Source organism: Callorhinchus milii, unplaced genomic scaffold, assembly GCF_018977255.1.
Source record: "Callorhinchus milii isolate IMCB2004 unplaced genomic scaffold, IMCB_Cmil_1.0 Scaffold2, whole genome shotgun sequence".
NCBI classification, from domain to species: domain Eukaryota; kingdom Metazoa; phylum Chordata; class Chondrichthyes; order Chimaeriformes; family Callorhinchidae; genus Callorhinchus; species Callorhinchus milii.
Genome location: NW_024704743.1, coordinates 96,790,048 through 96,850,995, shown reverse-complemented (window position 1 = coordinate 96,850,995; position 60,948 = coordinate 96,790,048). Strand labels below are relative to the sequence as shown.

Genomic DNA, 60,948 nt, shown 5'->3' with positions numbered 1-60,948 from the left:
TCCACACGCCTCTGTTTACCTAGAGGAATGCGGTTGTTAGTCGATTGACAGATCGCTTTTTCGAGAACAATAATCCTTCAAAAAAACAATTGTAATTTGGTCACTTCAATCCACGACCATTTGTGGGACACCGCTGTGCACAATTGGCTGCTGCGTTTCACCCACAAATATACAGTCAATTCACTTTACAGTGTATTCTGTGAAGCGCTTTGAGACGTCCAGAAGACGTGAAAAGCGCTATAACAAATACAAGGATTATTATTATTATTATACTGTGGCCACTTTGCTGCTGGAGGTGACTGACCGGTGGTGACCTGCTCCCGCGCTGATTGACAGCTCCCTCCGACAGCCCCGCCCCTTCCTGACGTCAGGGGCGGGGCCCCACCGGCGTGAGTGGGGGCGCATGCGCGCTGTGGTCTCGCTGCATTCTGGGACAAGATGGCGGCGGGAGCTCCAGGTCAGTGCGAGCGGCCGGAGAGTGAGGGGCAGCGAGGACTGGACAGGGTAGTCCACACCACACACACCTCACACTGTGTGCATCCCTCCCTCCCTGTGCCGACACCTCACACTGGACCCCACCGCCCGGCACAGACACCGCCACTCCCCGTGTCCTTGAAGAGGACGAGAGGCTCCGGGCACTGAGGGGCGGGGAGGCCGCGGGGAGGCGGTTACTGGGGGGACGGGAGGGCGATGCCCGGGCGGTGGCAGTGAGCAGGAGCCCGACTGCTTCTCCCCCTCTCCCCCCCCCCAGAGCTGCCGAGACACAACTGAGAGCAGTGCCGAGCCTCCAGGTCAGCGCAGGCCGAGCTCTGACCTTCCAGGCCTGAGTGTCGGAGGCTCTGCGGCCTCGCAGTGCACTCACTGAAGCGCCGAGTGAGTGCTGCCAACTCCACCCGGTACAGCAGTGCGTTATCCTTAAAGGTCGGGACAACGTCCCAGAGCTTTACCGTGAAATGGAGTAACTGTGTTTGTGGGCGAAAGCAGCAGCCAATTTGCACACAATATGTGGTATCACTTGGTGTTGGTCAGCTATGAGGTTTGTCAATAAAATCCTTTGCAGCCAAATGAAATAAAGTGAAACTCACAAGTCAGTATGTTAGTGGACTCTTGGTTTTATGAACAGGCTGGACAGAATTTGGCATTATACCCCAATTGTATCTCTCAAAACAACTGACGTGAAAGAAGTTTCCATTCCCGTACAAAATATACAGTCAATTCACTTTACAGTCTATGTTGTGAATTGCTTTGAGACCTCTCAATGATGTGATAGGGCGCTATATCAAATGCAAATTTATTATTATCAAATACATATAGGGATTATCATTATATTTTGGGCCTTATTAATGTTTATTTCTTCTGGACCAGAAACAATAACAAGCTTGTCAGCAAATGGTTAGAAATATCACCCATATCCCCAATCCTTTCATCTTTCTTGTCTTGTATTGGATAAAACTGCCCATTACTAATCTAGATGATATTCCTTCAGTGGATGACAAGCAGTCAACTATGTAATGATGTTGAAACTCAAAAGAAAATATTGCCAAAGGTAGATCTGTGACTTTGTCATGTTGGATAGTGACATGATTTCTGTTTTTCTTTCTATTCTAGTCAGGGCCTCAGGACGTGTGTTGAGTGGCTTTCGAAAGTGGTACTACAATGCTGCTGGGTTCAACAAACTTGGTAAGTTATAGGTATTTTCTTCACAGTCATCTAACAGACAACGTTTTTTCATCTGCCCATTGTGAGTTGTTATGAGGAGATGCACACTTATTTGGTTGACTCTCCCTTCAATTTTTCTCTCACTCTGTGTGGTATTGAATGTTTTCTGGTCTTGTGTGTTGTACTGTTCTTCTCCCTTTGTTTGATTCAGAGCATTTTTAGTTTACCATTTGTATTTTTCCGTTTTTCAAGTCTTGCATGTCAGTTTTCCAACCAAAAATATTTACTCTTTATCCAGCTGGTTCACGTTTTGCTGATTATCTTTTATCGTTTTTTCTTCTCCTGCATGCTAATCCTTTGGTAGCAAAGAATTTTTAAAAAATGGGCTATTCACCCTTAGTTTTGTAGTTGTTTGAATGTGCCACTTGTGTAATAACTGCCTTAAACTATTATTTGCAGGACTGCAGCGAGATGACACAATGTATGAAGATGATGATGTGAAAGAGGCTTTAAAAAGGTTGCCTGAAAAGCTTTACCATGAACGAAACTTTCGCATAAAAAGAGCTTTGGACTTAAGTATGAAGCAACAAATCCTTCCAAAAGATAATTGGACAAAATATGAGGAGGCAAGTGGTGCACATTTCCATAATTGTGATCTAAGTTGACCAAAATGTTATGCCGACTTTTCCTTTCCCACCACGTTTAATTTTCACTAAGCCATCCAACCTTCTCTGACTGAGACTGGACAGTGCACCTAGGCACCTGGTAATGTCTTCCTAAAGCAGTGGTGGCCAACCTTAATGGTTAGTCAACAAAATACATTTTCTTGCCATAAATCGTGAAATATTCAAACAAGAAAAAAATGAAAACACACTGCCAATCAAACAAGGACTAGATTTGTGCTACCAACTCCTTTAATTTGCTTTCATCAGTGGAAATTATACATAACATGAGTACATAAAATGTGAAAGGAAAATGAAAAGATGATTAGGTCTGTATTTGTCTAATTAAAATACACAGATTGTATTGTGTATACAATTAGAATTGTCAATATTGCAAAATACTGCTCATTATCCATTTATAATGAACAATCACATTATTTTGTTTTCATAGGATTCACCCTACCTGGAACCATACCTTAAAGAAGTGATCCGTGAACGAAAAGAAAAAGCAGAGTGGAATAACAAGTGATACTGAATGGAGCTGGTAGTCTTTTTGATAATCCCTGTTAATATCTGGTCAATTGAAAAATATATATATAATTGGCTTTTATTGATAGCCTGGATTTAAAAATCACACTTGTGCACTGCAAAACTGGTTGATGTAATGGATTGCTTCTACAAATTAAAATACATTTGTTCTATCATTATTTCCTGTTGCATGTAATTATGTATAGCTTAAATAAAATAAAGTTTTGACCTTCCTGTCAATCAAGATTTGCTTTTAATAATAACAATCCTTGCATTTGATGTAGCGCTTTTCACGTCTTCTAGACGTCTCAAAGCGCTTCACAAAACAGACTAAGGTGAATTGACTGTATATTTGTGGGCGAAATGCGGCAGCCAATTGTGCACAGCAGTGTCCCACAAAAGTCGTGGATTGAAATGACCCATTTATTATTATTTTCTTTGGCGGGATTATTATTAGGCATGTGGAGTAAGGAAACTTACCCAAATTTCAACCTGCCAGGAATCGAATCCAGGTCTCTTGCTTGCAAAGCGAATGCTCTAACCACTGAGCTACAAGACTCCAATACATAGTTTTACAAAATTAAAGAAGGATTGTGTTGCAGTAATTACAATTGCAGGGCATTTGTTGAATTATTATTTAAATTCTGTACACCAGGAAAAATGTCCACATACTTAATGGGAGCTACAGTTATTTGAATAATAGACATTTTATGGTTTGCTAAACACCATACCCAAGAATTTTCAAGTTACAAGACATTTTATTTACACCACCAGCACCAGCAGAATTGTAATTATGAATATTAGTTTGCCTACATTTAAATTGCACAACAGTTCACAAAATTATAATTTGACCAATTCATTAACAATTTATTCAAGTACTGAAGATTGCTTGGCTCCCGTCAGCACCTCCATACCTCGGGTGCTGACAGCATCTCTCTTCATGGATGCACTCTGCACCTCACATAGCCAATACGGAACCTCGGTGTCTTGTTCAACCCTCAACTGTCCTTCATCCTCCATATCTGTGCCATGACCCTCCGCCTTTCCCCACGTCTGCAACATTCCCGGCTCCGGCCACTATCTCTTATCGCAGGCCTCCATGACCCTCATCCATGCATTCATCCCATCCAGGCTCAACTGTGCAAACTCCCTGCTTGTCCGCCTCCCCAACTCCTCCCTGCACAAGCTGCAGGTCATTCAGAACTCTGCAGCTCGTGTACTGTCCCGCACCAGGCTTCGGGACCACATCACTCCCACCCTCGCTCGCCTCCACTGGCTCCCCATCCCCCAGAGGATTGATTTCAAGATCCTCATCCTCACCTACAAGGCCATTCACGGCCTTGCTCCCTCCTACCTCTCCAACCTACTATCCCCCTACCTACCTGCCCGTACCCTCCGTTCCTCCGGCTCCGGTCTGCTCCACGTCCCCCGCCCCAATCGCCCTACCATTGGTGGTCGGGCCTTCAGCCTCTCAGCCCCGAGGCTCTGGAACTCTATCCCCCAGTGCCTTCGCCTTGCTTCCTCCCTCTCCTCCTTCAAGGCCGGTCTCAAAAGCTTTCTCTTTGACCGAGCCTTCAGCTCCCCTCTCGACTCTCTTCCCCCTTCTCGCTCCCTCCCATCCCTCCCCTCACCCTGACCATTTCCCCCTCCTCGCTCCCTCCCCTCCCCTCACCCTGACCATTTCCCCCCTGCTCGGGTCATGACCCAACTGTGCAGCGCCTTGGGACGTCCTCCTGACGTGAAAGGCGCTTTATAAATGGAATCTTGTTGTTGTTGTTGTTGATCGGCTCCACTGGCTTCCCATCACTCAGAGGATACAGTTCAAGATCCTGGTCTTCATCTTCAAAGCCCTCCATGGCCTTGCTCATTCCTACCTCTCTGATCTCCTAACTCTGAACCTGTCTGCTCCCTCCGCTCAGCAGACAAGGTACCTATGCCCTCTACTGGAACAAGTCCCCCGCCTTGCCTGCCTCACCATTGGTGGGAGAGCCTTCAGCCTCTTTGCCCCCACCCTCTAGAACTCCATCCCACCTTCCCTCCGCCTTGCCCCTCCCTTGCCTCCTTCAAAACCTGTCTCAAGACCCTCCTCTTCAACCGTGCTTTTGGTCTCCCTCCTACTACTGCCCTCCACCCTTCCTGATCCCAACCAGCAGCTCGAGTGTGGATCCCTGACTGTCCAGCAACTTGCGACGTCCTCCTGACATGAAAGGCGCTTTACAAATTTAATTTGTTGTTTAGCTTTTGGGTGTGGTGAATGCTGGCATCAGATTGTTAAATACTGTAACCCCTGCATGGACATTTTTCACTGTGCTTTCACCTGTATTTATGGCATTTCTCACCATAAAGTGAGATTAAGCATGTGAGCCAATTCTCAAATGAGTGGTACAATTTTCTGAGTCAGAGCTTCCTGGAGGTGATTAGCTCAATTCGTTGAATAGTATTAGGAAACGATGCCCTTCAGCTAGTCTATCTTGTTTGATCTGTGAAATATTGAACTCATTATCAGAAGGTACAACATGGGGTTTCTTATTCTGCAAGTTTTAAAACATGATAAAATAAATGTCTTGTATTTGATATAGTGCCGGTCAACTCCAGAGGACTTCTCAAAATGCTTCACGGGATTTATTGCGCTCTTTTAAGCGCTCCGGGACGTTAACCCACTCCGAGACACTACCCCCCGGGTGAAGGAGGCAATATAAATGTAAATTGTTGTTATTTTGAAATACAGTGTATTTTTTAGTTAAACCTAATGGTTTAAAATGATGAAGAATGTAGCAATGTAATGCTCAGATTAAATTTATGTGAACATTTAGGTTTGTTCCAGTAGAGGGCATAGGTACCTTGCCTCTTATTTCTGTGATTGACTCCATTAGCTTTGTAAACTATCTTATTTTAAGCCTTAACACAACAACAAATTACATTTGTATAGTGCTTTTCATGTCAGGAGGACAACCCAAAGTGTTGGACAGTCTTGAATTTGCCGACACAATCTGCCTTCACTAATTGCCTGTGAAATCCATTTGATGTATTCACCGCTCTATATGTAAGGTATTTAAATCTCAGAAAAAGCAGATGTGTCTATTTACTTTCTTCTGAGCTCAACTCTGTGTCCTATTGTAGAGCTTGCAACTGCTAGAACAACAACAAATTACATTTGCATATCGCCCTTTACGTCGGAAAGATGTCCCAGGGCAGACTGGATTTTTTCAACCCGAGAACAACCACTCTTTGTACAAACTGATTCTACAAATCTGTCTGAGCTGCTGCACAATGTGACTGGTCTAACTGTAGATAATTGAGTACTTTTAAATTGGTGATCCTGTTAAAGCCACCTCAAAAGAGGAGGAACCGAAACAGGAAGAATCCAAAACAGGAAGAATTCTCTTGGTGATTCCTTGTATCCCAACTAGATCTTCAGGTTGCAGAGTGAATTATGGTAGTATATCATTTGCCATAATCAAATGGCACAGAACATCTGTGTGGAATATTCCTTCTATTATATATTCCATACAAATGGCAGTCTGATTGCCATATGCCTATCCAACCTTTTAAGATCATCAATGAAGAGATGCAGAATGATTTAGGTTATCTCCATGGTTAATTTTGGAATCCCTACACTGATAACTATTATATACTGGAAAATATGTTCTCCGGGAGAAAGCAACTCGTGACTATAATGAAGACAAAAATAAACCATAAAATTCCTTGAAATGCTGCATGTATAACATTTGTAGAAATTATTCATTGAAACAAAGTGTCAATGATGCCCACTGTACATAAAAAGATATAAAAGTTTGGTAAAAAGCAAGGAACTGAGAGGCATAGGGCCTGATTTTTCTGCCCTGAGTACTGCATTTTGCTTCATAAGAATATCTCACTCTGGATATCTGACCTTGTGTCTTGCCAGGAAACTACCTTTCTGCCCCTCCCCCAAAACCATTTCAGACAAATGTTTTGATTTTAAATAAACTCCTACCTGCTGTCTGCTTCTCACTGCTATAATTAATAGCATACTCGATCACAGAGCTAGTTACCTTATGAAGCACCTGCAGTCTGAGAGTACTGCTGGGAAACTTGTTTCTCAACAATTCATCCAATTAAACTCATAATTAGAGGGAAAGAGGCAGTGAGTCAAAGCTCACAAGTTCCAACTGGGTTAGTTGTTTAAACTAAGTATAAGCAATAAATGTTTTAATTACATCTCATGAGCTGTCATTAGTTATATCAGTTGGCTATAACTTGTGGATTGTCTAGTTCAGATTGCTTGCCAGCAGTTATTGTGCAAAGATGGTCACTTAGACCAAAATTTCCATCAGTTAAATTAATTTCTGTGTTTCTTATGGTGCAAATTTAAGTTTAAGGCATGTGAGACAAATTACAGTAGTTCATACTGCTTCAGCTTTGCCCTGTCTGACATAATTGTATCAGTGTGAAATTATCTTTTTCAATTTTAAATTGTACATTTAAAATGTGAATATTAATCTACAGGCCAGCTTGGTATTTTTTATTTTAGTGAAGAGCTGACAACCTCACTGGCTCTCAGCTATACATAAAACTTAACCAGTAGTTGTACACAGATGGTAGAGCATAGTGACTTGGATCAATTGGGGAGAAAAGATTATGTCAAACACCCACTGCGAAAAGTATATTGAAGTGGAATGTCCAGTAGTCTTGTTAGGATGTAGTGGCTTGGCAAAGATTTACTGAATCTCATCACATAAGGTGATAATCAAAAATAGCTTGGGAACATCACTTATTGAAATCAAGGAGGGTGGAGGGACGTCATTCGGAGGGATGAGGAGCCGGTGGAGCCAGGTGAGGGTTGGTGTGATGGGGTCATGGAGGCTGGTGCAGGAGAGGACACAAGCTGCAGAGGTCTGGATGATCTTGCAGCTTTTGGAGGGAAAGGTTGGGATGGCCAACAAGCAGGGAGTTGGCATTGTTGAGCCTTCTGTTAAACTTTCTGTTAAAGAAGATTCCCTATAGAAAAAAAACTGAAGAAAGTCTTTGGTAAAAAAAATTATCTATTGTGTAAGATGTTTGCAGGCGGGTTATACATCTAATCGTTGTATTTTGGTGAATATTCTGCTCATCAAAGTGAGTGATTTCTGCACTAGGCAATTAAATGCTTTTTCAGCATTCACCTCCAAATAAAAAGTCATTGTACTCAATTGAACCCAGTTGCTAGTCAATCGGTGGATGGCTTTCCCAGGGTAATAACGCCTCGAAAAAATTTTTTTTGGGTCACTCAATCTATGACTGTTTGTGAACACTGCTGTGTACAATTGGCTACCTCATTTCGCCCACAAAGTACACAGTGAATACACTTTACAATATATTCTGTGAAACACTTTGAGACGTCTCAACAACATGATAAGGTGCTATATGTTGGCCTTATCAGTAAGTATAATGCATTCTAGCCAGACTATATTCCAAAAGGCAGCAAACAGGCAATTCATGGCGTGGTATGTATGGTGGTCTCATACACAGTGTGTTTTGAGTAGCTGGGAAGCCTGAATGCTCAGTGTATATGAGCAGAAAAATCCACTGATAAAAACTGTTTGGATCTTTCCAAACTTGGTGGTGTTCTGCACAACCTGCCGGGGACACTCACTTTATTTTTTTTAAATAAAATTATACGTAGAATGTATAGAGAGAGGATACCAATAACTCATTTTTGTCTGACTCCAGAATGGTATTAAACTAGATCCATTGCGGTAAAATTTGAAAATCTTAGTTTATAAAGTTATAAAGAAATCTTAGTGAACATATAACATATTTAGCTACATGACATGTTTTCAGTAGAAATCATCGTACACAAAAGTAGTTATTTGTTTTCATTGTGCTCAAAGTAACTGTTGCCATTATCCCCAACATGCTGAATATAGATGGACTATCATCTGTGATTTATTTTGAAGAATTCTCCTTTTACTGTGGTGTAATGGCAATAAAATCACCTTCAGATTCATTTGGCTATAAATATGCAGTACAATATGGAAGAATAAAAATCTAAGCTGGTCAATCGTCACTAAGTTTTTTTGGGTTAAGCTCTGCTCCAAAATACATTTCATGAGATAAACAGCTTCTGTAAAGCAAATGTTTTTCTTTCTTTCAATTCTCTGCCTTGCTTTTTCCTCTCCTGAAAGCGGTGACTCATACAAGGTTATGGTTCCATGGGCACTGGCAGGCCTCATTACTTCACCCAAGTGGCCATTTTTCATGTGTGAACTTTTACAGTGTCAACAGGCTATTCAACTGAAGGAGTATCACAGCCAAACCCGATCATGTCCTCATCAGACTTTCACACACATGCATTTTTCAGCAGGAGTTACTGAACAGCAGTCATCAGAGTGAGAATCCTGGCCAATTCCCCCCTCTCTCCGTAGCCCAGGGTCATTGAGGCAATTGGAGTTTTCCACCACCACCTCAGATGACATCACTTAACTCAGGAAACACCAGGGATTAAAGTTAAGTCTCTTTGGTCCCAATGGCTCAGTACCATAGCACGTGGTACACTTACCCACTGATCCATTGGCAATGGGTTTATTTTGGTAAGCCTGTTGCAATTCCCCCTGGACAAATTTTCCAGTGTATTCACTCCCATGTTGGCAATTTTCAGGTTATACATCTGCAGACATTACCAAGAAAATTGCACGACTAATACATTATTTTTAAGGACTGTTTAGCAATATAATATTAAATCATCAAAACATATGTACATATTTGCAACTGAGGTTTTGTTATCCCTGTTATTTTTATTCCCATAGCAGCTTGAAGTACATTTCTCGCACAAAGAAAAACTCTTACTGAAGTCCACTTTGTACTGCATAAAAATATGATTTAGTTTCAGTTAGGAGAAAGGCTTACTGCCCACAAGAAACTGAAGAATATGAGCTATCTGGTTAATATGACAAGGAGAATTCAGTTGAAAAGTGAAGATAGGAAGTGAGAGAGACTGTGCAATAGTATCACAGACAGTGAAAATCGGAGGTCATTTATATTTGTATTGTATTGAGAATTTTTCCATTCGTTTAAATCAAGTTGAATTATAAGAACTTAGAAATAGATTCCCACTGCATTTAGCAATCTCTGAATAAAAAAAATCTTCATTTGTTTTTTCTTCAATCCTGAATCATTGCCACATGCCTCGTTTTAGCTCAACCTAAACATGGAAATATTAACCATTTGTTAAGTGAAAAGAATTATATGGAACTCTTGATAACACTATGTTTTAAAGTTTTAACGTTAGGGTTAATATGTAGTATATAGTGTTAAACATACAGTCATTCACTTTACAGTATATTCTGTGAAGCACTTTGAGACGTCTCGAAGACATGAAAAGCGCTACAACAACAACTATTTGCTATATCAAATGCAAGGATTATTTTAATCAAATACTCTAATCGGATTTCCAACAAAACATCTGGAGTTGAGTAGCAGTGGCCTGATTGTACTTTAGTTTGTCCACTAGATGTCACTAACCACGTTTGGCATATTTGCCTGGGATTGCCAATGGTTTAGAATCAAGCTCAGGGCCAAATGCGCACAATGGAGAAGTTACTTTTGTAGGTGAGCAGAGCAGCCAAACCAGAGATGAGCTGATTCAGGGGAAACATGAAGAAATCTGGTCCAAAACACTTACAGTTTGTCGTGATAAAGTATCCCATTTAATTCCACAGATCTCTGAATTAATAAAACATATACCTTCTTCATTCCACTTCTCCAGGTTGAATAGGTCGGGAGAGCAAAATTTTTGAAATGATTTTGATGTAAACAGATGTGCTCCCCCCTCCCACCTCCCCCCCCCCCCCCCCCCCCCACACACACACACACACAAGCTTGTACAAGCAGGAATGTCCAGATACTTGTATTTACACGAAGAAACCGGTCACTTCTGAAGCACTGAATTATTATTATTATTATTAATTCCCTCAGGTTTTCAGGTTTGCATTTCAAATGGAAAGTGGGCTTCAATTTTTGGATGAAAAATAAGTAAAATCTAGTATAAATAAATAAAATAACTAGTATCTAACCTGTGACACTAATACCAAAACAATGTAAAGGATAAAATAAAATTGAATACTGTACTAAAATATTATTCAAAATATATGGATGTAAAACAATAAACACTGTATAAGATAAACATCCTTATGTAATTTACAATACTCAAATTATGATTGAATGAAATGTGGAGCTCAAAATATGAGCATAAGAGAAAACGAAAAATGTTTTGTTTTATATACATTATAATGATATGTGAACCCCAAAAATACCATATCCATCATAACAATTCAATACTAAAATTAAATAATGCAGATGATTGCAAAAAATTAAATAGTTTCATATTTGATACTTGCATTATATTAAAATATATAAACTACAATTTAAATAAATGTATAACATAATGCAAAGCAGTCCAGCATAAGATACTATAACAATAAAATACCAGAATACCATAAAAGAGTAATATCAAGTAAGGTATAAAATAAATTGCTGTAATATTAATCCAAATATAAATAAATTAATTCAAAATATTGTGGAAATAAAATAAGATACAGCTGTCGAAAATATTGTATAAAATAAATGTTACATAAGTAAAACAATTTGAATAATGTAAATGGTATGATATTAAAATGTTACATAAAGACAAAAAGTGTTCTGTGAAATATGGTTCAATATACAATACAACATTGTAAATTATAAGGTAATGTAATCTGAATACTATTTAACATTTAAAAAATGAGAAATGAGAAATTTAAATAAAGTCCATAGTGCATCGTGTTACTAAGACTGAGGAAATAAAGTGCAGTAGTTATATACTTTCTAGTGGAGTCCTGCAGCTCAGTGGTTAGAGCACTCGCTTTGCAAGCGAGAGACCTGAGTTCCATTCCAGACAGGGCGAAACTTTGGGCAAGTTTCCTTACTCCACACACCTAATAATAATCCCTCCAAAACCAAAAACAATATAATAAAATTGGTCATTTTCAATCTACGACTGTTTGTGGGACATTGCTGTGCACAATTGGCTGCCGCGTTCGCCCACAAATATACAGTCAATTTACTTTACAGTGTGTTCTGTGAAGCACTTTGGGACATCCTCCCGACATGAAAAGCGCTATATCAAATGCAAGTATTATTATTATTATATAATGAGATTTAAAAGCCGATGGATGGTATGAGGGAGGAAAGAAGCAAGTATGAATAAAATCCTTGGAATGAAAGAGTTAAAGCAAGAGATAATCAGATGAAGTTCTATAATATAAAGAGAAATAATAACGCTAAAATATGTATAAACTTAAATACTATAGTAATAATCCTTGCATTTGATATTGCACCTTATCTATCAAATAGTATTAAAATAAAGTAAAATAGTGTAATAATAAATTATTGTAATTAAAATATTGTAGATAGTATGGCATATATTATTATATAAAATAATTTATAATCAAGTAAAATGGTCAATCACCATAAAATACAAAATAATTAGTGTAACATAAAAATGCCATACAAATTGAAATAAATATAGTAATACTAAAAATCCAAATAAAATATTGTAAAACCAATACAATTCTAAAAACACAGTGGAATTCAACACTGTATAATATAAAATAGAATAATTATAAATTGCTTTAAAAAATTAAGTTTAAAAAGTCTGTCACCATACTACTAAGTAATGTAAAATAAAAGATTGCAGAACATAAATTAAAATTAAGTAAAACATTACAATGATAAATATGGAAGATATGAAGTGGTACTTGATAGTTCACTTAAAAAAAATCAATACAGATTTCAGGCTTGAAATGTCTCTATGCTCTTTCCTTTAACCACATAGTACTGTATACTAACATTACAAGTTGTACACATGTGGAAAATTATTGAATTTAGTCAATTTGGAAGACATATTTCTTCAGTTCTTAAAAAAACTTATTAAATTAAAGTTGAATTTAAAAGTATCCCAAATTCTGTACAATCTTATTTTTTAAGACAACGTTCTTCAAGCTAAGACAATCAGAAATGTCAGGCTTCTGATGTAAGTCCAAAGAGCAAGAGTAAATTATGCAGACCAATTCACTTAAGGTTTATGTTTTCATAAATGACAAAGTCCCATCACGAATTCTACTAATACCAGATTACTCTTTTATATATTTTGAATCTATCTACCTGCCTGCTGCCTGCCTGCTAGCCTGTCTGTCTGTCTGTCTGTCTGCCTGGCTGTCTGTCTGCCTGTCTGTCTGTCTGTCTGTCTATGTATATATGTATATAATAAATATATATAGGCTTTATTCTTTAATAACTAAACAATTTGGAAAACTGAGTGAAGGTGGACTGTGAGATGGTCTCATGGCAGATATTCAACCCAATATAAGAATGGTGGGAGCATTGTAAAACGCTAGAAATAGCAGGGGTTAGATTGGCTTTAAAAACATTAAAACCCTCAAACTTGAAACTATGCGTATTGAAAGGGTGCTTAAATCACTAAAATTCATAGAAAATAATGCTGAAAGTACTGTTGAAAATGATGCTACCAATAGGTCTATGTATGAAAATGCACTTTAGGAATCAAAAGTGTACTGGTTTCGCCACAAATTAATCAACAAGAGAGAAATTGTACTTTTATATTACTGTCTCGTGTTGAACAAAATATCTGTGAAACACTTTGAAAGGTTTTAAAGTGATGTGTCTGGCCAAAAAGGTCCTACAAATAGTTATGACAATTGGAATTGTTGACCAGGAGACTGTGAGGAAGTTCCTTCTCTTGTCAAGTAGTTTCATGGGGTCTTTGACATCCATCTAACTAACAGGTAAACAGGGTCTCAGTTTATAATAATAATAATCCTTGCATTTGATATAGCGCTTTTCACGTCTTCTAGACGTCTCAAAGTGCTTCAGTTTAACGTCTTTCTGAAAAACAGCACCTCCAACAAAAGGTCCTGAACTACTACTGAAGTGTCAGATTAAACATTGACAACTTCTAATTAATGTAGGATTGAATCCAAAATGTTACTCAGAGGCTATCAAATGAGTCAAGCTGACATTAACATTTAGTCCAACTTCTACCGAATGCAAATAACTCAAATACTAAATCTAAAATAATATATTATAAAATACCAAATAAAATACCACAATGCTGTATAAAATAGACATAAATTGTATGTTATTTGAGGCATTATATTTGTCATAATGGAACTATGAATTTATTTTGATATTGAAGCAACATTTCTATGCTCAGCCTTAAACATTTTAAGGGACTTATTCAAATAATAATGTAATAAAAAAAGTATTTCAGTGTCTCATTGATTCCTTATACGTTATAAATATCATGTACGTATCTGCGTTTGATGTTTGTGTTATATGAATTCACAATGTTTGTATTTTTACTGAACCTTTTCTACGATGGGCACTATAAATTATAGGCAGATCTCATCATTACATATTTTCGAGGTTCAACTATTTAGGGTTCATTGTATAATCCCTGGAAATGTATTCATTACACAGACACATCTGGGGTTGGTTAAATCTCATACACATTAGCTAACCTCTGGATTCTTGTAGTTGTGACTTTATATTAATATTTGCGTGCGGGTTGTATATAAAGGATCAAACACATTGCGTCTTGTATGACAGTGACATTTTCTAGATGGTACGATTTCTGTTTAGTACTCTTGAGTTCAGTTTCACAGATATCAAGCATGTTCTGTTGCTTTCAGTAATGATAACCTAACACGGTCTTCACACATCTGCAAACTTTTAGCGATTAGAGAACCCACCTGCACCAGACTGCCTCCTCCCAACAGCATATCCTCTCAGCACAACTGCACATTCCTCGGTTTCTGCAGACTCTGCCGCGCCCACAGACATCTGAAGCCCTAAGATCTGCTACTTGGACTTCAAGCGGTCTGTTCTTATCAATATCAACTTGTGCAACTTGCATATAGGACGTGGGGTGGTGGTGGTGGGGTGGTGGTGGGGGCGGGCGGGGGGGGGAGGGTGGAGGATGGGGAGGTATGAGAACAAATTGCTCCTTTTAGTATCAGAAATTATATTTTCTACACGTCGAGCAGTTTGGTTTATGAGATGGCAGTGTTCTGTGTGAGAGAATAGAACAAGTGTTAGGGTGTCAATAAGGCACACAAGACTATCGTTAGATTTCTGATGTCCTCCTATTACTGTCTGATCTCGTCAAGAGAAGAGGCACAGTATCCATCTGTGTGCATGTGTTCATGTAGTGTTACATACCGTGACTCAGTTCCATAAGCGTGAGAGGTCGAGGCATGTTTAACACAACACAGCTCTGTGTTTACCGGTGTGTGTTAAAACGCTTTTAAACTCATTGGTTACCAAGTGAATGCATTTAGGCAAACAAAGAGCACTATTTCAGTAATGCTTTGGTACAAACAGTCGTCACTTACTCCCAACTGATGGTATACTGTAAAGTCGATTTTCCTAATAGATGCTGCTCTTCAGAGGAAGAGACTCTCAGCTGAGTAATTGGTAAGGGTTGGTTTCACATAATACTTCATGAGTAACATCACTGCGGTCATTAGTTTGTGCGGCAGGATTAAAAGCTGTCATTTCTATTGAATTTAAACTGCTCCATTTATGCAGAGCTACTTTGCGACTTTGGAGATTTGCCACCAGAAACTGCTTCAGACAATTTAGTTCACTGATCAAGCTGCCCATGGAAATAAATAGAGTTCATGGTCACAGTTAAGAAATGTTTTTCTCATATGCTATCCTTTGATTCTTTCCACCAATCGCCCCTTATATAGAGTTGCATTTTACAACGCTACGAGACACTATATTGCGTGAATGGCGTTATGTAAATGCAAGTTGTGGTTATGTTTCTGTGAAATAAACTGCATTCAGAAGACAGTAGCATTGCACTCCATTTCTAAAATACTTTCAAGCCATCTGAATAATTTGTGAGACATTGTTGTTTCTTTCAATTTGCACCATCTATAACCCCTACCCCGATTAGACGGTAATTAAAGGTGAATACTAAATACATATTTTTAATGTGATGTTTGCATCTAAGACCCGTTTTGGAGGCGCTATTTATTTGTTTTGGTTATTTAACATAGACGAAACAGTACAGGCGCACAAGTGTTGCTTCAGTTAGAAACTGCGGTTCTTACAGAGTGTGAAACATCCCGATTGATCAGAACCCCAGTGAAACCTACCTTCAGGCACAGAGCACGGAGTCTATCTGCTTGTATTACACTGAATGCATTGACCTGTTTACAATGACCAACAACAACAACAACAAGATTACCAGCTGCTTTTCGGCGTATAAACCGAGTTTCAGCAAGGCAGATCTGGCTAGAAAACACATTGCATAAACTGGAGGCGGAGCGCTGAGTGCAGTATAACATTCCCAGATCAGGCGTGTGCACAATTGCTATGGTGCGTTTTCCTTATCACCGATCTAAAATGTCAATATTCGGAGTTCCCTGTTTCAGTAACAGTCAGTCTAAAACTCTCACAGCTTCTGTTGTAAACATTGTACCATGGCTCGCGTAGATTACAGGACTGAGCTCAGAGCTCAGAGCCCCGCAGTTGCAGGTTGTAACACCACAGATATAGGGAACATCACAGTTTTCTCAGCCAACTTACTTGAGACTGTGGACTCCAGTTTAGGCGGTTGTGGATGGTACCCGACCATTCCCCTTGTGTGTGTGTATTTATCCGGTAAGTCGGTCTGTGACCCTAAATCAATTCACCTTATAATCTATACCAACTGTCTAACTTGTGATGTATAGTAATACTGTAGTATTGTGTATCCGGTACAAAAGCGAAATAAACCTGCCAAGCGTGTGTAGTGTATAGCTGAACGGATTTCATTCTCGTACACTTACATCAATGACATTATTGCCTGCAAGCTGGTCATTATCTATATAGCCCGTATTTACCCAACTCCATCTGATCACTTTCCCAATGAAAACTGCCGTGTAATAATAACAAAGTAATTATTACAGACCATTATACGTGGCCGTATTGCCGTTTGTGGATATCAGTTTCAAACTGAAACGCTATCGCCTTTTTTTTTGTAGTGCTGTGGGAATCATACTTACCAGCACAGGGTTAGCGAAGCGATTTCCACCTTTAACCAGACTGCTGTTAGTCGAGGGGCTGAAGGAAAGAGTGAAATATACTTTACACACGTCTAATCTTAAGCTCGAAAATATATTTCCGGGAAATTTCGGAGATAGCACGGGGTGCACCGAGATTGTAGTAACTTTATAAAATCGCTGGTACAATTGTGGAGAGCGGGTAACAGTGAACACAACCTGTAGCTTTTGGACGCTATTGTGAATGGAGCACAGCAATATACAAACCAGGGCTTGCTGGCCTTATTAATAAGAAACAGGGAAGGTGGAGAGAAGTCAGAGCACCACCTTGTAAAAGCAATACTTAACAGTCCAGAAAATAGTTAGATCGCTTGAAAGACCACGTTGTTGCAGCAGACACTTTTTGAAGAATACCTCAGAGTTCAGGTGTGGCTGAGGCTGACATTTTCATTGCACTGTAATTTCCTTAACAATTCCACACGGAGAATGCGTCTCTCTCTCTCTCTCTCTCTCCCTCTCTTTATCTCTCTATCTATCGAATCGTTATTCAAATCCGCTGCGTATTTCAAGTCTTAATTAATGCAATTGTGCAACATTCGTCTTCATGTGTTCTGCACAGTTTCCTTGGGAAGTGTTTCGGTGTGTGAGGTGCGCACGCGTAGAGTACAAAATGACACATCTTCCCTCTTTATTCATAAATATCTTGGTTTCATTCTCGACACAATAGTTGTATCCAGAAGGGGAGAAACGTCGCCACAACAGCAGTGCTGCTAAATGTAACTTTACGATAAACTAAGAAATATTCCACACAATTCTATATTTAAAAAGAAGTATTTGCTCTTTCAAACTGCGTCAGATGAGGTGCAATCTCTTGTGTGCACTATTGTTCTCATACAGAAATTATTAGATTAGATTTTACAGCGAGTTTCGTACAACATCTGCAGCTAATTTGCATCTAACATGTAATTCGTGAGACATTGTTGTTTCTTTCAATTTGTACCATCCATATCCCATACCCCGACTAGACGATAATTAAAGGTGAATACTAAATACATGTTTTTAATGCGATGTTTGCATCCAAGACCCGTTTTTGAAGGCGCTATTTATTTGTTTTGGTTACTTAAACCAAAGTTTAAATGGTTCTTTAATGTTGCTTCAGTTAGAAACTGTGGTTCTTATAGAGTGTGAAAAATCCTGATTGATCAGAACCCCAATGAAACCTACCTCCAGGCACAGAGCACGGAGTCTATCTGCTTGTGTTACACTGAATGTATTGATCTGTTTATAATGACCAGTTGTTTTTCAGCAAGGCAGATCTGGTTAGAAAACACATCGTAGTGAAGCAAATCGCTCCTTATTATGAAGAGCTGTTCCTTGAATGTAAGTTGCGTATTTATAAACTGGAGGCGGAGAGCTGAGTGCAGTATAACATTCCCAGATCAGGCGTGTGATCAATTGCTATGGTGTGTTTTCCTTATCACCGATCTAAAATGTCAATATTCAGAGTTCCTTGTTTCAGTAAGAATCAGACTAAAACTCTCACGGCTTTTTGGTTGTGAACATTGTACCATCTACGTTGTTCTCGGGAACAAGTCCCGTGAGTTGAAAATACACCAACAATCCAGTGTGAGGAAAATAACCTATTGTCGCATCTAACTAGAAATGTAATACTCCTGTATATAGGCTTCCCCCAGAATAAAGAAATACGGCTTCACTTCTGTACTGTTGGAGATTCCTGCTCCACAAACAGGTTAGACACCCGATATACCTCTTGGCCCGATCTTAGCCTTAAAACCATTGTTTTACACTTTTAAATTGTGCAGCATTTAAGGTAAATTGCTCAACATAGTCGTAATCAGATAATTAGCGCAGTGCTTAAATCGGTTCCGAATTAAAATAGGGTTTAAGTATTTCTTAAAATTCTGCTTCAGTTTGAATGTTCAGACGATAGTCCCAGGTTTTCAAAAGCGAGGGTCAGTTTAGAAATCTGAAGATATGCTGCACCTTCATCTTACTGTAGTTTAGTTGATTCTAAGCTTTTTAATGTCACTTTCCTCCGATGTGTACTTTAATTCCGAATATAATAATAATCCGATCATTTAATATTCTGTAGCGCCTTATTACGTCGTCAAAGCGTCTCAAAGCGCTTCACGGGATAGCGCAGCGGTTGTGCATTTGTTGGCAAATAGCCTAAAATCCTCCAAAATTATATGTTCATAAACGTGCGGTTGTGCAACAGTTTGCAATCACTGTAACAAACAAACGGATTCGGTCCTCGTATTCAGGTATTTTTTTTACGTAATGTTTCGACAGTCAATGTTTCACCCTCTCGCGGATCGTGAAGTTGGTTTCACCTGAACAGCCCTCTCAGAAGGTCCTCGGTGTCTGTCTCCATCGTGGGAGGTAGAAATGGAGCCGGAGTCACACACCCGTCTCACGTATCGGCCTCGGTCGCTGCTGCCCTTCTGCACAAACAACAGCCAGACGTCTGGTTGCAACCTTTCTCTATATTAAAGGACTTGGCTTTACCATCGCCATTTCTTACTATTACATAGACTTCCAGTGGGCGCAAGACCTCCAGTCTCCATTCCCTTAACAGAACAGTAACTTTATTTTTGCAGTGTAACTGTTGGAGATGCGCATAATAAGAATTAACGTGGGCCAAGTGATCGGGTGTCTGGTCTGAAGGCACCGTTGCCACACAGCGGTGACTGTGTCTGACTCCAGGCTGTAATGGTATCCGCACATGCAATTCATCTGGACACAACTGTAGTGAAGGGAGTGCTTTCACTAACAGCCCCGAACAGGCAATCTCCCATTGGACACTATTATATACATAATATATATTATATATAAATATACAGTCAATTCACTTGATAGCATATTCTGTGAAGCGCTTTGCGACGTCCAGGAGACGTGAACAGCGCTATATCAAATTCAAGGATTATTATTATTATTATTACAAAGCAGCAGACTGACAACCATTTGAATCAACAGAAACAACAAATATTTGGCTGGATGTCTTCACGACACTGTGAGGGATTCAGAGCCTTGGATCTTCAGTTCTGGAACCATATGATTATATTAGGTGCGTTACTTACCGTTTGAGAAATCAACAGTGCCAACCGTGATAGCATTTTGAGACAACTGCTCTATAAACCTACCCGAAAGAGAGCAGGAAAGCATACCGAAAGCCCCAGAGCGGTGTGTCATATGAGTTTCCCAAACGTCGGAAGTTTGCGGTCCTGAAATTCTGGTGTCCCTAAGCGACACAATATCCCTCCCCCCGGAGACAATATCCTCATTTACTTTGTAAAATAAAAATATCCCTTGAGAGTTTTTTTCCTCTGGGGTGGAGGGGGGGAGTGGGGGGATGCTGGGGGATTCGTCTACCCTCTAACACATGCACCCCTCTCGCAGTGTCGATTTATTGTGTAGCCAAGTCTCCCCCAGCAACGATTTTACTTTACAACGACTGGGGAGGCCCGCGAGGGCACTGGGTTTGGTTTGTGCTGAATTTAATTTCAAGGTTAGCATCAGTGTTTTGTATGCAAACTATTTCATAAAGGTTTAGATTTTATGAGGGTGGGTGTTCATTCTGGTTTCCGTACCGTTGGCGTGTGTGTGTGTGTGTGTGGGGGTGGGGGGGATATTAATCTATTAATAGCCATAGAGGCTATTCCCCATCTGTGGTGAAACATTTCCGACTGATAGTTTGATAAAGCACCTGCCAGCCGCTTTGTTGTTTTAAGTTACTTTTGGATGACGATGCATATGAGGTGGTCACTTGGAGTTTTATAACTGGATTAATGCGCCGCAGCCTTCCCCCTGTAACCCCATTAACATTATATGGCACCGAGACTATTCCACCAACGGATGTCTGAGGACCCCCACACAGAGACCGGCAATGGAGTCAGATTATAATCTGCTTGTGTCTTTCTGATGCCCTATGGACTGGTGATACTGGGTCAGTTTGTACTGGGTCAATACGGTTTTAGTGTCACAGTGCGTGAACTTGCAGAAGTTGTATAACTGAAGTTTTGTGAGCCTCTCCCAGAAAATAATTGCCAGACCACCTCGGAGAGGCGTCTCACACTGATTTAGTAGAAAGGCTGTAGGCGGGTCAAAGCTAACTTCCTAAATTTCATCCAGAACTCACAATTCAGTTGACGTTTTATTAAAACTAACGGGGAATGAGATGTCAGTTCATAAGCATAGTGCATATAACAATGAAAAATAATCCGTGCATTTGATGTAGCACCTTATCACATCGTTGAGACGTCTCAAAGCGCTTCACAGAATATTGCAAAGTGGACTGTATATTTTGTGGGTGAAAACCTACATATACGTGTCCTTGTACAGAGCTCCACTGCACATTACTGGCACTCAACCCAGTACAAGCAGTCTATATCAAATGCAAGGATTGTTATTGTTACAAAAACTCCAAGCTGCCGCTTTACATTACCCAGAGAAGGCATTGTGCTATATTATACCAGTGTGTACAGTATACTGAAGCTTTATGAAATACCATTCGTTATACAGGACATGAATGCTTTAATATAGGTGCAATGTTTCAAGCAATGTGAGTGGACATAGTTATACTCTGAATATTTACAAAACTGACATAGTAAGGCATAACAAAAACAACAACTTGCATTTATAAAGTCAGGAATGCTACACGTCTATGCAGATACTTAGATATTATGCAGGACTCAGATCAGCTGACTGCCATTGCTAAACGTGGAAGTCAATGTTAAAGGTTGTGAGCAGACCACCAGGGACGTTTCAAAAGTCTAACTGCAAAGATGCAACGCATAAAGCCAACATATGGCTTACGAGTAACTCCTCCATATTCTTTTGAGGTCCCACATACTTTTACAGTAAAGATGTAGCAACACTAGTGACCACCACTGTCCCATTTCGGGAAGAATCTGCTTTCGAAGGTCGGATTTATTTATTGTCACGATGGAGACACAATCATCAACGTTCAAATATCTTCTGTGAAGATAGAAATACCATGGGCTCGATTTCCGTAATATTTCCATTGGAGTTGGAGCTGTTCGGTGTGTCGCTAAATAGTATAGAAATAACGCAGCCAGAAATGTTCATTGTTCATCTATTTGATAGACTATCCAACTAAACTATTGTGCTACAATTTACAGAACAATATTTCAGAATTGGAAAGCTTGTCTGACAACAAATAATAAACTATTTTATTATTATTTATTTTAAGATTTGTATTGCCACAAAAAATGGATAAACAGCAGTGCAGCTGAAACACTTGAGTTATACTTATATATGATATACTTACTGAGCCAATACAACCTATTCTGGTGAATTGAAGTTCAGTCGTTCGATTTGGTTTGGAAACATGAAATGAAAGCATAACTCCGACAAGAAAGAGATACTGTTCAGCTCTCATTTATACTGAATTATTATGTTCCAAAAAAAAAACGTGATAGGTTTGGTGCCGTTTTTTTTAATCTGAGGACGTCGACAGTGAATGGTATCCAGACTTCTCCCTTGGGTGGATCGTGAGAACATTCGTCATCGCTTTCTTGCAGATAATAGTTAGCGTTTCTCATTGAATAAATGCATCTTTCGTTCATTTGCATCGTAACATGTGCATTTCATCCATTACATAAGTAAAATATTATTTCCAACTATTGTATTTAAAAGGTATTTTGGAAAGGTTGACAAGCGGTTCATTTCCCCCAAATGAAAATTCAGCCATTTGGTTTCAAATAAAAATATGAATAAAATCTATTGGAGGGTATTCCATAAGACTATCCGAATTGAATAACAGCAAAGGGAGGCTGCGGTTTAGGCATTGGTGTATTTCATTTCACAAGGGGAACACGCTAGAGAATGGACAATTATTTAACTTCTCAGATAGACCGCATTTTCAACCACTTAGCCCCAGCTCTCTGTTTAACAACTTACTGTTTGCTGGGTTTGTTAAGCGGCATCATGCATATCCAACCCATTTCATTACTGCAAGATCAAGGCAGAATATTGTCCAAGAATTAAGTTATAAGTATTTGCGATCCTACTATGACTAACTGTCCCGGTATCACAAACAAAATAGGTGTGGTAACAAATTTGCACATTAATAACATAAACCTTGTTTGCATTATTTCTGGAGGTTCAGTTGTGTGCACCATCGGGCAAACGTCTTCCAATTTTAACTGCAATAGTTACACATTGCCTGCTATACTGCTGCTTAATACAACCACCAGATGGAGGAATCGCTTAATCTTAGACACTGTCAACTCTTACCATCACACGCGTAATTAAACTGTATTATTCGGGTACTGGAGTACACAGGATAAGAAAAAGAGAACGAATAATTCTCTTAATCAAAGTGAATAATCCATGTGTGCAAACCTGCTTACAGCAGCAAATAACGCTGCCTTGCCGATTACTCTTATGACACATTATTTAGTTCAACAATGTGATGCATATGAATGATGAAAGTTCAATTATACTCCGGGAAACACCTACAATTTTGAAAAGAACAGACAACACTTTTTTTTAAAAAAAAATTCTGACTGCCAACTGCGTTCCTTTTGCAACAAGTCATTCCCACTATTAGAAACCGCAGTCAAGTTATATTTCCAAGAATTTGTAGTTACACGTGTTGGTGTTCATATTCAGTGTGATTTCTGGCGCTGACCCGGGCAACAAACCAAGAACACGTTTTGGTATTCGCCTCCAAATTATAGACACCGCATTGTGATAGCGCGCTTAAATGTAACACTTAAAACAACATATTATAGCATAATTGTTTTAGGTGGGGAAAAAACTAGCACTTTTGTGGAAACACACACACACACACACAAACACCACCTATAAGTGCACAGGGAGGGTACCATGTTTCCAGTCTAATCTATCTTCAGCTTAATTTGTGTTATTTACCCAATGCGCAATTGATCAATTTTGTCTACATATATATGATATAAGGTATATATATATAAGACCTTTGCGTGAATTGCTAATATAAAAACGCTTCCAGCTTTTTCATCGCCGGCTTTATCGTAGCTCCTTGTGAACCAAACAACTGGCAAGTACTTTTATTTCGACTCAACGTATAAAATACTTCGATACATACATACGTACGGTTCGTGAATAAGTGTGGACTCTGTACACTCATCGCACAACCCCTCGACCACACTCACTGCCCTTGAATTACCCTCAACTCGCCTCTGCCCTCCCCCCAACTGCACCAATTGGAAGTGGACTTGGCTCAGTGCTGGAGCGCTCGGTGGCCAATGAAGCCGACGCGGATTGGGCTGCACATCGGGGCGATCCTGATGGCTTCCTCTTTGGGGAGTGAGCCCCCGTCCTGAGCACCTCACTCCCCCGCAGGCGGACGGGGCCAGTGTGTGTCCTGGCCCCGGCCCTCGGCCAATGAGCAGGGCGTGCGTTTGGTGTGCGTGAGTGGGCGGGCACGGCGGTGCGCGGCGTCAGGGGCAGTGGGTGCCGGGGGGACAGGTTTCAATCAGCGCTGCGTTTTCGCTTAAGCCATACGTGCCCGAGCGGCGCGGTTTAAATTCCATTCGGGACTCATTCGGGATGGATCCGTTCCGAGCCGCCACTCTCTTCCTCTGCTCAGTCACCTGCTGCTGCTGCTGCTGGTGGGATTTACAGTGCGTCCAGGCGGCAGCGCTCACTCCTCCTGCGGCTGCTTCTCGGGCTAACGCCGGCGCCGGGACAGCCAACGCCGGACTCGGGCTGCACACTGATGGCAGAGCGCACCGCCAGATCCGGATTAAGGAGTCCTCTCCGCGGCCCGGTAGGCACCGGCGAGTCGCCGCCGTGACCCCACACGAGTACATGATGTCAATATACAGGACTTACTCTGCAGCCGAGAAACTTGGACTAAACGCCAGTCTGTTCAGCGCAACAAAGTCTGCCAACACGATCACAAGTTTCGTGGACAGAGCAGAAGGTTGGTCCCCGGCAGAATCCCTTCCTTGTGTTGTTACGGTTTTAATATTGCTTCGCGTATCACCCCCCCAACCCACCCCCCCGTCCCGTCCCCCCCCCCCCCCCCCCCCCCGTCCTTTTGCTTAATGCAATTTCAGATCGAAAATATGTCCTTTTTCTTTTAAATGAGCCCAAAGGACAAACATTCCTTCCTTAGGCAATTTGTTCTTGTAACGTGTTGCTACCTTGTAAACATCAGGCGGCGAGTCTTTTTCTTGGCTGATCAGGAAACGTCACAGCCCCCAGTGGATCTGCTTTTAGTCTGTAAATATAAATGTATGAAAGCAATGGAGTTCTAAGCAATAGTTCAGGAATAATAGAGGTTATTTGATGCATATTGCACCCTTTCAAACACATCTGATTCCCCCATAGTCTTCCCTTTTTCTATCTATGATGGAAATTTAACAGGGCGCCAACTTGTCGCATCCTTAAAAAGGGGGAATATTTGCTTTAAGGCAACCTTAAGACAAGCAGAGCCCTAAAGGAATTGAACATAAACATTTACTGGACCCTTATCAGTTAGTTCTCTTGTCGCTATTACCTGCTATCCCCACACGCATTGTACCAGTTGTAATACTTTTCCAATATTAATAACCAGATTATGAAACTGTTCAGGCAAAACATTTAAAAAACATTATTTGGGTTGAAATCTGGTCTTTTCATGCTGCGGGTCTGCAAAGCTCACTTTGATATTAAAGAGCTTTCTTGACTTCACACTGAAAGCTTTGCTTATTTTATGCAATGAAAGGGAGAGCACACAGCAAGTTACCAAAAATTACTAAAGGAAACGATCAAGCAGGTATTAAGATTTAAAGGAGATCAGTGTTATTAAAGGCAATATTTACTAAATGTAGTTATTACTGGAGAGATTTAATGATGAGCTTATGAATAGCGAGTGCTGTTGTAATCGGTTTATAGTCAACCGCACATTGTTCGAATATGTCAAAAAATATATATTCCCATCACATCTACTTCAGTCAAGAAATGTTTTTAGGCGCAAATTGACATTTACTTGTGACTAATAACACACTAATTGATGTTAGGTCTTAATGACGGTTGTAAATTGTTCGCTTGTCCTCTTATCCGTAAAATAGAACCTGTTATGCAACAGTCTGTCTGTTTTTGCAGCGCTAAACGGCAACAAACCGCATATAAACTCACAGATTTCATCTAAATCAGCGGGATTGATTAGCTGTTGAAAAGGAATGATGTAAATCACCTTAATTTATTTCACGTTGATCTTTTTCGAGTCCCGCCTTGAAGCACACACACACACACACACATGGCCCGAGCGATTCGAGGTGCGGGTTTGCCTGCAGTTCCATTGGCATCTTGTCGCTTCTCCGCTTAACTGAAGCCAGTTAGTTAGTTACCTGTGTGGTGAGTTTACCTGATCTGCCCCCAAACCAAGACAAAAAGAGCACAGTAACGCAAGTAACGGTAAGCGATCTGGTATGAAATGCTGCATGAATTAAAACACTTATTCATGTTCTGGAGCTCGATAGCGTTAGTTTTAAACCTCGAGTGGAAAACTTCACGAATACGTTATTTGAGGCGGGATGGGGGGGTGGAGGGGGGGGGGAGGAAGAGGGCATTTAAGAAAGTTAGTTTTATTAGAGTTGTTGAGTTTGTTTTCGAACACACCGTCTGAATTAAAAATAAAACAATAAATAAATCAGCCGAACGCCGGAATGTTTTTGCTTTGGGCTGATCTTGTGGTGCATTTAGCAGAGCGGCGACGACGTTATTTGCTAAACTAACTGGGCATCTCACCACTGACTGACGTTTGTAAATCACATGGATCAATGGGCCAACAGAAGAAATATTGTTAAAGTACCGCACAGCAAGGCAGAGTCCTGACCCAACATCTTTATTATATTTGGTTTGGTGGGGGGGGGGGGGCGAATGGAAGTGTAACATAGCTTATTGAAATGTATGGATTGACAAAAAAAAGGGTTAATTAGTGAGATCGGATAATGTTCTGCTGCATCCAACACAGTTACCACCTTAAGCACTGTCCATGAAGTGGAGGTGCAATGAAGGATCTCGCTGCAGCACTCAGGTCCTACTCGGCGACAGGTTTTCGACTCAGGCCTGTTCTGTGAAGTGAAGCAGTGGCTGGAGTAGGAGAAGCCCAGTCTCCCCAATGATGTGATTTGATGTGTCACAGCTGTGACCCTGCGCTGGACCTTCTGAGGGTTGCTTAGCATAAAGACAGTGATTTGAGTATTTGAACTCAATGATCTAATTGAGTGTTCATGTCACAACATATCAAATATTGTCTGTTCTCCCATAATGAACCGGACCAGCCAATGGCACACCACCAAAAACTAACAGAACTTCCGTTCCTCTGAAGTGCTTATTTCTTTTACTGCGCACCACCCTCCGCGATAGCTACTTTGCGAGGCATTAATTGCTGGATGTGAATTCTCCTGCTCCCAAGAACCGAGCAGTTTTTTTTTCCCGAGATGGCCCTCTCGCTAAAATAAAACCGCACTCTGAGCAGTGTTTAACTCAGCGCTTTGTTCTGACCAAACGATGCCCTTCATCAGCTGGATCCTTTACAAAGTCTGTTAATGGACTCGGGTGCATTTTTTTTTAACCCAGACAGTACAAAACAAGGCTAGGAAAGTATGTGAATTTCATCGTTCGTTACGGTCGCAAGATCAGACAAGAACTAGTTGAATGTAGCAAAATTACTTTTGGCACATGAAGTAACTCATTAAAACGCAGATGGTGCGCGCTGGCCTCGGGACCTCTAGCATTAGAGCTCGCAAAGTAAAACATGACAATTAGGGAAAAGAATTAAAGAAAATGCGACTGATCTACTAAGATTCAAACCGCACCTAAAACGGAGAGGGGGGCGAGGGCGAGGGTGGGAGGAAATAATGTTTCAAACAAAAGCTTTATTTACTTGCTGGGACCCTTCATAAACTCCCACCGGCTTCTTTGTTACAAGAATTAAATAGACTCGCTCCACAGAGTATGCTTGTTAGGATGTATTATGCAAAGTATTTAAAGTATGCTTTATTCTCGAAGAAAGTGCAACGATTTTGCTTAGGTAATCATATCCACCTCTTTGGAAGAAAAAACTTTTTTTTTAAACTGTCAATGGGATTTAAAATTTATTTGCAGAGTTATTTTCGTTCGCAGCGTGACAAGCACAATGAGTGAGGTATGCTACATATTACATGCGGGGGACTGGCAAATAAAACAGTGGATAAAATAGGATTTTTTTTCATAACTTGCCATGCAGTATGTTGAGAGTAGGAGCTAATCTCTCCTTGTTATCAACTACACAGGACTGGGGATAACTGAACGCAGAGGATGTTGCCTTTACTTACTTTAAGACGAAAGGGAAATGAAATATAAGCAGGGAAGTATTTTAATGGATGAAGAGGGAATTGGAAACTGTTAATTATTTGGTGACCTTGTATTCGATTTGTTTGAGACCCATATAAAAACACTAATGTGGAACAGACGTTTAAAAGTGACTGCCCTAACAGAAGGTTCCAATCTAAGTTTAATATTATACCGTGTTCAGGGAAAGTGAAGGGAAAAAGGATATCAAAACCATTAATAGGATAAGCAGAGGAACGCGTCCTAGAATTAAGCAGAAACGTTGAGCCAAGGTAAGAAAGATCCTTAATGCACATGGTTTAAATGGATGTTGTTCGTGTGTTTTGTAGAAAAGCTACAGTCTTATGCATTTTGTTAACGGAAGAAATATAATGCCGACGAAAGGCTTGTAAACGAGCTTTTCATTTCTTTTAAAGAAAATAAAAGGTTCTCCTTTCGGTGCTGTGTTTAGCTTGACAGCAGCACGTATCATTTTAACTGCATCCATTTGTCCGGATTTCATCCGTTTGGAAGAATTCACTGTCCCGAGTTTGCAACAGTAATCTTCATGAAGTAAATTCCGATGATCCGGTATAAATTAGTAACACGATAGTACAAGCCGAAAAAAAACACATGTAATTAGTTCCTTGATTTTAAAACAAATCGAACCGTGTTTCTGCGCGCTCAATGTTTTTTTTGTTAAAATAATGTTTCACTAAATTTATTGACTTGCAAAAAATGTTCATGAACACCATTCGTTTCTCAGAGCATGAGACGAGAATCGATGTTGGCACAGTGTAAATTGATTTCTGGTTTAAATTAGTCTACTTCCGTACTGGATATACAGTAATGCATTAGGCGACCCGGGCCAATCTCGTTAGAAAAAAAATCAGGACTGTTATATCATTGCACACAAGTGTGTTCCTCCAAACTAAACCGACATGGGACATAAATACAGCATGATGTGCAGGTAGGAAAGATACATTTAGAGAGGGAAAATCCGGGCAATTCTGAATGTTAGAGCATTTTACCATCAGTATTATTTTTGCTGGACTGAACAGATCAAATGAGCTTTAGGCAGTTGACCATGATTGGAGAGTAAATCTTACTGTTAAGTCTTGGCAAATTAACTCTACTGGTATTTCCGCGAGTCTGACTTTGGACATTTATGTTTGAGCAGACTTATTTGGGATTTTAATTCGGTGTTTTTCAGCCCTGACAAAAGGCGGGCAGATAAGATCGCGATAGAGCAGTAGACTGGAATATGGAGCACTTGTCTCCGCCGCTTTGTCATCCTATTAGAAGTTTGTCGATGGGATTAAAGGCAGTAATGGGCGGGTGGAGAGGTTGGCAGCAAATACAGGAGTAAATCTGCAATAAAATGGCAATATGGCACCTTTGATACGAGTCATTTTGTTAGCCTGCCCACACCAGGATTAAACCCAGAAGCACGCACCGTGCAAAACACCCACTGATCCGAACTGAGCTGAAGTCTGAAGTGGCTGCAGACTTGTCGCAGGCTCTGAGCGAGTCGTCACGCTTTAATTCCATAAAGAAAAGTCTGGTTCAGGTCGCCATATTTTCCGTGGGGTCCATGAAAAAAATAATTTCGCAAACATCTAATGAGTTGTCTGCATATGTTGTGGGAATCATGACGTGTTATATATATTTTTAAATCATTTTTGAAACGGCATTCTCTTCCAGAAAGGAGATATATATATTTTAAGAAACACACTTGTGTCAGCTCCACTTAAAGTCTGAACATTTTTTTAGTGTTAAACCTACGTTAATGCAATCCATTCAGTAATCTTTCGCAAGTACAGAAACTTTCTCTCAATTTTCTCAAATTTCACCTGAACATGTTTATTGATATGTTTGGTTGCTTAAGAGCTAATTTATCCCAACATGTTACTCTCAAATGAATGTTTTTAAATGATTGTGTCTCCCAATAGCGACACGAAAGATTTCATACCATATAAGACCATCTTTTCTCATCCGAGTATTTTCCTGAGTTCCAGACAGTTTGAAACAAGTCTGGTTTAAGTTGATGACAAAGTCCCTTACTCTGGGGTGTGTCTGTGTGTCTGTGTGTGTGAGGTTTCAGGAGCCAGGTGGGCTTCTCTTCCTGAAAGCCACAACCAGACCTTATTGTTCATGGTGAGTCTTCATATCTTAAAATACACCACAGAGAGAGGAGCAGACTTTTACAAAACAATCACATTTAATGCACGATGTGTGAATGATCCATCCTATCACAACTTTTCCTGCTGTAAAACCTTACCGACTGTGTTCAGAGGGATCCCACGCCTGCCTGCTTGCCTGTCTGCCTGCCTGTTTGCTTGCCTGCCTGTTTGCCTGCCTGCCTGCCTGTTTGCCTGCCTGCCTGCCGCAAATGACTGCTCACGCTTGTCTTTTTTGTCGTCCTTTTCGTCCAGGAAGGCATTTTGGTGATTTTTTAAAAAAAAACAGTTTGATTTTATTTCCGCTGCGTGACATACCTGATGGAGTGAAAGCGTGAGCCGGGACTGGACAGCTTGGCATGTCTCTCTGGGTGATGTATGCACACTCACGGTCTGCCCTGAATTTGCTCAGCACGTCACCCGGCACAAGCCGTTCATTAAAGCAAAAGTCCATTAAGGGATGGATGCTCAAGGCTTCCTTAAACCTTAAGGGCGGGGGTGGGGGGTAGGGGGGAAAGAGAAAGGTTGATCGCTGCAGAGTTGCTTCAGGTGTACTTATGACATGTAGTCATATGTATTTGGACTTTCGAAGTAGATTTTAAATTACATAGATTTATGTTTACAACAATACTGATCTTCAGATCTCACAGGGTAAGCAATCGGTGTCTGGGTCACCATAGACATAGCATTACAGAAGCCGCCTCGGCCTGCAGTGTCTGAGCTGGTGCTCGCTCCCCCGATAGAGATGTCTATGTGAATCCTATCCGCTTGCTCTTACCCACAAGCCCTTTAATACAATTTAATATCACAAAAGTACATTATTACACCGTTTCTCTGTGACAGGTCCTTTGAATGTTAAACAATTGCACATTCACAATTAGATATGATAGCTCATGCGTGAACAGGCGGGGCTGGTGAGCAAAGAGGTTAAAGCAACTCCCAGTTCAGTTGTACACATTTAAAGACATTCAGAGAAGAGCCATGAGCTCAGAATAGTTCGTGCTTCAAATCTGATAACAATGGCAAAATTTTGCCTGTGTGGTACATTTGTTGCATTTTTTTCTTTTCTGGAAAAGAGTGATTGCAGGCAGTTCTCTAATAAGACACGCACGTGCGCTATTAATAATTATTTATTACTTATTTAATTTTACAATTTATTGTAAGTGCCTTTGTAATAAAATGTATTATAAGTGCCTTTATAACGAATACCTCTATCAGCTGGGTTCGGTGTCTTGGTTGGCAGAATTACTTAATGATCTTTATTGAATTCAAAAAGGCATATCTTCTCAGATTATTGATTTGAAATAAATAATTTTAAATAACACAAAGTTGAAAGAAGCCGATTATGCTGCTTAGATTTTAAAGCCTCGCAGCATTATACACAACTGTTTCTGCGTGTGATTCTCCTGTCTATACTCAGTAATCACTGGATAGGGGTCACGTTTCTCACAACGAATCGGTGGTAATTATGCTGTACTTGAAACAAGAAAGACTGACTTCACATTCTCGTGGGGGGCGATATTCAATGATTCTAAATACGAATAAACTAATTTCCAAAATCAGTTTGGATAGTGACGGTTTCATTTTTTCATCCTATCCGAAAAGGATTTCTCCTCATTTGCCCAATGTAACTGCAAGCCCAAAATGCTTTGATTATTGCACACCGAAAAAAACACTAGATCATCCCCCACGCAGTTTACATGAGATTACTTGATAATTCAGACTCGTAAAATGACGTTGCAGCGATTTCTATAGGAATTCGGGCTGTTTAATGTACACTGAAGGCATTTGTAGTCTTTCCAAATGATTTGCGAATATTTGTTCTTATTCTGACCTTTAGTTTGAAATCCAATGTGAGCGAAATATCTTCAGCCCTTATAACTGAAACTATTACTTGTCTGTTTACTACTTGGGATTTCGGGCACTTTTAAAACCCTAGTTGAATTTTTAATGTAGATGGTTTAAAGCACGTGTGTGCACTACTAATATGCAAATAAAGTGTTTTATTGATCACTGGGCGGATTATCTATGTTGGGAAGGATTGTACTGTATTCAGTTTTCTGTTATGGGCACAACCAGCCATTGTTTAGAGGTATGGTTTCCTATTTAATGTATACAAGCAGCCCCTCGACTTTACGTGTTTTGGAAATATGAATAAAGATGCGACACATAAGAAATTCAGTCTGTAAAGTTACCCACCAGAATAGGGCGCTGATAATGTAGTAAAAAAATAAGCAGTATTTTTGTTGAATGCACAAGTGCATGTTGATATATTGGATTGCAATTGGTTATAATTTACAGTCCAGAGTTCCAAGAGATTAAACTGCAACTTTAACTTTGCGGTTTTAAATCAAGACAGTATTTTAATTACTGTCCATTCCATTCTATGGCGAGTTGCCACGTCGAAATTCAATTGGGTCCTTGGGACAAGTCCCGGGTACATTCTTTCGGTTTCAATGCGTCTCAATGTGGCTTCTGATAGCCTGCCATAGTTCTGTAAAAAAAGCGACCGCAAATTGAAACCAAATTTGCAGAACAGTCTGTTGAACATATAGCATGAACACCACGATGCACAGCAGTGTCGTTTTACAGGAATACAGAAGAACTAAAACGGATCTAAGCTTATAAAAAGTGTGTGCGTCTGAAAATAACTGGGAACTCCTTAAGTGCATTAAATTTAGTTATTTGCTGCAGTTATTTTAACGCAAGAAACTACTACGGTATTTGTTGACATGCTGAGTGATCTTGAGTATATTTATGTGTAGTCAAACGTCATGGTTGTTTCGACTCTTAGCAACAGGATTCAGTAGAGTTCTTGGTAAAAGCTTCTTTTGTTGAGCTCAACGTGCAGCTCAGTGAGTAGCTCACAGCTGATACGGTAAGGAGATATTGCTCATACTAAACCTGTGGAAAAACAAAGGTTCTTAAACACAATTTTAAATGACTCAGTTCCACAAAGTTGTTTTCTCCTTAGAGATACAAGCTGCTAATTGCGACAGAGCTGTGAGACAGGGCCACTTGAGTGGGTTTAATAGTCAACATACACTGTATGAACAAAGCAGCTACAGAAACAATGATATTTCTTGACTCAGTGAATGCCCATTTTCAAACAGTATGACTTCATTTTGCGACCTTGTGGCGGGGAGACCCTAATCAATTGTACTTTGTGTCTTGCAGATGATCTCTTGCATTCATACTTAAGAAAACAAAAATATTTGTTTGATGTGGCAACTTTATCGGATAAAGAGGAATTAGTAGGAGCTGAACTGAGGATACTGAGGAAAACGCCTGGGCAGTTTCACAAGACATTGACAGGTCTGTACCACATCAAATTGTACTCCTGCCGGACCGAGGGACAATCACCCAAACTATTGCAGTCTCGAACTCTTGATATCTACGATTCAAGCAGACACAGATGGGAAGTTTTTGATGTCTGGGAGACTTTAAGACGTTTGCACCCCGCCCAGCTGTGCTTTGAGTTCAGGGGGACATCGGGCAAAAGCGAACATGACATTGACCTGAGGCGCCTGGGGTTTGGCCGCAAGGGGAGGGAACCTCAAGAAAGGGCCCTTCTGGTGGTCTTCACCAAAACGCGGAAAAGAGAAAATCTCTTCAGCGAGATGAACGAAAAGATCAAGTCGTCGGAAGGCGCTGACGAGGAAGACAAGCTTCAGTTCAAAGCTAGGAGGAAGAGAAGGACCGCTTTCTCAAATCGCCATGGGAAGAGACATGGGAAGAAGTCCAAGTCTCGCTGCAGTAAAAAGCCTCTACACGTGAACTTCAAAGAGTTGGGTTGGGATGACTGGATAATAGCTCCCCTGGATTATGAGGCCTATCATTGTGAGGGAGTGTGCGACTTCCCTCTCAGATCCCACTTAGAACCTACAAACCACGCTATTATCCAGACCCTTATGAATTCCATGGACCCTAACTCCACTCCTCCCAGTTGCTGTGTGCCCACCAAATTGAGTCCCATCAGCATCTTGTACATCGACGCAGGCAACAACGTTGTGTATAAACAATACGAGGATATGGTGGTGGAGTCGTGTGGGTGCAGGTAGCGAATTGTCCTTCGTTTCAGAAGTTGTGAGACTATCAGATGCAAATTTGAGGACACTTAGAGGGCTGGTCGGCTCAAGGGGGAGGGGGGCATATGCTATTTAGAATATATTCAAATAGCTGAGTTACACATTGGTCCCTATGCGTAACAAACAGAGGAAGAGAGCGGATGAGATGGAGACAGAGGAAGAGAGAGAGAGAGAGAGAGAGAGACACACAATTCTATATGGTTCTCTGAAAGTTATTCGTGTACCAGTAATTTAGCTGATATGACTTCGATATTTTAAATCACTACCCTACATCTACAATTTACGTGTAAAGCGACATCTAACCCCTATAAGACCAGATATTACCACATTGTATAAAGTGTCATATTGCAAAACAAAAGGGGGGAAACGTCTTTGTGCCTCCAGGTGCACATTCACACTGGGCAGAAACATGCTTCCAAATGTGTGTGATGTGAGCGTGCGGGGAAGTGTTCATGATCCTGTTTGTGGTTGAAGAGAAAGTTGGGAGACAGGTTTATTGATTACAATGAGAAACAAAGCCATTCGTACACATTCAACGAACGTATCCATCGATGTAGGGGAGATGCAGTGATACCCGCGGAGTCAGTTCAGATAGGATTTCCCACCATTTATTCTTCAGTCAACAATATGTTAAACCCGTTTAATCCCATTTCGCACATTGCCAGCCACAGGCATCCCCGGCGGGTCGCCTTCATCAGTCATTGGAGTGTCTTGTGTGTATGTGTGTGTGTGTGGTGTGTGTGTGAAGCAGGAATGAAGTGCGCTGAACTGCAATCGCCATCTACACGGCGTGGCCGTCGTGTTTAAAGTGGGGTTGAGGTAGAAAGGGCGGGTGGGGGGCGCGGGGGAGATTATGTTCGGTCAGTCTCCAATGATTACCACAATGCACACAGAATGGCACCTGTTCAAACTTAACCAATATAGATTAAGGGAAGGCAATAGGACTGAGCTCCTTTCAAGGGCTGAGTAATGGGACCTGCGAGCAGAAGGCAAAGCTCGAAGAAAGTTTCTATTCCCTTTTCCCCGCAATTATCTGTTGATCTCGATTGCCTTTTTAAAGGTGAAGGTAATTTACCAAACGCTCACACTCACACACTCACTCACACACACACACACACACACAACGAGCTAATGAAAGGAGAGAATGGCTCCGGTCCCCGAGGTTTCTTGTTTAAAGAGGGCTATTCCTTTTTCTTCCGACATTCCGGCAAGATTACCAGCCAGAAAGAGCCGACGGCCAAAAAGGAATTGTTGCAGATTGTAATTACACCTATGTTGGAATTTAAGAGGCCTGGTGTGATTAAAAACTGCGAAGGAAGGAAAAAAGAGAGAGAAAAAAACACACACACACACACACACAGGATAGCCAGATTGCATTTTACTGTCCTTGATAAGGGGGAGAACAAGTACAATGGGGATAGATGTTGTTTCACCAGATATAGACAATACAGTATTTACAAATTTGAGTTGGAAGCAGACAAACTCTTGTACAAATAGTTACCTTCCGCTGGCGATCGCAATGGGAAAACATTTGGAGAGGCTTGCTTTACCCACGACCTTACAAGCTCTGTTGAATCCGGATGAAAGTGCACTTCTATCCATTTAGTAACGTTTTGCCCGATTGAACTACCATTTACTTGGTACCCCACCACCCCCCCCAGGGACAGCGTTGCAGACTGTAAATTCCTGGATTGCACGATCCCACAATTAGGAACGTGGGGAGAGACTGGACCCAGGACCACATGTATATAAAAAAAATGCACATTAGCTTTAATGCACTGCTGTTCATAAATTGTGCTGTACATATTTGTGTATTTAAAGAAGACTTTAATGTGCAAAGTTGGAGAAGTTAACAGTTACATTAAGTATAAAAAGGTAATGTATAGATCATTGTATGTATGCACTCGAATTTTGTAATATTTCTAATATTTTTTAAAAAAATAATATTTTGAGTTGTACAGGGTTTTAAACGTCAATCACGCATTGTCTTACATCCCCAACGTTATCATTGTTTTGAAGTATCATTGTTTATTTCTCTCTGTACCGAAGGTCGAGAGATGTCTTTCACTGTCTACCTCACATTATGTTACAATGTTTAGAGTTTCATAGAAAATCTGACAAATTCATTTCAGTCTTCCTGAAATCTGGCATAAATGTGTTTTTTTTACTGGATATATTCTCACTATTTCTGTATCATTAAATGTTTAAATTGACGAGTCCGTTTGTTATTTCTGGATTTAAAGATTTCGAAAAAGCAAAATCGAGACCAGTTACTGAGTACCAGGAGCGAGCAACAATAATAACTAATGTTTGTATTTCATATAGTACCTTTGATGTCCGGAGGACGTCTCAAAGAGCTTCACAGGATTCACTGTAACGTGTAGTGACTGTATTTTTGTAGGTGAATTAATGAATCTGGACTTTATATATTATTTGCTACACTTTTGCTCCTCTCTGCTCTTGAAACTGAAGTGATCATCAGAATAGAAAAGATACAATGAGGCGTGCAAACTATATTGATATAAATATTAAAATACATTTTTGTTTAACAATTTCACGTGAGGGGACACGACACTAGTCAAATCGTGTCCCTGCTAGTCGAGCGTAATGTAATAAATAAAGTTTGAAATAAAATCAGCAGACTCACCTAAATTTAGGAATAAAAAAAAATCGTTATAGCTGAAACGCCACTCTCGTTAGGAAAATGCACACTGGCAAACTCTCGCACAAAACAAGTCACCAATAGTTAATGACTAAATTATTAGTGGAGGGGGTCACTTTGCTTTGCCTTGAGGCAGAATTCGTCTCCAAGCTCTCAATCCCTCCCCAATAATTCTGTCAAACAATTTGCATACGATTGAGCAAATGGCCGAGGGCGTGCTCCAATATATGATGTGTTTAATTGTGATGTTAATACAAGTAATCCAAACAGACAATAAAGGAGTTCAGGGTTAATACAGCTGGACATTCAACATGGGAAACTGCAACTTGCATCAAAGAGGTTCCAATGAAAGCATAAATTATCAGCAAAATGACCACTTTAAGACACGTGTAATTTTGTACGAAGTGGAAACATTTTAAGACTGTACAGCCATTTTAAGTCTACGGGGGATAATTGTAGCCGATAGAAAACAACAGTCCACACAGATCAGGTTTAAATAGGTTCTGCTGGTTTTACACCCTTGTGTCTGTCAGCCCCACTGCTCCTCTGTTACTCTGAACAAATAAACTGTTTCACTTTGTGGTTGCTGTACCATTGTGATATTGGACAAAAAAGACAATATTGTGGACAGAGTTCTGAATTGCTTTCACAGTGTTTCATGGTTTTATTACGTTTATCCCGTTATATTTGTAACATTCGGCTGCCAAGCAATATCCAGTTCCTCTTATTATTCAATACTTCCTGTATCTTTCCCCTGAAGGTTGTGACTGGAATTACAGCCAACCCTCCAGTAACTCATTCAGCAAATCGTACTTCATACATGAACATAGATAGTGAGTGTTATTAGGTTATATGTCTATTGCAGGGGCATCACAATCTACCCTGTTCTCACCCAGCATTTACACGCACACTTCCCAGCAAGGACCACTCGATAGCTACCAGGCTGCCATGTACCTTTCCCTCTTGCAACACAATGATATTTAGGTGAATTTTATCAAGTCTCCCCCTTCCTTGGTTGAGATCAGCTAACCCAGCATCCTAAAGAAATGTTGCAGATCTATTTTGTTCACATACTGCTTTTATTGTCTTGAATCAATATTGTCTTGAAGGAGCCTTACTTCCTCTATTATTGGTGAATCTGTGGATCTCTGCATTGCATGAACAACCATGTGTTCAGTAACGTTTTGTCATGTCAACACTTGATCTACAACAGAAGTAATAAAACATAGAAAGTAATTTTTTAACATGGTTACACAAGTTTATAAAACTGATTTTGTTCCTTCGGTTTATTTTAACAGGATAATTTATTTGTTTAATAAGTTTAATAAGTTTCACAACAAAAGCAGCTGAAACCCTCATCCATGCCTTCATCACTTCCCGGCTGGACTATTCCAATGCCCTCCTCACTGGTCTCCCCAGCTCCACAATACACAAAATTCAACTAATTCAAAACTCTGATGCCCGCATTCTCACCCGCACAAAACTCCATACCCCATCACATCAGTCCTTGCCAGGCTCCACTGGCTCCCACTTACCAAATGGATCGACTTCAAAATCCTGTCACTCATTTTCAAATCCCTTCAAGCTCTCATACTTACCTATCTGATTTGCATACTCCCCACTCCACCACCCGCTGCCACCGCTCGGCTAGCTCTGGCCTTCTGTTCGTCCCTCGTCCTCTCTGCTCCACCATCAGTGGACGTTCCTTCAGCCACTACTCACTGAAACTCTGGAACTTTCTTCCCCAATCCCTCCACCTTCCCTCCTCCCTCCCCACCTTCAAATCCCACCTAAAAGCCTTTTTTTTTTGATCGTGCTTTCCCTCTCCCCTGGCTTGGGGTCAGACTTCATCCTGTGAAGCGCTCTGGGATGCTACCCCATGTGAAGAGCACTATATGAATGCAAGTTGGTGGTGTTGTATTTGTAATTCATGGTCATGTAAGCGCTTTGAGACGTCGAGAAGACGTGAAAAGCACTATATCAAATGTATTATTGTATCAAATGTATCAAAAGTATTATTATTATTATGTAAATTTGCCAGGTTCTCAGTTTCCACACAACATGCTTTTCCACATCACCGAGGATATCTTTTATACACATGCTAAATCAACCCTCAAGATAACTTCATAAAACTTTAAATTCACTAGCTAAAGTTTGAAAATAAATTAATGTAAACATATCTTTATTTAAAATGAATATGTATCTTAAAAATACTTCAATGACTACTAAAATACTTCAATGACTACTAGTAGTTTTGGTCCTCTCAAACTGCTGGAGTGATGGTTCTCTCTCTACAGTGCCTGATTCACATTGAAACAGCAATGCTTTTAAGGATTATATCATTATAAATTCATGGCTGAAATGGTTGGAGGTTGGCAATGTGTGAAAGAGATGATCCATTAATGATTTATGCCTTGAATTATGCACCCTTTTCTTATAGCATCAAATAAACCTAGCAGAGAAAAAAATGTTTCATTACCAACTCATTAGATCAAAAAACTTGGCAAAGGATGAGAGTCCAATATAGATTGGATAAAAGCTTCTCATTTCTCATATACTTTTGACTATTCAGTTTACATGACATTCCTTTCTAGATACCAGACCCATCATTAATGAATCTTTGTCTTCCTGCCAATGACTACTAGTAGTTTTATTGCATGTTTGACTAATGAATGTGATCTTTTGAACTGTATAACACCTCACTGTTATCAGTAAACAGGTGTAATTACAGCAATTAAGATGTATAATAGCTTCAATATGTATCATGAATTACATGTTATAACAAAAGTTTCATAACTATCTGACTAGAAATACCTGATTACAGGGAATGCACCCAAGTGTTGCATATACTCTGTAAGGAGGAGGTTGAAGACATTATCATAAGTAGTTAAGAGATCTCAAAGATTTCAAAAAGTTATAATAAACTTTGGTGCCAGAGTGCAGCAATGCATATTTGGGCATGATGATATTACCAGTCATAGATTGCATTACCTATAGGATATCAGACGTAAAGAATAAAGAGCAGGAGAACTCTTAACCTCTTAAAATAATTTTTTTTAAAATGTTAGTATATTGGATTCTTAAATGGTTTTTCAAACCTGCCCTCTGCTGTGTAAAATTGCTATTCTCTTCATTTATTTCCCATTAACCTTCAAGCCAAAGCCTTAACAAGTAGAGTGATCCCGGCTGGAGAAACAGCAGAAAGCTTGTCAGACAGTGTTTGCAATGACAAGCTGACTGGTTTAAGCTGGACAAACTCCAGTAGTACTCTCAACACACACTCAGAGGGTCCTCAAAACATGGCTGTTGCCAAAACGGAGCCTAATAGTCTCCAGTTCAGATGAACAAAGTGTTTCTTCAGGGACAGTGCGCACTCCATTCACAGGAACATAGGCACAGGAGTAGACCATTCAGTCCCTCAAGCTTGTTCTGATTAAATCATGGCTGATCTGTACCTCAACTCCAATTACCTGCTCATACCCTTACCTAACAAAAATCTATCCACCTAAGTCTTAAAAATTGTAATGGATCCACAACCTTTTAGATGAGAGAGTTCCAAATTTCCAGTACACTTTGCATGAAAAAATGCTTTCTGGGATGACTCCTAAATGGCCTAGCTCTAATTTTAAGATTATGCAACCTTGTCCTGGATTCCTCCACCGGAGGAAACAGTTTGTCTGTAGCTACCCTATTGAATCCCTTTTAAGCAGATAACCTCTCAACTTCTAAACTCAACAGAATACAGACCAAGTTTATGCAACCTGTCCTCATAATTTAGCCCTTGAAGTCTGGTATCATTCTGGTATCATCAGCCCTGCTTTTATTCTTGACAAAGGGAAATGTTCCTGCAATGAAGATCTCTCAGTAATCTGGTATTGATATGCTTAAGCGTAGCAATGGGCATCAAGTTTGCTTTCCAGATGTCCTTACTTCCCCATATCTGGTCCCTGACCAGGACAACTGTCCACCTCTGCCACAGAACGACCTCCGACCATACCTCACACCCAAGGCAACTGAAAACCTCATCCACGCATTCATCAACTCCTGCCTAGATTTTTCCAATACCTTCCTCCCCGGTCTACCCAGCTCCATCAATCATAAAATCCAATCAATTCAAAACTCCACTGCCTACGTCCTCACCTGCATCAAACTTCACAACCCCAGTCCTTGCTAGGCTCCACTGAATCCTTGTCGCAGAATGGTTCATTTCAAGATTCTCACACAAGTACAAATCGCTTAATTCCCTGGCAACTCCCTACTTCTCTGACCTGCTTACACCCTACTTCTCTATCTGCTCTGCTGGCTCTGGCCACCTGATTTCCCTCGGCTGCACTCTCGCAGGCTATGCTTTCAGCCAATACACCTTGAAACTGGAACTCTCTGCCTCAATCCCTCTGCCTTGTCTCTTCCTTGCCCATCTTTTGGTCTCATCTGAAAACCTTCCCCTGCAACTGTATCGGCAGTCACCTCCCCACTCTTGTTGACTCAGCATCAAGCTCCCCCACTGTTGAGCACTCTGAAATGCTACCCCACTTGAATGGTGCTACATAAATGCAAGTTGCTGTTGTTGTTTGCACAAGTGTCAGGAATCTACCCAGAATTCCAAAATTGTCTGATTGTTTTTATTTAAAAAATATATTTCCATCCCTTTTTAAGCAGGATGTATCAGTACTGGTGGTCACTTCATCCCCACTGATAATATCCTCTTGTTATGGAGTGGCATCCTGTCCAATGTGACATTGAGTCCATTCTGATAACATCTATTATCTATAACATAAATATCTGGATGCTATAAACCTATTAGTGTATGTGAAAGATCAAGGGCAAATTTTCTATCAATATGTTACAGTTCTATTTTAATCTTCTATTTTACTAACTTTTGTTTGGTGTTAAAAAATTATGTTGGGTGTATTCATGAGGGAATAAAAATTCTCTAGATAGCCAGAATTGGTTGTGAGGAACAATATGTGACCTCGACAGTGTGTTGTGTATGTCTGAGATTGACTTCCTGTCAAACCACTGGACTGCATGAAATCTAAACACCCCACCCATCTTCAGTCTGTCAATAGCTTATTGTGGTGATATAATTATTACTCATATTACTCATAAAAATACACATACATTTTGCACCTTAAGATATCCACCATGTAGAAAACATGTGGGGATAATTGATGAAAATGTTTTAGCGCAGCAGAGCGGAAGAATAATTCTGACAGAGCAATATAAATACTTTTTAATATAAAATGCTGCAATAAGACTTTGGTGGTGGTAATGGGAGGAGGGGGGATTTAGCTTGAAAGTAGAGTGTATTCAGTCTAATGTTGAATGGTTGTATACCGTAACATACTGATTTACCGAATCATGGATTAGTTGAATGGGGTTCTTCTTTGAAATTTTTCACACAGTGATTTCTAGGACTTAGACGGAGCTTTGGGGAAGGCAAGGTGATTCCCTTGTGGGAGGGAGGGAGGCAGGGAGAGAGGGAAGAAATCTCAAGAGCTGATTGAAGCCAGACTGTTGTCAAGCACCTGCTGCTGTTGGCTGATTCCTCAGTAACATTGGCAGAGGCCTCAGGTCAGGCCATTTGGCTGCAATAGTTAATTCGAAATTTCAGAAGGAAACACCCACACAAACTATCTATAAAATCTTAATTTAACTTCAACAGGATAAACTTTAATCACTCCATCAGAGCCACAGACAGATAAGTACAGCAATAGTTTTTGTGTCTTATTCTCACTGATTTCTAATGTACTTCATTGATTGCGCTTTCAGTCATCTTTCGTTCACAAAATAGTCAATTCACTTTACAGTATACTGTGTGAAATGCTTTGAGACATCTCAAAGACTCTATATTAAATGCAAGAATTATTATTATCTTCCCTCTTCTCATTCTCTGTGGCTTCCACTCCCTGCTCGGGTGATCAATGCTTTGAAATGTCTTCTTGACATTGAAAGGCATTATATAAATACTAATTATATTGTATCTCCTGAAACGTTTCCTCGCTCTGCTTTAAATTTCTCTGACATCTGAGGCATGACATTTCTCATTATCTTAGCTTTAACACCTTTGTCTCAAATTTAGACAAAGATGTTAAAACTAAGACCATGAGAAATTTAAAACTCAAGATTTGCATAAATTGTTGAAAATAATTCAACTCACATTTTAATTTGGGAGAAGGTTTTCTACAGTTCATTTCCAAATTTATTTACAAATTAAGGTTGAGGTTAGAATTTTTTCAAAATTGCATAAACTTAATTGTAAGAAAATGGTCTTGAGGCCATGAGAAATTTTAGACGTTACATTATTTCAGTATATTTATATCTGACTGATCACTCTTTTTTTCTTTAATCGATAATTGATGTATCTTACTTTACTTTTATTTTCTATATTTCTTCTCTGACCTGTTCAAAAACACAGAACCTTATGTTTTGCCTTCAGTTTTTTCCATTTTTACCTCATTCCATAATTTCTCCTGCATGAGTCACACTTTAAGTCCCGAGGCACCTTTTCCAGTGTTGAGGTGTCAGTTCCGCTGGTGATTTTCTGCCAAATGCTTTTTCAACCCCATCATTTGCAATGCTGCAGAATAGATGCATGCTGAGCAAATTATTTCGAGCCCTGCTCAGGAATGGTCAGACACAGCCCAAGGACTTTTAAGGGATAATTTTTTAATGTTATTACAAAGCCAGTTGCATGACCAGTTCATTAATAACATTAATAAACTAATGCCAGTTAGTGGAGCTTAGTTACACATGTGGAAGGCGCTCCTCAGTGCTGAGTACAAGCAATTCAGAGTGCGAAATATAAGTCAGGCTTTCTTCTCTAAACTGCTCTCCTGCTGGAACCAATGTGGCATCCTTCCTTGCAGTCTCAACAAGATATTACTTTCTGATTTTCACTTGCTCCCTCAAGGGAAGTGGTTTGGCTCAGTTCTGTGCCTCTCCCTGATTGAGATGTGGGTCAATTACAACAGCAATTTACATTTATATAGTGACTTTCACGTAGGATAACATCTCAGAGCACTTCACAGCGGTGTGGTCAGACACTGAGCAAGGGAAAAGGGGGAGGCACTGGTGGCCATCGGCAAGGTTGAAGAGGTAGATTTTAAAGTTGGATTTTAAGATACTTAGATAACGGATGATTTGGGGGAGTAGCGGCTGGGAGTCCTATTGGTATTATTAGAATTAGCTTTTTTTTGAATTAGTTGGTACCATAGTAATTATTGTACCAATGGTACAGTGATCTTTATGGTATAGTCCATCTATCAAGTGCCTCAATGTATTTGACATTGTCATGGTGATACCTCCATCCCCTACTAATCGTCTAGTGCTAGATAGCAGCCGAGCATTGCATTGTGTTTCATGCAGTCCAGTGCTTTGATAGGAATATTGAAGGAAATCCCGGTGACATACACAACTTTAGTTCACTGCATTTTTTGAGGTGCCATCCTTCAGATACGATGTTGAACCAAGGTCCCATCTGCCTGTTCTTCAGGTGGCGTTGAAAGATTCCATGACAATTCTGACCTCTCCCAGTTCAGCTGACAATAATAATATTTACATTTGATATGACATCTTTCACAGTTGCAATATATTTCTGTGAAGTGCAGTGACTGTGTGTTGTGTAAGCAAGATCAGCAGTCAATTTGTGCAAAGTGCTCTGAGATGTCTTTCCGATGTGAAAGCACTGAAGTACATGAAAATCGTTGTTGAAAGCAAAAGGGAGTTTCTGCTAATGTCTTGGCTTCTAATTTTCCAGATAAATTGACCTTTCACCTCATGGCTGCGTGTGGGATTATGCAATGCATAAAATGGCTGCCAGATTTGCCTACCAAAACAGTCATTACACTTGACAGTAATTAAAAATGCAATTGCTTTCTTTTCTGGACCACATGCACTCTTTTATTCTACATGGCTGAAGCACCACGGTTGATTATCACAAGAATAAATTAATTTCTAGGAGCAATGAATCGCATATCACACCCATATCAATGATATAATATTGCCATAATGCATTATTTACCACATGTGAATAAGGAAATTTATAAATAGAAATGCTTGAAAACAAACTGATTGTGAGTAATGTCTCAATCTGATGTAATCATGCTCTACAGAAACTTTCATTGAGGTGAACGTTTATAAGAATTACTGGAAGGGTAAGGAAGGGATCATAGCTTTCTGCTTCAGTTGATTGATAAAGATCTGCCACAAATCCATTTTGCTATTAGAAAACATAATGACATCTGGTATTGGAGGTAAAATTATCCACATGGGGCTGATTTAAACTAAATTAGTGAAGTAGATTGCTGGGTTATTGAGGGTGATGAATTGGCGAATGTTGATGGCAACAGTTAATATTGCTGAACACATGACATGCTTAAGTAGCAAAGTGCCAGGGAGTCTGTAGCAACCATTCAACCATTGAAATCTCTGCTCTTCAAATGTATTGTGTCAGGCATCCCTGATGGTGTAATGGATAGAGCTACAGTCTTACAGATGCGGAGTTCGCTGGATCAAATTCTGGTTTGTGCTGACTTTGTTGGTCTCAGATAGGGCTCTATGGGAGGCTAAATTGGTCATGTCCTTCCCAGGGTTAATAAGGGCAAAGCCAGCGAGTTTTGCTCCTGGTCCCTCTACATACGAACAATAGCCACTTGGGCAGGATAAGAGAGGGAAACCAATGGAGGAGGCCAGGCCAGGAGCAGGGTGTCAGGTGTTGCATACATGTTGAAATCGCTACACATGGAGCCTACACATGGGCATTGCCCTGTGTCTGGATTGGAATGCACACTCTTTTCCTGGAGGGATGCACCTTGTTTACTTAATGCCAGAGAGTATTAAGCTCAGGTTAGTTTTTCTCACCCAGAGGCAAGAGTGCTACCACCTAAATCATTACCACAATGGAACATTACCAAAAGTTTGGCAGGCTTGAATATTACAGTGATTCCTTGAGCAATCAAGGCAGCAGCATAAACACTGCTTTAAAACATTAAAGATATCGTCTGTTACTCTCTTTGTTTCGGTCAGTTGCTAATTGTAAATAATTTCTCCTATTAGGTCATTGAAGTCGCATTGGTGTAAGCAGCCACATTGGGAACTCCAAATCTCTGAGGAACCAGCCATGTAAAAGTGAAGGGGTTGGAAATATTCCAGCACAGATGAAGCAAGCAAAATACTGTACTGTAAAGAATGCTGAGGTGACCAGACTTCTTTGTTTTGATATGTATAATCCCAATATGCGAGTTGTGTACCATTTGAATTGTGAGGAAATGAAATCTTTTGTGATTTATAGATGCTATCAGATTGTCATATGATACTCTTATCCCCATTTTTTTTGTCAGATTAATTTGGATGAAGAAGACCTTTCAGCTCGTATTATCTCTCCTTCCAGAATACTCAACATACTGTCTTCCCATTGCAACACCAAGCTGCTTTTTTAAAATGAATCCAGTGTCCATGAATCCAGTGTCCAGGAAACCACCTTTCCTAGGAACCTATCCAGTCATTAGTTAATAATAATCAAACCTGGAAACCTGGCAGATTTCTTCCTTTCCAATCCAGGATCACTGTAGCACAACCACAGGGACCTCTGTTTAACATTGCATTCAAAGAACCAAACCTCTATCAATCGAACTCTCCCCCTAGACTACGAGTTCAAAGTTCCATGTGTGGCTTGAGCCCACAACCTTCCCACCCAGAAGTGAGAGTGGTATCAATTGAGCCAGGCTAATAACACCTACCAGTTGTCAACATCATAATAAGGTGTAATTATTCAAAGCCAAATAATTTTGTTTTCTCTGGCATTTTCAATCTAGCTCAACATAAGATTTATGCCCAACCTACTCATCTGAGAAGAAGGTTCACCTGGAAGTCACTACTATAAGACTGTAATACGATTAAGAGGTTCTGATGATATTATAAATCATGGGTGCAGTGGTTTATTACCAATCAGAACCTAAGATAACACTGCAACCTTAAAATTACTCAGGAGTATCTATTATATTTTTATAATATAAAATGCTCTATTTAGTTTTAGGGTTTTCGAAGCAGTGAATTTCAGGGCTAATGGCTAGTGTAGAAAATACTTGCCTGTAAAAATGTCTAAAAGTACTCCACAAATGATTACTGTCAAATCTAATAATAATAAATTGGTCACTCAATCGATGACTGTTTGTGGGACACTGCTGTGCGCAATTGGCTACCACGTTGTGCCCACAACATACACAGTCAATTCACTTTACAGTGTATTCTGTGAAGCACTTTGAGACATCTCGAAGACCTGATAAAGTGCTATATCAAATGCAAGGATTATTATTATTTATTATTACTCATGTAAGCAAATATAACAGTCATTTATCAGGCAGCAAGATCTCACACCAGCCAAATGACCAATTAATATGGAGGGTAATGTTGTTCAGGACATAAGGAAAAACTTCCTTCTCCTTTCATGAGCTCTTTAACAGTCACCTGAGAACAGAGAAATGGGATCTCAGTTTAATACTGCATTGGGACTGACAGCCTACCCTAGATTATGAGCTCAGATGGGTGTTTGACACATGCAGAAGCCCATCATCATGCTTAAGAGTATCCAAACCAGACTAAGAGTTCAATGAATCCCACCAATTATTGGAATGGCATACATAGTCTCTTCCCGGAGGGAGCTGTAATGGAAAGACCGAAGTTTGAATATTCTGAAAGAATGAGATAAAATGAGCCAAACCAATCTTGTGATCTTGTGATTATCCATTTCCTCTAGCTTGAATGTTTGATGCATGGATATGCAGTGAGGACACAATCACATTGAGCTGCAATAAACATGTTGGATTTTAGTTTAACAATATACACACAGTCACACTACTTTACGTATATCCAGTGAAGCTGTTTAGGACATCTTGATGACATGATTAAGCGCTATATCAAATGCAAGGATTATTATTTTTATTATTATGGTGAATCACGCACCGTTGATGTTGGTATTTAACTGGACTAGTTCTTTGAGGTCATCAATATCTTTCCTACAGAGCTCTAAACCATCTAATTTTTCTTAGGGCTATTTTGTTTTGTGCATTCCTATATTCTCGGTTTTCATAGTTTTGTCTTTATTTTTAATATTGTTTCAATAAAGCATGAGATTTTTACTCTCTGAAATGTGGCTTACATTTTAGTTTGGGGTTGATTGTCATTTTTCTATACTTATCAATAATTGAACAAAAGTCCTGATGGTTGCAAAAGGTCATCTGGATCTTTTCAGTTGTTAAAGTTGTATAGAATGGTACAGCTTATATTTTGTTGATTGGCTTTTATTGGAATTAAATAACCATACGAAAATGTGGGAAATAATATATTTCGCTTCAGTGGTAATTATGGGTGGAAAATGATGAATGATAATGAACATATTTTCAGATGTTCCGCCCTTGTCGATATCTCAGATGCTCCAGGACGCTACCCTCATGAAGGGTGCTATATAAGTGCAAGTTGTTGTTATCGGTGAACGCCCCTCCCCCCCATTCCAACTTCATCAGACGAGTGGGGACAAAGCTGCCATCCTTTGGATAACAACAGTTGGGGTTTGTGGAATATTATCTTAATTATCATAACATAGACTGCATTTTTCACCCTCTGTGTAATTACACTGCAGTTCAACCCAAATAGTGTTGTTGGCTACAAGAGGAAGTGTCTGGACCCACTATTTAAAGTTGTGGGTGCAGGGGTATAGCATTGGATGGTAAAAGTTAGTCCCCACCCTTGAGGAAGTTATGCAAATTTATAGAAACATCTACAGAAGACTGTAGATGTTCAGTCCTTGAACATATTCAAGACTGAGATTGATAGGTTTCTAAAGGATAGAGGGAATAAGGGATATGGGGATAAGGGATGGAGTCCTGTAGCTCAGTGGTTAGAGCACTCGCTTTGCAAGCGAGAGACCTGAGTTCAATTCCAGGCAGGGCGAAACCTTGGGCAAGTTTCCTTACTCCACACGCCTAATAATAATCCCTCCAAAACCAAAAACAATAATAAATTGGTCATTTTCAATCTACGACTGTTTGTGGGACATTGCTGTGCGCAATTGGCTGCCGCGTTCGCCCACAAATATACAGTCAATTCACTTTACAGTTTGTTCTGTGAAGCGCTTTGGGACGTCCTCCCGACGTGAAAAGCCCTATATCAAATGCAAGGATTATTATTATTATAAGGCGGGCAGATGGAGTTAGGTTAGAAGATCAGCCATGATCTTATTGAAGGGCGGGGCAGGCTCGAGGGGCCGAAAGGCCTACTCCTGCTTCTAATTCCTATATTCCTATGTTCCTACATTTGCCTACATAATATAGTCACTCCACTTTATACTGTGTCCTGTGAAACGTTTGAGATATCCTCCTGAAGTGACAGGCGCTATATGAAATGTAAAGATTATTTCTTTAAATTTGTAGAATAATGTTAATTATCGCTTATCTACAATGAGAATGGTACCAAATCTGTAGTAGATAAGACATATGACACAATGATAATGAATAGGCTTTAATAATATTAATATTCATATTTTGGGAATCACATATATATGTATTTCTTGCAATCCTTCTGCTTACTGGATAATGAGGTACTGTGCTCAAAGAAAAATATTCTGCAAAATATTTTAATTTTCATTTATCCAAGTTTTCTCTCTCTGCATTATTACTCTCTCCCTTAAAATAATACTCAGAGATAATTACCTAGAGCTTCAAGTAGATAACTTAATTTTTGACTTTTCTATTCACTGAATTTTTGTATATTCCGTTTATCACCGTGCAACTCAGTTAGATAAACAAAAGGTATAATATTTTGCAGACAAAAAAATCTTGGTACCTTTAATCTCTGCAGCTTGATTTCAATTATCCAATTGTAGTTATGTAGAAAATCCATGATGATAAGTTGCTGTGAAAGGTTGCTGTGCACAAATTGGCTGCTGTGTTTACCTACAGGCAGACAGTCACTACACTTCACAATGAAATCCTGTGAAGCGCTTTGCGACGCCTCGTTGACATGATCAAGTGCTATATTAATTATTATTATCCATGATGATATGTTTAAGATCTAAGGAAGGAAAATCATGAAACAAGTGACCGGTGGTCCACACACTATAAATTACATGACTGAGGTTGAATCCAAGAAGGAATGGTAAATTAAGTTTAACGATGAAAAGCATTGGATCAAGTGGGGTGTGGAATACACAGGAGGAGTCAAACTTCAAAAATAATTCAATATAAGGAGAGTAACAGTGGATCCGGGCATTGTCCATGAAAACATTTCAAATAAGCAGTTTCCCCAATTCTGGTGCTATGCTCAAAAAGAGATCAAAAGATTTGGATTAAAATGTTAAAGGAACGTAGAAACAGAGGAGTCAAAATTGTGATATTCCTAATCACATTCACCTATCCTTGCTTGCCTTTTCAAGGTGTCTTTTAGCTGCACCATTGCCAATGCTGCACACCAATTGAAGGAGTTATGGATTGAATTTTATAGATTGTTCATTACTTGTTCCTAACTCCTATAAGGGTGTGTTCTTGTCAATGGCTAGACTGCTATAATTCGGATGTGCCATTGGAACAAGTTTACTACTGTCTGAGCACAGCACATATAAAATGTGATTACCAGTGTGAGCACCTACAGCTTTAACCTCAAAATTACATACATTTATGGATATGTTGAAAAAAGTGTTCTATACTTAAAGGAATGTATAAATATTATCATATCTGACGTGTTTGGTTCATCTATGAAGATCTTCCGGAATATTATCGGAATATATAGTAGATTTAAAAGAATGCTTGTCTTAACGCAGGCAAAAAGAGATAGAATTTTGAGGAATAAAGTTGTGCTGATATGCATATATAAGAGCAATAATGATTTTTGTGCCAGTACGGCATTTTTTTGAGGCCTGAAAAAGAGGCCTATGTAATTTCTTGCATTGTCAAACAAGCTTGAGCTATTAAAACTCCGTCGTTAACTTCTTTTCTGTCTCAGTGGAATTTTGGGCCCAATGTGAGGTGGCTGTTTCCATTCTGAGAGCGGACTTTCAGTTACTACTTTGCAAGAAATCGATTGCATCAAGTTGTTGTGTTGTCCAGCGGCATTGAAAGGCCTGATACTTAATGTAAAACCACACCACTGGCAACAAAAGAACTTCCCAAATCATGTGGCGGAATTATTTATAATATTAGTCACTTGGAGAAATATTGTCATTTACAAGTGGCTGACCTGTAGTTGAACTTTGGCTCAGTGAAAGGTACGCTCAGCTGCGGAAAGCAAGTAGTACCAGTAAAATGCCTGTCAACTCAACACAAAAGCAAGAGAGCTTGCATGGTAGGGTGAAAAGAAAAATCTCGCCGTTCTTTGTGATGGATCCATCCTATTAGTTGAGTGTGTCTCACAGGAGAAGAGGGCGAGTTAGAGAGGGAGATGGAGTCTGTCATGGATGACTGCTGTCAGCAAACAAAATTCTCCTCAGTTGTTCAGTGGAATTGCTTGGCTTCTTTGCATGTCTCAATGAATTGGTTTCTTTTATTTGCTGCTTGACTGGTTGACTCTTACCAGACCGAAGGATAAGACCAAAAGCCAGGCTTCCAATCCACCGTACAAACTGGTTAGATGACCCTTGACTCCCACCCATTAACCCAGATGCTGATAGTTTTTAGCCTTTTAATCATTCCTGTTGTTGCTGTTACAGTCTTCTGTCTGATTAACTAAGGCTGCTCTGCAATTTTCACTCTTTCCTGTGCTTTAAACCTCTATCTTAAAGTACTGTACCTAAACATTAGAGACACTAATTAAAAAATTGAGTTCATACCTAAAGTTGACCTCTGTTTGCTGATGTCAGGTAACATGGTTGAATATACATTTTAAGAGTTCTACAGCAACAAATCTTTCACAGCAAGAAGTGGTGGTAAATCTTAATACAAATAACTATTGCTACTAGTCCTGCCGGGTCATCATTATTTAAGTGAGTTGGGATAAGAATCAAAGATAGAAGACCGATATGTATCAAAATTGATGTTAATAATAATAATAATCCTTGCATTTGATATACGCCTTATCAAAGGTCTCAAAGCACTTCACAGAATATACTGTAAAGTGGATTGACTGCATATTTTGCGGGTGAAACAACTTTATCTGCAGTTTGCTCACTTTCTACCTCAATAACTCTACAGTGGAGGGATTAAACAAAGCTTGCCACTTTTTGTGGAGTCCTGTAGCTCAGTGGTTAGAGCACTTGCCTCGCAAGCGAGAGACCTGAGTTCAATTCCCGGCAGTGTGAAATGTTGGGCAAGTTTCCTTATTCCACATGCCTCCTTTTACCTAGCAGTAAGTTAGGAACCCAGTTGTTAGTCGATTGGCCAATTGTTTTCTGGGGATAATAATTCCTTCAAAAAACATTTGTCACTTCAATCCATGACTGTTTGTGTGACATTGCTCTGCTCAATTGACTGCCGCGTTTCGCCCACAAAATATACAGTCAATTCACTTTACACTAAATTTTGTGAAGCACTTTGGGACGTCTCAAAAACATGATAAGGCGCTAAATCAAATGCAAGGATTATTTTTATTATTATAATAAATATGATGCACAATAAAGTGAAAAGAAAAATCTGTATTGCAGATGTAATTATTTAATTAATAAAGAATTCAACTAACTCCCCTGGACAACAATTCAGAGCAGTCTTTGCTTTCTTTTTGTTGTGGGTTGTAAATGCTTCTAGCCAAGTCTCGCCTGTCCCCATTCCTCTTTCCCAACGTGCCCAAACATACCCTTAACTATTCCAGCAGTAATTACAAGTGCACTGCCATCCGTGGTTCCTGCTGGAACTCACTGCATTTTTTTTACAAACAGTTTGGGTTTGCAATCCTACTAAAGTAACAAAGGAACTACCTGCAACCACTTTTATCTCAAACTGAGCTGCTTCTCACATTATTCCTTCTTCACAAACTGTTAACATTTTTTGTCAGGTCAGAATGATGTAGAGGTTGATAAGGATCTTGATGTGATTGTGACAGGAGCAACCTTAAAATGACAGAGAAATAACAACCTGTAATAACACAGGCTGAAACAAGCAACTGCTTCTTCTGGGCTGGTGAAATTTGGGGGTAGACTGGTAGCCATCAGTTTACTGTACATACATATCTCTATAGGAGCACTTCCTTTCAAGAACAATTTGAAAGAGACGTGCTGTACTCTGTCAAACCGACATGAGAAATTTGTGTATGTTTCTGCTTTGTCAAACTGACATTTCTGTAAAAACACATTGCAAGAGGATTATGACCTGCTTTAAATGAATGGTAAGAAAAAAGATAAGTGGCAGATAAGTAATCAATCAAACAACGTTATTACTGCTCTAAATCTTTATCTATTCTCTTGTTAAAATTGGTTGTTTAATCTGCATGCTCAGTGTGCACTGGTTAGATTAAGAAAAGCTCTGACTAAGAAAAGGTCATTGCTGAGGTCACATTGTATGAGGCCATAACTTCAAAGAAGTTTATCTCTTTTACAGCACCATTAAGTCATTGGTAATGGACTATTGTCTTTCATCATCTCAGGCCCTCTACCTGCTTATTTACCTCCAGACAAACTACAGAATCCGACGAGGCACAGTGTAAACAGGTGCTTTTCTGCTACTTACCTCTTACCCAAACCACGACCTTAACATTAAAAGGTAATAAGATCGCTGCAGTTTGAAACAAAAGCATCTGCGCAACAAAACACAGCAAAGTCAAAAGACAAGTATGGAACAATGAACTGGAGAGTATTTTTTTTACATCCAACTCTCTGAAATTATATTTATAATTGTTTGTCCCCTATCAATTCCACCTTTATCCCATCATTGGTCGCTCGTCTCCACACAGCTTCCTTGAACGCAAAGAGTTGGTGTGGTGTAGGTTTCTGTAGCCTCCTTAGTTACAATCCTGCTAATGATAGGTACACACTTGTTACATTAAGAGCCAGGCCTGCCCACCAAAAAAGATTGCATAATTGTCAAGCAAAAAAATTATGAACCCAAAACCTTACAAACACCAATAATTCTTCCATTTGATCTAGTACGTATAATGTCAAAACAAGACAAAATGCTTTCAAGTAATTATGTTAAGTGTATCTACTGTGTATTTGTAGGTAAATGCAACAACCAATTTATGTGCGGCAATGGCTCACAGATAGGAGGTGAGTGACCAATTTATTTTGGATGATTGTTGCCCAATGTGACTGGGAGAAACTCCCTTCTCTTTTAAAACAATATTCTTTAACGTCTACCTGAATAGGCAGCCAGTACGTCAGTTTAAAATCTCATCACCTCTCAGGAGATCCATTCAGTTGTCTTCTTTCCAACCAATTTGGATATTTGAATGGGAGCATGTACATAGAGAGGCATGGTTGACACCCCGCCTCCCCCCACACCCTTTTCAATGAAAATGGTTTACTGTGATAACGTATTGTATTTTGTGGTCTGGCATGGAACATGATAAACAATTTGTTTGAGGAGGATTGATCTTTCAAAGTGCCAGGACAGATCCAATAGGTCAATTGGCCTTCTTCTATGTTCTAAAGTTCCATGGTTCTATGGTTTGCTGAATAAAATGTTCATAGTCTGATAAAGGCTCAAGGAGAATCTTTCCCCTCCCTTTCCCCTCCTCCAACATAAGAGAAACATACACATTTTACCAGAGGTGCACATTACCATTGCAGTTTGGCAAGGCATGGTAAAGTCAGATGTATGGCTTGATTATAGAGGAAAGTAAAAAGTAGCATGATGTGAAGAGGAGTGCTAGGCTATGTGGTACAAATAATGAAGTGACTAAAAGAGAATAAAGTACTATGGCTATATTTGAAAGCATGTATTTCAGATAGTGTTCTGTTAGGGGCCTTCCTGATTAATCAGAATTTGCAGTCATTGCACATTCCTTTATGACCTTTGACTGTGATGATGAACAGATGGGTATGTTTGGCCTCAGAAACATTGTATTGTGAGCAACATGCACTGACCTGCTGCTCATTTCCTGCCTGGGTAATGGGAAGAAGGTAGTCTAGAAGATGACATCAAATACTGCCAGTAATAATATTCCTTGCATTATTATTCTACTCAGTTGACGTGAGCAATCATTACAGTTCTATCTCTTTTTCTCTACCTTAAGATTGAACAACATCCACCTGCTGATTGAGAATCTTCTCTCAATGACAGACGAACTAGACACACAAATGCTATAACCTGAACCCATAACCATTTGTACAGCTGTAGATCCACCACACATACACTTAATAGTAATATTGTTTGATGGCTATATGTTGTGTCAAATAGCAAAATACCATGCCAGGCATAGTCCTGCCTGCTCTTGGATGAATTAAATTGAAGCAGAGCTCTGTTAACCCAGTCGTGAATAGTGGTTAGTTGTTAACATTAAGCTACATTCTTTAATAATATTAAAAATCCAGAGGACCACCCAGGAATCCTTCAAATAAAATGTTTATATTTAATAGTTGGCTTTGCACTGAATGCGGTTACATTATGGAATTGCTGCGAGGCTGCCTTGCTCAGCTGTCCTGCGATGCGGTTGGGACTCCTGAAGGTGCAATTCTGCTATGCAGTTTGCCATGATTCTATGAGAGAGGCAAACGCAACAAAAGGCAAGAGCATGCCAGCAACAAACTGCTCTGACTCAAATGCCTATTGAAGACATACCTGTTATGGAGCTTTTTCAGCAGTGGTTCAGAAGCTGACCCAATTCAGCTATATTAGGAGAAGGGTAAAAATCCTGAATATATAGGCACCTTTGAAAGGCAGCTCTGAAGGTGTCAGGCTGGTTCAGTCGGAAGCACTCTTGCATCTGGATTTTGAGCTCACAGTCTAAGGTGACTCTCCAATTCAGTGCTGTGCTGCATTGACAAAGGTGCTGATTTGAATGAGATGTTAAACCAAAGTCCTGTCTGCCTATTAAGGTGGACATTAAAGATTCCCTGGCATTATTTCAAAAGAGAAAGGTGTTTCTCCAGGTGTCCTGATCAACAATTCCCTAATAAAAAAAATTGGTCATTCACTCCATGGCTGTTTCCGGGATATTACTGTGCACAAATTGAGTGCTGCAGTTGCCTACAAAATATAGCTGCTACAATATACAATACAAGTCTTGTGAAACACTTTAAGACATTTTGATGTTGTGATAAATAGATAAGGTCCAAGGATTATTAATATATAAAAAGAGAATAAGACATCAAACATCTCCAGATAAGGGTGGTTTATTTTTTATTATCTTTAACTTTGTGTAAAGGGGTGGATAAAGCCGGGTATCTGACCCATCAACATGCTTAAGAAAATCCAAACCAAACTGAGAATCCCATGGATCCTACCTACACATGGAAATGCCAGAGATAAATGGTGATGGGATGGGTAGCCATCTTGGTAAAGGCAGTGTATGCAATGCATGTGGTGGGGAGTGGGGTGGGGGGAAGGTGGGAAGAGAGAGAGAGAGAGAGAGAGACCTGCATGTGTCCCGGGATGATCACTGTAAGAAAACAGACACATTAAATCTTTTCACTGGCAACCGACCAGGCAGTACAGAGCCTGGTTAGGCCGATTAAAAACTGGCCAGGTGGTAACTCCTATGAAGAATGGTTTGACAAAATCCTTCACAAAAAATTCTGACAAGTGCTTCAGACCGTACTGAGTTTAGTGTAAAATGTAATGGGAGTTTTGTAAACTATCTCTTCTCTATTTATCCAGTTGACGCAAATCTCTTTTGTAACATGCTGTATTAGATCTGACGGAACTGGCTGTGCCCTTAACCTGCATTTAGCATTTCAAACATGATAAGGGTGTAAACATTTTTAAAAGGAAACGGGGCAGCAAGTGATCATGGAATACTTTCAAATCTCCTCAAAAAGCTGCAGAACAGCTTAAAAAGAAACATGAACAGTTTGGAAAACATCACTGCAAGCTGATACACAATGTTATAAACAGATGGAACATAACCTGGAAAATATTTGGAAGGCTGATACCAATTTACACTTGGAGAATGAATTCAATTTGGCTTGAATTGATCCAAACTGAATTGGATCTCCCCAGCATTTACACTCACCTCTGCCCTGAGCTACTTTATGGCTCTGATAGTATCAAATTACCAGCCTGACAAATGGGCTGGGGGGTAGAGCAGTGAAGGAAGCAGGGGGAGATTTAAGTCAGAAAATCCAGAAGAAGAAACTTCTCTGCCAGGTACAAGCCCAGCTCCTCCTCCAGGATTTCAGAATCCTTGGCTCTCTTACAATGCTTCCTCATAGCCAAAAACACGGCTGTGCTGTTGAACTATTAGAGGCTGCAATAGTTTGAAATCAGATTGATTTGAATCTGTATTTTTGAAGCTGACTGTAATCCTATTGTTAGTCAGGCGTCAGCCTATCTCAATTGGTAGTACACTTGCCTCTATTGAGGTTATGGGTTCCAGCCCCACAGAGGGACTTTCAGCCTAGCTCACAGTCTCGGCTGACACTCCAATGAAGTGTATTGTTGAAGGTTCCATCCTTCAGATGAAATGTTATACTGAGGTCCCGTCACCTGCTCAGATTGCCATTAAAGAGCCCATAGCATATTTGAAAAAGAAAGGCGTTTCTCCTATTGTCACGGTCAACAATCTTCCAGGTAAAATTGCTCAGTCACTTCATGACTGTTTATGGGACATTGCTGTGCTGCCACCTTTGTGTAAAATACACTTTACAGTAAATCCTGTAAACACTTTGAGATGTCCTCTTGACATGAAAAGAGTGTTATAAAGTAATTATAACGTTGAAGTGTTTCACAGATAACTGCACATTTGTAGGTGAATGTGGCTGCCTATTCACGCACAGCAATGTCCCACAAGTGGCCATAAAGTGAATGATGAACGTATTCAGAGGATTGTTGGCTGGGACACCAGGAGAAACTCCTTTCGAGGAATTTTGAATTGTGCTATGGAATGCACCTGAAAAGGTAGCCGGGGCCTTAGTTTAATGCTTCATTTGAAGGATGGCACCTCCAACAGAGTGCTCTGGGACGCTACCCTGCATGAGGGGAGCTATATAAATGTGAGTTGTTGTTGTTATTGCAGCACTCATCTATTAATGTGCTGGAGTATCAGCCTAAACTATTGGCCCAAAATTCAACCTCATTTTAGCTTGTGAGACCATTTAGTGCTCATATTTAACATTGTGCAGAATTGTGGAAAATTCTTAAAAATCTTAAATTCACTCTTAATTATTCTTTGTAAGAAGTGTGGAATACTGATATCTAAACTTATAATAATAATCCTTGCATTTGATATTGTGCCTTATAATGTCTTCCAGATGTCTCAAATTGCTTCACTGAATAAAGTGAATTGACTGTATATTTTGTAGGTGAAACCCGGTAGCCAATTGTGCACAATAATGTGTGTACACAGTCGTGGATTGAGTGGCAATATTTTTTTATCTCGAGTGATTATTACTCCCAGAAAAGCAATCCGCCATTCGACCAACAACTGGGTTCCTACTTATTGCTAGGTAAACAAGGCGTGTGGAGGAAGGAAACTTGCCCAACGTTTTGCTCTGCCTGGGAATCGAACCCAGGTCCTCTCGCTTGCGAGGTGAGTGTTCTAATCACTGAGCTACAGGACTCCACAACTTAAAGTGAACTTAAGAAATGTGTCACAATTCAACAAAATCTTAACATTTATGGCAAAATTAAGATGGCCTAAGGCTTACAGGTGAAATTTCAGGCCTTATGAGTCAAAATACCGTGACTAGATAAAATATGGGAACATTGCAATTGCGGTGCTATTTTACTAAGTAAAACAATAGATTTCGTAGCCACTTTTCATAGCTATTTATTATTCAGACTGCTTCATTCAGGAAATAAGTGTATTTTTCCAGACCTTTGATCCTGATTTGGAGGTCTTTTGAAAGGGCTAATTCAGACAAGTGATGAGAGGGACTGCTCCTGTGTAGGGCAAATTTTAAGTGGGCTTTTCCTGCACACAGGGAATCCCTATGATATGTGGGATCCCGGCAGACTCAAAAACATGAAGGATTATTTTCCGCTTGTCCGTTAATTGTCCGAATATGGCAGAGTCCAATTTTAATGGAGAACATGAGCAAATTTACCAATAGGCAGAAAATAAATGTTAAAATGACCAGTGCAGATTAAAGGATTGCAACTTTCTCTTAGCAAATTAAATATGAGTGAAAAGAGAACAAAAGTATTTAATGTGATAGTCTTTCTTCAATGTAATACAGAAGACATCAGTCAGCAGTGTTCCACATCTTCTTTCAATGTTCCAGCTCAATGTCCTATATATGTGTGGCAAACTTGGCCTTTGTATTTATTTATTTGCATTCATATCAGTAAGGAAACCATAATTCTTTCATATTTTATATATAAGGGATCAAAACTGTGGCATTCTTAAACATTTCATTCCTTAATTCTCTCCAGGGATATTTAAGGATTTATTGATTGAAAACTGTCCGTAAAGACAGCTTTAGGGCTGATCACCTCCTGACTTCAGGAAAATGGTTTCTTCCTTCAGAATTGAGTTGTCATCGCTTTTGTTTTAATATCAGGAATGAATGGACATTTTCATTCTGAGCTATTACATCTGCAGTTTTATTTAAGAAATCCTTTTTAGGCCCCTCTCTGGCGAAGAAACTTGAAAACCGTGCTCTCTGCAGCTGGATTAAAGGCTTTTCCCAACTCCCTCATAGAATTAGAGAGATAGATAACAACAACAACAACAACAACTTGTGCTTATATAGAGCTTTTCAATCAGTAGATGGCCTGAAATTATTCCATGCTTCCCATGTAATCAGTAATTTAATACTTAATCAGATGTATTCCTTACCTGTGACAGATCCAGAATGCATTCAATGTATTATCATGTGCAGCCCTCATTCAAATGGGTGATTTTCTTGACTCAGAGGGTAATTAATGACGGGACCAGGTTGACAGGAAGGGTAGTTGAGGCCAGGACGATGGACTCATTTAAAGAACAGCTTGATGCTGTGATGGGAGGACAGTAGGGTGATAGGAGGTAGTGAGGGATGAGATCAGATAGGTTGAAAACCCTTCTTCATCCAAACTAACCTTGTGTTTCGTGAAATCTGATCCCAAAACTGCAACTGCTTCATTAAAGCTTATTGTTCTCAATACAGTACAACAACAACAACTCAATTTATACAATTCCCTTCACACATAGTGTTTTGGAGCATTATACAGTGATGGGATTGTACACCAAGCAAGGCAGAATGGGGAGGGAGAGGTGACTATAAATGTGGTTGAAGAGGCAGTAAGCTATGAACGCAGCTTATTCAGTAAACAAATCAACTATCTTAAAATTGTATGTGGCATATTACATTTACTGCGGTTAAAAAGATTTCTGTTCATTCCTGCAACAGCCTGTTTTATTCAGTGTCATTTCCTGTTGAGTGTATAGCATTTCAGACTGTTTTCAGCATAATAAACGTCAACCTGCTAACCATTCTTATCTGCTGGAGAACTCAGTGTAAACATCATATTTTAAGCATATTTGAAGCAATTCCAAACTGTCCTGTTATTAATAATGTGATACCGCACCTTTCTCAATGTTTTCTAGATTCTGTAGCATACTTAATACAGTATCAGCTTCTCTTAAAAACACGCTGTTGACAGACATGTCAGAATGATGGAAAATAAGCTCTACATGGGTGTGGTGGGGAAAATGCAGCATGTAATGTGGCAATAATCACATGGTCGGAAAAATGTAGTTTAAACATGTCTTGAA

At 39.7% G+C, this 60,948-nt stretch overlaps 2 protein-coding genes across 2 annotated transcripts; both read left to right on the top strand.

Annotated features, from left to right (window-relative positions):
- Nucleotides 1-374: 374 nt before the first annotated feature.
- LOC103175126 (cytochrome b-c1 complex subunit 7) lies at nt 375-3,089 on the top strand. Its single transcript, XM_007887901.2, has 4 exons — nt 375-457; nt 1,609-1,680; nt 2,119-2,285; nt 2,773-3,089. Exons 1-4 carry the CDS (start codon nt 439-441, stop codon nt 2,848-2,850), a joined length of 336 nt encoding a protein of 111 aa, XP_007886092.1. The 5' UTR covers nt 375-438; the 3' UTR covers nt 2,851-3,089.
- Nucleotides 3,090-24,739: 21,650 nt separating this feature from the next.
- gdf6a (growth differentiation factor 6a) lies at nt 24,740-34,682 on the top strand. Its single transcript, XM_007888371.2, has 2 exons — nt 24,740-24,869; nt 33,604-34,682. The coding sequence occupies exons 1-2, from the start codon at nt 24,755-24,757 to the stop codon at nt 34,485-34,487; spliced, it is 999 nt and encodes a 332-aa protein (XP_007886562.2). The 5' UTR covers nt 24,740-24,754; the 3' UTR covers nt 34,488-34,682.
- Nucleotides 34,683-60,948: the final 26,266 nt, after the last annotated feature.

Coding starts and splice junctions, on each gene's coding strand:
- gdf6a (XM_007888371.2), top strand. CDS start 24,755: ATGATGTCAATATACAGGACTTACTCTGCAGCCGAGAAACTTGGACTA. Junction 24,870..33,603: donor TTTCGTGGACAGAGCAGAAG/GTTGGTCCCCGG, acceptor TGTGTCTTGCAG/ATGATCTCTTGCATTCATAC.
- LOC103175126 (XM_007887901.2), top strand. Junction 1,681..2,118: donor TGCTGGGTTCAACAAACTTG/GTAAGTTATAGG, acceptor TATTATTTGCAG/GACTGCAGCGAGATGACACA. Junction 2,286..2,772: donor ATTGGACAAAATATGAGGAG/GCAAGTGGTGCA, acceptor TTGTTTTCATAG/GATTCACCCTACCTGGAACC.